We start from the raw sequence: 72,089 nt of genomic DNA, 5'->3' as shown, positions 1-72,089 counted from the left end.
GTAATTCTTTTGAATTCACACTAAAATTACACTATGGATAGGAAGAACAACTTCCACTCTCATCACCCTGTCAAAATTTTCACACACAAGACAGGAAAAGTCATTGAAAACGTTGTCTAAAACTTGTGAGATCTTTAAACGCGATTTTCTCAGAATTGCATTTTCGCTCAAAAACGAAATAGCGTCGGTTCGTGGTAACACCGACGATTTGTTTTATGAAAGATGATGTAAACATCTTACAATGAATTAAAGATATGAATATATCAATCAGAATTAAAAAAAAGGAAAGAAGTAATTGCCGGTCTAGTTTTTCATTGATTTTGAAAACTAATGCCAATTGATAACAGCAAAGAGAAAATAATATTTCCGACAAGATTATGTTGATCACTGACAATATTATTGTTTTACATGATGCTGACATAATATATCAAAGTTTGTTAGCGGAAGGTGCAAATATTTTAAAACCTAAACAAAATAGCAATACCATTACCGATAACATAATTATACTTAATCATTTCCAGAGCATACATGATATATCAAATTCAAGATGATGTATGTATTCTAAAGAAACAGAAGATGATACCAGTCAAAAGTGGCCAAAAAGCATGATTGTTAGTAACAGCTTTAATCATTTTGGTACACAAACGATAAGTGTAAAGAGAAAATATGTAAAATACCAATTACATGTATCGTTTTCTGATAATATACAAGATGAAAAAGATCAGGACGGTGCAAGTACTGCAGAACCTAAGAAAAGTACGATGAGTTGTGTCAGAAAGTGGGCATCGTTGTACGTATAGCTCGGTACTACACTGTATTTCCTTTTTTTTTTACGTACGTTAATTTCAAAGAGAAATGAATATTATATTATAAGATTCACGTCATCATTTCTACTCAATGTACATGATATCAATACACTGTATACGTGAAGTACATTTAGGAATTAGATGATGCTAATACGATAAAACTAAGCAAGATAACATAGTATCGGTCAGAAAGTGGACACTGTCGATATGGGCAACTTGTTTTTTTTTTTTTTAACTGTACATGAACGGTGATTTTAAAAAGAAAGCGGTAAATAAACGATAAACGAATGTTGTCAATAACATGTAGGCCTTCTTTATTGTCTTAAACCTGTTGATCAAGAGGTGAACATAGATGTAGTTTATTTTGAAAGCATGGAACCAAGGGAAGATAATAGGATGTTTGTCGGAAAGTTGACAACACAAAAATGTCGGTTTATACTATTCTTATCATGCTTATGTTTGTTAACCTTATTTTGTGGGTTCTCACCATGTTCACCTGTAAGAAACAATAACTTTGTACATAATAAATGCTGGGTGTATAGGGGAAAAGAGTTGATAATCATTGATGCGGGGGGGGGGGGTAGTGTTTAACCCTTTTTGTACCTGTCGGTTTTTCTACACATCCTGGAACTTTGTGCAAGATAAACATGTATTATGTTCTGCTGTTTTACCTTGAAGACTGTTCGGTGTTTAACACTCATGGAAAAGTAAGATAATAATATTGTGTAATCTAAACGTGAGAGGCAATGATATCATCATTAGGGAACTTATCTGGAGATGCTTAAGTATGACTACCTGGGGATTTCTGATCAATTAATCGTTATCAATTCACTTTTATTTTGTCCCTCGTGAACATACCCTGGAGGATGACATGGCCAAAAATTAGCATAAAGCTACAGTCTCCAATTTCCATATCAACACAAAAATATTATGGAATGACGTATTACTCTTAATTGAGTTAGCGCAACTTATCATGCACAGTCTCAAACGTTAACGCGGTCTGAATTAAAATTTGTTCTCTCCAATTATTGCAAAGAGACACAGAATGCCGTCTGAAAACATGAAAAAATGACGATTATCTCCATATCACAAAATGTCTCCACCCGCAATAATTATGTTATGTGGAACAAAGACAAGTTGCTTAACAGCCGATGTGAGATTTGCATATAAGCCTAAAGACATTTTTAATTGAGATTAGTTGTCTTGCATTTTTCAAATTCGGTCACTGAAAAATTTTCCTGCACTATATGCCTTCAGCATCCCACGTCGGTATTCCTCATATTCGACTGAACTCTAAAGCCACTACAACCTGTTGCGAGAAATGTAGTGGAACATCACAATGTAAGTGACTTATTTGACAATCTTTTCTGTCAGGCTTGGCTGTTCGTTCGTTTGAGACACAGTCAGGATGTTAACTGTTCCCGTTGTTCCAACCTACTGATACTCCACCACAGCATAGGTTATTGCCTTCCAGTACTCCATCAAGGTGAGGTCTCCGGCTTGATAATTTTCCTTCAGCCGCTTTGTTCTGGCCTCCAGCCTCCTCCACTTTCTTCGCGTCACTAATCGCAGCTCTCCCCTTTCGGCCTTTCGTATAGCCGACACCTCTCCCATCTCTCGTAGTCCTTCAGGCGCCGGATGAATGTCCATAGAGACGGATGCCAGACCCCCATCTCTGTTCCAGCGAGCATGGAAAGCTGTGAGTTTCATGTAACGATATAAAACATGGCCGGCGGAATTTTTTTTTTTTTTTTCCGCTTGTCAGCTCATGACCCCCAGAAGTGGGCCCCCACACTTTTGAAAACGCTCCGCCGGCCCTGTGAACAGTATACCTTAGTTACAAAGCATGCTGAACCGTACATGACAGCGGATAGATCTGTGGTATGTGCTCCATATAAAAAGCCTTGAGCACTTTCGTCGACCCCATATGTAAAACGACACATTGTATCACTACAATTCGGACGTTCAGCATATTCTTTTTATCAGTTCTTTCCACACTATTTTGCTACCCGAGTTAAAAAAAAAGACTAAACTTCTTGTTTTATCTACTCCATAGAAAGCACGGAAATTTGAATCAGATATCTCTCCCACTTTTGTCGTACATCTCCATTCTCCCCGCATCCACTGCTAAGAATTTCAGTATTAAGTTTGACTCGGTTTTTAAAATGGATCGATCGATCGGCATGTGTCATCTTTCTGTCGACGACTCCATTACCACCTTTCAGACTTGGCACTCGTCAGACCATAACAAAGGTGCTAAAGTATTGAACTCTATCCGCGCTGTTCTATTGTTACGACCTGACTATGCTCATTCACTACTATAATAAATGCAATCAACCTGTCGCAAAATACTGCGTCTTCAAAGGGTTGTAATAGTGCATCTGAGTTGACTTTCAAGGCCCGTTATCATGGTCATGTCATCCCTTTGCTAAGATAATTGCACTGGCTCCTAGTTAGGCAATGCATGTAAATGAAGATCCGACCGTTCGTCTTTAACAAACATCCCAAAACAAAACTCCAGAATTGATAATGATAACATTGGTTGATATGACCCGTGGTCTTTGGTTCAGCACAGACGGTACCCTGCACCATGTTCCTCAGACATACACCGTAGCAGGTGATAATGCTTTCAAGTCATGTGCTCCTAGATTCTGGAACAAGTTTCCATGATTTATATCCCTTCTCTGGAGTTGTTCAAGGAACATAAGAAAATCCATACTTTTTTATCATTGATTTTACCTCTAATTAATTTGTATATAGTGGGATATTACTTTTTTATGCCTCCGCCACGAAGTGGTGCTGGAGGCATTATGTTTTCGGGTTGTCCGTCCGTCCGTCCGTCCTTCCGTCCGTCCATCCTTCCGTCCGTCCTTCCGTCCGTAATTAATTTTGTGGACAGCGTAACTAAAAAACCTTTTGAGATATCCTAATGAAACTTGGCATGTATGTGTATTAGGGGGTGAAGTTGTGCCTATCAACTTTTGGGTGCACATGCTCAAGGTCAAAGGTCAAAAGGTCCAGGTCAAATACTCAAAATTTCACTATTTCCACCATATCTATGCAATGCCTGAAGATGTTTTCTTGAAACTTAGTGTATACATGTATTACCCAATTAAGATTCTTTGGTGAAAGTTTGGGGTCATGAGGTCAAAGGTCAAAGGTCAAAAGGTCAAGTAAAAATATTAAAACTTAACTTTTTTCTCTGTATCTTGGAAATTGTTCAAGGTATCTTCATGGAACATAGTATATATACATGTACTGACTGGCAGTGAATATCTAGAGAATTTAGGGTTCATGGGTCAAAGGTCAGGGGTCAAAGGTCAAGGGCAACACTTCAAAATTTTACTATTTCCCTCATATTTATGCAATGCCAGCAGGATTATCTTTTTTTTTTTACACTTGGTGTATGCATGTATAACCTAATAGAGATTCTCTGGAAGCTTTCTTTTTTCTTCTTTTTTTTTGTTTGCCTCAAAGGTCAAAAGGTCAAAGATCAAGGGAAAGTGCTGAACTAACTTTACTCCTCCATATCTCAGAAGTGGCTCAAGTTATCTTGAAACTTACTAAATATATAGGTCCTATGCATGTTGTGCCTGACAGTGATTATCCTATGAATTTTAGGGTCAAAGGCCAGATGAAAATGGTAACAATGAAGTTTTCATTATAGAAATTGCACTTTTTCTCCATACCTTGAAAATTACTCAATGCATAAACTTATGAATGGGTTAAAGTCAAGTTAAAGTCCTTAAATCCCCAAGTACATGCTCTCCTATTCCTCCAATTAAACCTAGGTCAAGGAAGGTGAACATTCAACACATTTGTGACAAACTTGTCATTTTGATATTTTGCCAATTTTGTGAAAATGTAATCACACATTGTCTACATGTACTATAGACCTATTAGGAGAATCATGCATTATGGCGGAGGTATACCAGTCGCCTTAGCGACATTTCTAGTTTAGTTTGTATCTTGTAGTATTTATATTAGTATTTTGTATTTTCACAGCATGCATGTATTCTGTACACATCTGTTCAATGCCGCGTGTGTCCTATCTTTTCTATAGTTCCTCCTGCCAGCTAAGTCACTATTTTCCTCTCGGTAAGTAGGATTAGGAGGCGTCTGTTCCCGGGAAAGATCGAGACTTCACCGACGTTGACATGGGGCACTGTTCATACATGCGCATTAAAGTCTCCAATGTCGACGGAACAGACGTATCCCCGCACTGCGGTACGGGTGCTGGTAGGGGGTTCCCCTTTCCTTTGTCTTGTAGGTATAGTTTATATGTTTTTCTTCTTAATTTTTGTTTAGTTATTTTGGGGGTTTATATTTGACTTTTGGAGGAGCAGGGGTATATCAACAATTTAAGGTGATATTAAGTAGATATCAAACTGCGTTCTATGGGGTGTGCTATAGATAAAGATGTAATGTAAATCCTTGTGAAACAAGACTGAATAGATTATAAATACGCTATGCAAACCTAATTCTGTTATTGTATCACTTTAACCAAAATAAAAAGGATGAATCTTCCATAAAACAATACAAGTTTACCCATGTCTTGATATAACTGCCAAAACTAAAAAAAAAAAAAAAAAACAATGCCTGCATTATAAAATCATATGAAACCGAATCGAAGGCCTTTTAAAAAGTATAAAATATAAAAAAGGAAACCTAGAAATATAATTGATATTAGTGCATAACAAATTATTATACGGTAACCTTAAGTTCTCTTCTATAGATCTTCCAACAATTACCACTTTCAAACTTTTGTGTAGTAAAGATGATCTGTTTTGGTTGTTGTTATGTAACCAATACATAATGTGAAGATTAGAAAAAAAAATAATACGTGTAGTAAAGATTAAACTTATTTTGGCAGAATATTATTAGTTTTTCTTTTCTTTTGGAAGCAAAGGAATTCTTCTGACCTCATGCCTGGCAGTCATTTGTCCATTATGATATGCACAGTTAAAAATATTTCAAATGAATTAAAAAAAAAAAACTTAATACATTCTGTCTTAAAACAATTATATCAGGGGTATTTTATATATAGCAGATAACTCTGTTGGTGACATGATATTTTCCCTACACCGTCAGGGCTTGGTCCTTTTATGGATTCTAGCTTTTGAAAAGTTGATTTTGATACATTGGAATGAAAATGCCCATCCTATCATAAACTTAATGGGTTGAAACATAAAAATTTTAAATTCTGGTAAAACATTTTGATCAGTAGCAAAGGTTCCGAAATCCTTTATAAGTTTCCTATGTGCTTTTCAACTAAATTCTGTATTTGTAACTTAAAAAAAAATGTGTTCGGATCAATAGTCCAAACTCATTGATTTTGATCGTGCAATCTATCATACATCTTTTGTTACGTCATATCTTCCAAATAACTTTATATTTTGACATCTCAAACTGTTATGAAATCTTTGACCCTTCTTGATATCTTTGTTTAGGTAATGATACCAGAGTATCACCTATTCTGTTCGTCAAATCTTTCTTCATCTTTTATTTTTTTTTTTGAATGATAAGCTTGTGGGAGCTTAATCTCAGAAGCGCCATTACAAATTTAGATGCAACTCTCAATGATCACCTCAAATAAAGAAAAAAAAAACTTTTTAATTGTGATGGTTTTGGGGTTTGTTTGTTTTTTTCCCCTCGACAAGTGTCAGAGAGCAAACACAATTACATATACTCACGAAGATACTTACATTTGACAACATTGGTTGTTCGATATTCCATTCGGCAATCGAAGACGTTCCATAATCTTATGGAAAATTGGCCATCCAAGTAGGTGTTCCTCACGTATAGTCGAAAAACTCGCCCAACGCAGGTTCATTTTGGATCAGCTGGTTTATGTGTCGTCGATTTCGAATAAGGTTGAAATTCACTCGAACCAAGTGAGGGGGAAGAAAACTAATAGCGAAAAGGAGTCTGCAAAGCCTCTGGATACATCGATTATTTCGATAGGCAACGGCCAGGCCTAGCTCCTGTACCTTCCGCCAGAGTGACTGTGCGAAGTGAAAGTAACATGAACGAATTCTGATGTCTGGAAATTCGTCCGTGAAGGCCCGATGAATGGAAGCTTCAAAATCGCACACGACGACTCTTGGGTTGAAGTCCCCTCCGCTTAGCCGGGCCTGAGTTCGCAAATGATTCAGAATCCGTCTGTAGTGCTTGACAGTTTTTCCAGTACAGAGCGCGTAGCCCAGAGTGAAGACATTGTTCAAGTAACGGGTATGAATGGTTACTAGCTGGGTATGTCTATACGGATGGGGTACTGTCCTGAACGTTCCATCGATGTAGACATTGTCCACCTGCATATCAAAACGGGATGTCAGATAAGTCAACTTCGGATACCTCGAATTCGTCGGGACTGAAGAAAATGGTTCGAGGTACGCGAAATTCGAGGTACGCATACGTCGAATTTTCTTCGACGTATGCGACGTTTATCGATGTTCAACATGGTATCTGTTATAGTGCCTACCAATTGTTTGCATGCTTGTCAATTGGAAATGAATCGACTTTTATATGAATGAATTGAATGAAAATCGGAATCGGAAATCAAAATATCAGAAATAAAGGTTTTGGTGGTCCTATCGCGCCACCAAAAAAAGTCGGATGTTTGCCTTTACTTTTGAAAATGAACATCGGTAACAATCGGCTCCGTACGATGCTAAAATAAAATTAATATCAGATGTATGCTTTTAATTTTGGAAATGAATAACGGTAATATTCGACTCTGTAAGATACTAAAATAAATGTCGGATGTTTGCTCATACTTTTGGAAATGAAAAACGATAAGACTTAGCTCCATATGGCGCTAAAACTAATGTCAGATATCTGATTTTGCGTTCGGAAATGAATAAGGATAACATTTGGCTCCGAAAGACGCTGAAATAAATGTCGCATATTTGCTTTGACGTTCGGAAATGAAAAACAATATTCAACTCCGTACGATGGCTAAATAAGTGTCTGATGTTTCCTTATACTTTCGAAAGAAAATAGCAATAGCATTCGGCTCCGGAAGATGCTAAAATAAATGTCAGATGATCGCTTTTATGTTCGGAAGTGAATAGTAGTAATATTCTGCTCCATACTATGCTAAAATAACTGTCTGATGTTTGCTTTTAATTTTCGAAATGAATAACAGTAACATTCGGCTGCGTTCAATGGTAAAATTAATGTTTGATGTTTGCTTTGACGTTCGGAAATGAGTAGCAATACTATTCAACTCCTTACGATTATGAAATATATGCTGGATGTTTGCTTTTACCTCCGAAAGTAAATGGCAATAACATTCAGCTCCGGAAGATGCTAAAATGCATGTCGAATGATTGCTTTTACGTTTGGCATGTTTGGAAGTAAATAGCAATAATATTCTGCCCCATACGCAGCTAAAAAAATATTGGATATTTGCTATTACATTTCGAAATGAATAACAGTAACATTCAGCTACGTTTGATGGTAAAATAAACGTCTGATGTCTGCCTTGACGTTCAAAAATGAAAAACAGTAACATTCGGCTCCGTACAATGATAAAATATATGTCGTATGTTTGAAATGAATAACGGTAATATTCTGCTTCGTACGATGCAAAAATAAATAATAGATTGTTGCTTTTACATTTGGAAATGATTAACGGTATTAATCCGCTCAGTTAGATGCTGAAACAAAATAGCGGATGTTTGCTTTCACGTTTGGAAATGGATAAGGATATAGCATTCAGCTCCGTAAGATGCTAAAATGAATGTCGGTTGTTTGCTTTTACATTTAAAAATGATTAACGGTAATGTTCCGCTCCGTAAGGTGCTAACAGACTAATACATGTTGGATTATTGCTTTTACAATAAGAAATGAATAACGGTAACTTTCGGCTCTTTACAATACACTAAAACAAATGTCGGATGCTAACAAATGTCGGCAAATGCTCCCACTTTCTCATTTCAAACGTAGGTTTTGACCTCCTAAATATATAGGCACAACTTTTATAATAATCTCTACGCCTATTTGCTAAATCTTAGAACACAGAATAAGAAGATGGAATTTTTAATTTATTTGTTTTAGACATGGGCATCTGTATCACTTTAATAATGCTTAATATTAATTTTTCTATGTTTGGTAGGACCGATTTAGTTTTTCTGTTTTTCTTGATTTTTTTTTTTTTTTTTTTTTTTTTTTTGGTGTCACCAGATTTTACTTTCGACCACCAAAAAATAGAAATCAATGATATTGGTGGCCCGATAAACGTTAGTGTGGAGTCCTGTCTACTCTATTCTTTATTATGCTCGGCTTACAGATCATATACCACACTATTTTCATAATCGCATTGCAGAAAAAAAAATCAGTGCTTGCGTTCTCGGGGGAAGAATAAATGAAACAAACTTTGTGAAAGGCAAAAAAAAAGTTAAAGGGAAGATAAACCCCAAGAGCAATGTGGATTGAGTGAAAGCAGCAACATAAGTAGAACACATCAGTGAAAGTTTGAAGAAAATCGGACAATCGATGCAAAAGTTATGAATTTTTAAAGTTTTGGTGTTGGAACCGCTGGACGAGGAGACTACTAGAGGTTATGACGTATGAGTGGACAACAATACCAAGAAAATATAAAGAAAATTCTACAAAAATCCATTTTTCATGAAAATTACAAATTCCATCAACTTGATATTGACATATGTTAGGGGTAGCAATTATTCCCCCTGCTTTCTGAAAGAGGTTGGTCCATTGCTCTTTCATAATTCTAGAAAAGTGAATTTTTGTTGAATTTCCTTTATATTTTCTTTGTATTGTTGTCCACTCATACGTCATATCCTCTAGTAGTCTCCTCATCCAGCGGTTTCAACACCAAAACTTTAAAAATTCATAACTTTTACATCGATTGTCCGATTTTCCTCAAACTTTCACTGATGTGTTCTACTAATGTTGCTGCTTTCACTCAATCCACATTGCTTTTTGGGTTTACCTTCCCTTTAAAAAAGGCACTACGCAGAAGATTGATGTTTGGACAGTGGACCGTGATTATGCCAAAGATATAACTGTCAACACCTACAAGCAGGTGCCTCACGACGGTTAAGAAATCTACGCGCATGATGGTGGCTATCACCGTCAAGAATTAAAACACAGTGGTTAAAGAAAAGATGATGGAGCAGAGCGTAGTGCTGTAAGCACTCCATTGGCACGGGTACTATATGTGCATACCGTGTACGTATGTAGGTAGGTGTTGGGGATTTTTCTTGTCAGCTGTGTACCGGGTATTTCTTTGAGCGCGAGATTGGCCCGGTCTCAGAATATTTACAGTCGAGTGTGAAAAGATTTGTGACATGGTCTTCGCTGTCCACGCGCGCTTAATTGGAGATGTAGTCCAGTCAATCTAGCGCTTTTTATGGGGTAACCCACCACTAATTGCAACAGTAGGAATTTCACTGCAGTGCAAGTCGTTGAGGCCTCCTGAACACCATACTAAAAGTCCCAAAAAATCCAGTGGGGCAAAATAGTAAAATTTGCATAATATGCAAATTAGCACCTGTAATGAGAGAAAATTGACAGATCTTAGCTTCCCGTTATCCAATTTTAAAGATTTAAATGTGTAAACTTATATTTTGTAGGTCAATGAACACGATGGATGCCTTTTGGAATTGGTCATACAAAAATAATTTACGTAAAATGCAAATAAGCGGTAGCTGTAAGAGTACATTCATAACAACAGTACTCACGTTGGCATAACGCACGTTTTGCATATGGGGACGCGGGGTTGAGGGGGTAACTTTGGGCGCCTCACAAGGGGCCGCTTTTAATGTGCACCCCTTTTTACTATATAAGTATTGTAAAGCAATGTATCCTGCATTGATTACATTGCATTTCTTGGAAACAAAAGTACCCTTGCTATAATGCACGATCGAATTTTGATAGCATGTACGTTTGGAACATACGTATGTTTGCGTTATATGATATTATATGTTTTCTATATTGCCAAGTGAATAAAGGGCACTTTGGGGGCACACGCCACAGGATTGCCCTTCAACAAGCACCCTCTTTATTGTGTACATCTTATAAAGCAAATCTTCTTCTATCATTTTCGTGATTTTCATTTATATAAGAGTGTATTTTCTGTATTGCCGGACCTACTTTTAAAACCACTCACGCTAGAACAAATGTATTTGGGTTGCTAATATCTGTATTTCGTAATAAAGGGGGTGTGCGCAGGCGTGCATTTAGACACCTCCCCAGAGATTACCTTTGATTGTTCACCTCTTTGACAATGTAGTTATTGTACAACAATGTTTCCTCTATTAATTAGTTGCATTTTTTGGAAACAAAAATGCCTTTGCTATAAGGCATTTCGAATTTCGAAAACATGTACGTTTGGAACATATTATATTCGCATTATATGATATTATATGTTTTCTATATTGCTGTGAGGGTGGGTTGTTTTTTGGCACATCCCACAGGGTTGCCGTTTAATGCGCACCCTCTTCACTGTAAAGATCTTGTAAAGTTAAGTCTCTTCTATCATTTCCATTACATGTCATCGATGAAAATTGAATTTGCTGTATTGCCGGGACTACTTTTACAACCATTCACCCTAGAACAACAGTATACGCGTTGCTAATATCTGTGTTTTGCACTAAGGGGACGTGAGCGTAGGTGTAAATTTGGACACTTCCCAATGGATTACTTTTGAATGTTCATCCTCTTGACAATAAAGTTATTGTAGAGTAATGTCTTCTCTATTAATTAGTTGCATTTCTTGGAAACAAAAGTGCCTTCGATATACGGCACGATGGAATTTTAAAACATGTACGTTTGGAACATATATATATTCCCGTTGTTATGACAATAAGTTTTCTATATTGCCGTGATGGTGGAATATTATTTGACACATCCACAGGGTTGCCATCTAATGTGCATCCTCTTCACTGTATGGATCTTGTAAAGTTAAGTCTCTTCTATCATTTTCATGAATTTTCATTGATAAAAAGCGCATTTGCTGTATTGCCGGGACTACTTTTAAAACCATCCATGCTTTATAGAACAATGGTGTTTGCGTTGCTAATATCTGTGTTTTGTCTTAAGGGGGCATGAGCGTAGATGTAACTTTGGACCATTCCCAAGGGATTGTCTTTTAATGTTCACCCTTTTAACAATATGGATATTGTAGAGCGATGTCTCCTCTATTAACTAAAACATATTTTTGAAAACAAAAATGCCCTTAATGTACGGCGCGATCGAAGTTTGAAGACATGTACGTTTGGTACATATAGTATATTCTCGTTAATGATATTCAATGTTTTCTATATTGCCACGAGGGTGGTGTACTTTGGGGCACATCCCACAGGATTGACATTTAATGTGCATCCTCTCACTGCATAGATATTGTGAAGCAATGCTTCTTCTGTCATTTCCACGACAGTCACTGACATGAAAGTGTGTAACTGCAACAGTATTGGCGGAACTACTTCATGCACGAAAGAACGTCGGTATTTGCGTTCATAGTATCCTTGCGTTGTAATTACGAATCTTGAGCGGAGGTGTAATTTTGGACACTTCCCAAGGGATTGCTTTGGATTGTTCACCCTTTTGACAATATAGTTAATGTAGAGCAATTTTTCTTCTTGTAATTAAATTGCATTTCTTGAAAACAAAAGGGCAATTGCTGTACAACCGTAACGACTATGTGAAGGCATGGAATATTGGAACATATTCGTGCTATGTGGTAGTGCATGTTTCCTATATTGCCCTGGGGATTAAATGACTTTAACACATCCCACTCGGTTGCCTTTGAATGTGCATCCCTTTGACTATAAGATTATTGTAAAGCAGTGTCTCTACCATTCAAAAATCATGAAAAGTAAATTGTCTTATTTACCACCCGGCAAAACGACTTTCTATATGCATGTTCAACTGAGTTTGATTTGGCATATAATGCATGTTTTGTTAACCTGTTTTGGGACCACGACGGTCAGGGTAGGAGAATCTGGGCACTTCCCAAGGGCTTGCGTTTGAATGTCCACCTTTTTTGACAAACTAAATATTGTAAAGCAACGTCCCCTATTACCTTAATTGCATTTAACGAAAATAAAAGCGTATGTGCTATACAGGAGGAAGAACTTTTCAGAGGCATGTACCCATGGAACATTTTTCGCGGTTGTATATACCACGTTTTTCACTGCCTTTAGGATGCATGGGGTTACTTTGAGCACCTCCCACAAGGTGGTCTCTGCAAGTGAACCCTTTGTACTGTATAGATATTGTAGATCAATGCTGTTATTTATCTTTACCCCGGCAATTTTTATAGAAATAAAAGTGTCTTGATATGGTAGGAATTAAATTCAATACAATAAATTATTCCATTCAATTTTTATTTCATTTTTCGACAATAGACATCACTTTTTTTGGAACAGAAAATGAGGTGCGTAAAACTATGAAGGATGAAAAGAATGTTCAATGATTGTATAGCACCTTACAATATTTATACATAGTCGTAAAACTCAAGTGATAGTCATAAAACTTTTTGAGACATGCACTTTTTGAACGACTGTACTTGCGTTGGTATTTGCGTTATAAGGTCATGTATAGAGGCAATTAATGTGGGCACTTCCCATATAGGAGGCTTCCTTCGAATGGTCACCACTTTAACTATGTCAGTGTAAGTCAAAATTGCAGAGCAATATATCTTCTGTTAACCTCATTGAATTTCATTAAATAAAAGTTTCTTTGCTAGAGGACCAGAAGGACTGTTGAAAGGCATGTACTTATAGAACATAATTATGTATTTGCGTCGGTACATGATCTTAGACTGCCTTTGGCAGGGGCAACTTTGGGTACCCTCCACGTGGTTGCCCTCGTATGTGAACTATTTTCACCTTATAGATATTGTGAAACAATAATTCTTCTATAACTTTCACTGAATTTTAATGGATAAATGAAACGAAAAGGACGTTATAGAGTTTTTTTCGCTTCAAACAGCTGTATTCACGTGCGTATGATTATGTTTTGTACCGGGCCGTGAGGGTATAGGGATAAATTTGGGTACCTCCCTGCGAGTCGCTTTGACTGTGCACCACCTTTTATTCAAAAAGATATACACATTGTAGAAAAATATCTCCGCTGTCAGTGCCAATTCTATTTCATGGAAATAAAAGAGTCTTTGCTAGACGGCCGAACGACTTAAACAAAAAATTGTACGCTTAGAACAATCGAAATCGCGTTGGTTGATGCATGTTCTGTAATTGGTCATGTCGATAATATGATCGAAAGGGGTAACTTTGGGCACTACCCACAGGGTTTCCTAAAGTTGACTGGCCATCTTCAATATCTCAAAACCCTCAAGGATGCAAGAGCTGAATCATCAAGATTCGAATAAATCACCCTCCAAATACAGTTCATTCATTACAAAATTGGAGTTATAGATGTTGACACTTGTTTAATTTCGTACTTTGATTCTACGTAATTGATGGATAAGCTATCATTATCTGTCTGATAACAACATTGTAATTTGCGTAATATTATTCATGCTAGTTTACTAATGCTGTAGAATTTATTTTTGGTGAAGAGAACTACTGAAATAGCACATTTGAACACTCTTAATATGCTCATATCGGGCGCTTTGAAGCATTTGAATATTCCGTTGGCTCGGTACCCTTTCCATATCATGCAAATGAGGCCCAGATTATGTACATGGAAATGTTTGCAGCGCACTAACTGACATTGTAAACATAGGTTTCAACACTTTTGGTGTTCCAATCTGAAACCTAGAAGCGTAGTTTTCATGAAAACACTGTGTTTTTATCATTATGGGAGCTAATTTGCATATTATGCAAATGACGTCCAGATTATGTACATGGCAATGTCTGCATCGCACTAACTGAGGTTTCAACACTGTTGGTGTTCCAATCTGAAACCTAGTAGCATAGTTTTCATGGAAACACTATTTTTATCGTTATGGGAGCTAATTTGCATATTATGCAAATGAGGGTCTGATTGTGTACATGGAAATGTTTGCATCGCACTAACTGACATTGTAAACATAGGTTTCAACACTTTCGGTGTTCCAATCTGAAACCTAGAAGCATAGTTTTCATGGAAACACTGTATTTTTTATCATTTGGGAGATAATTTGCATATTATGCAAATGAGGCCTAGACTATGTACATGGAAATGTTTGCATCGCTCTAACTGACATTGTTAACATATGTTTCAACACTTTCCGTGTTCCAGTCTGAAACCTAGAAGCCTAATTTTCATGGAAACACTGCATCTTTATAACTATGGGAGCTAATTTGCATATTATGCAAATTTAGCCAATTTGCCCCACTGGATTTCTTGGGACTTTTAGTATGGTGTTTAGGAGCCCATAACAAGATGCACTGCAGTGGAATTCCTACTGTTGCAGTTAGTGGTGGGTGAAACCCTATTTTGACTGGACTAATGCTGAGTGATGTTTGCAATTTCGATTCGAGCTACGTGCTGGAAAAAACAATAAGTTAATTAAGATCGGGACATTAGATGTCACTTCGAGGTAACCGAACTTCGAGTTATTTTCTTCGAGCTACGGAAACTCCACAGGAACAATCGGGACTTTCATTTTGCCCCCGAGGGAAGTGATATCGGCTTATCCGACGTCGAGGTATGCCGAAGTTGACTGTACTTAACATGCGTGTATCATAATCTGTTACAAAACAAGTATGATATGTGTATATAAAATTGGTTGATTCTTTGTTTATGGGGATCACATCACCCGTTAGCTTGTTTTGAACGCATCTTATATACTTGAATTATTTGGGTACATAAATTTCACTTCGGCGATGCTGCAGTTGGAATACGCTTGATCACACCACGGAGTTAGAACGCAGTTACCTCTTAATGACGTATCAGTACAAGGTGCGTTTCCATACCTTTGGTGGCGGTGTAGGCGCTTTTTAGGAGGGAGCAAATTAATCACCAAGGAGAGTGCGAGAATGTGGTTGACACATCTTTCGTACAAGGTAGGCCCTATTGCCGTTTCGTCCCCTTTCTACTTATAATATTTCAGGGTATCTGGGGTTTCTCAGTATCAGTGATTTTTCAGTGCAAAGAATAGCGTGATAAAAGCAAGCAGCTAGTGCTAGTGCATGTACATATAAAATAGTGGAGCGGCATAGCCGAACAATTTTTTTTTTTTTTTTTGTGTGTGTGTTCAATTGTGCATTCTGTGATAAAAGCGCCAAATTTCGTACACAGGTTGACAATCAGGATGACAATGGCGACGACAACGTTGACGCCCATTAACCATGGTGATTGTGACCATTTGTTGCTAAAGTTCAATATGGTAAGACCTATATCCTGTTCTTTCGGGAACTGATGAGCTACACACAAAGCCAATTCAACTTTTGCTGTGATACATTGTCAATTTATTTATTTTTTTTTGTGTGTGTGTGTGATGGCAGTACTTCCTCTCTGCTCTTCCCGCTTGAAGGCCAATAATAAATTCACAGTCATTAAAAATGATGAATACAATCAATACTCGTACTTGAAACGGTCAATTCTTTTCCAGATTATGTGGAAAAATTATGACATTCTTTCTGGTTCAATGTAGAAGCAATTCCTTATTGCCTTTGTTCAAGCACCTTCGTTGCTATAAGATATTATAATTTCATGGTAACAGGCGTGAGGAAGCGCACACCCCATGGGAATTACGTTCGGGAGGGAGAGTTTGTAGTTATAGCCAGGTAGTTTGGTAGTAGCAGGTAGTAGTTTGTAGCCAGTATGGTGTATTTATGGCGACTGTAATATAAAATGAATGAGGGAGAAAACTTACGGTGAATTGAAAATAACTTGTAAAGAAAAATTTGCAAAAGTCATTTTACCTGTGACAATACCTCAATGGCAGTGGCAGTTAAAAAGATAAGGACGATTATGCCAAGTACGTGCGTGCCCAAGCTCCACCAACCTGTACATTTGTTGATATCCCAGGAAACTGGTGGCACCTGTTCTTGGCGGGCCCGTGTGGAGCCGGGAAATGTGCAAACGCCGGGAAATGTGCAAACGCCTGGAAATGTGCAAACGTCTCGCCGGGAAATGTGCAAACGCCGGGAAATGTGCAAACGTCTTGCCGGGAAATGTGCAAATCTCTAAATTTCATCAACGGGAAATGTGCAAACGTGACGCCGGGAAATGTGCAAATGTTCAATTTTGCCGGGAAATGTGCAAAACGTCGCCGGGAAATGTGCAAACCATTCATTTCACCTATGTTATGTAGAGATGGAAGAGAAACTCTCAATCAAAGCTGCGCACGAACCATTACCATCTTTACCACCTGTCTTAGCGACCATCTGTCTTTTTATGCCTCCGCCACGAAGTGGTACCGGAGGCATTATGTTTTCGGGTTGTCCGTCCGTCCGTACGTACGTCCGTCCGCTTTCGTTTACGCGGTAACTTGAGTAATATTGACTGGAATTTTACCAAACTTGGTCCAAGTATAAAGTATGATAGGGCAATTATTTGATAAGATTTTGGGTGAAATCGGCCTAGGTCAGAGGTCAAAGGTCAAGGTCAAATCATGAAATTGTATCCGTTTACGCGATAACTCAAGACTGGATCGAGCAAATTTCACCAAACTTTGTCGGAGGATGATGTATGATGGGACAATTACTTGATAAGTATTCTAGTGAAATCGGACAGAGGTCAAAGGTCAAAGATCAAGGTCAAATCCTAAAATTTATCTGTTTACGTGATAACTCAAAACTGGATGAAGCAGCTTTCACCAAACTTGGTCCAAGGATGATGTATGATGAGACAATTAGTTGAGTAGATCTTAGTGACATTGGCAAGAGGTCAAAGGTCAAAAGGTCAAGGTCAAATGCTAAACATGTTGCTATTTCCCCCATATCTATGCAATGCCCAAAGGTATTTTCTTGAAACTTAGTGTAGACATGTACTACTGCTTAAAGATTCTCCAAAGAGAGTTTCATGTCATAAGGTCAAAGGTCAAAGGTGAGGTGAAAATGTTGCAATATCACTTTTCTCGCAAATGGTTCAATGTATCTTCATGGAACTTGGTGCATACGCATGTACTGACTGGCAGGGATTATCTAGGGAATTTAGGGGTCGTGGGTCAATAGTCAGGGTCAAAGGTCAAGGTCAACTCCTCAAAATTTTACTATTTCCCTCATATACTAGTATATGCAATGCTTGCATTATTAGTTTTAAAACTTAATATATACGTGCATTACCTAATGGAGATTTTCCGGGAAATTTCCAGCCAGAAGGTCAAAGGTCAAAGGTTAAGGGTCAAGGGCCAGGTTTCAATCCCCCCCCCAAAAAAAAAAAACAACTATTTTGTACTGTAATTACATTCTTTTTTCATACCATGGAAATTACTCAATGCATAAACTTATAAATGGGTCCGTCAGAAGTCAAGTAAAAATTCTCAATTCCCTAAATATGTGTACCTACACTCTTAGACAATTATAGCAAACCCAGTTTAAGGAAAGTGAACATTCAAGATATTTCTGACATACCTGTCATTTCAATATTTTGCCAGTTATGTGAAACTATCATCACACATAGTGAAGACATTGTACTATACACCTATTGGGAGAATCATGCATTATGGCGAGGCATCAGTCGCCATAGCGACATTTCTATTTTTTTATTACATTTTCAGCATTTTCTTGCAAACCCTACGATTTTTCACCAGATTTGGCAGATAACATCTTAATGGTGATATGATCGTAATTTGTCAAAATGAGCCCCCCCCCCCCCCCCACACACACACACACCAGTCCTAAGAAGGGGGGGGGGGGAGGAGTTGAAGCCTAAGAGTCCCTATACCATGTATAAACGCTTGATTTTTTTTTTCAGAAAGAGCTAAGTTAGTGCTATGAAGACATTAATGACTAAAATTTCATGTTTGATTATGGCGGACCCAGGGGTGTCCTGATCGGGGGTGAGGGGGAGGAGGAGGATTTTCCACACTTTCAGCACATTCTCGAAAAATCTAGGACGGATTTTCACCCAACTTGTGAAATACAGTCATATTTATGGTAATATAATCTTGATTTGTTAAAATGCGCCCCCCCCCCCATCGCCGAAGGGGGGAGGGGGAATTAAAGCTTCACTTTTAACATCCCCAAAATCTGGATTTTTTTTTTTTTAATCTTCTTCTGTCAAACCGAAAAAGATAGAGCTAAGTTAGTGCTAAGAAGACATTAACGTGATTAATGAATGAAATTTCATGTTTGATTATGGCGGATCAAGGGGTGCCCAGATCGGGGGGGGGGGGTGATGGGTGGCGGGGAATATTCCACATTTTTAGCATCTTCTCGAAATATCTATGAGGGATTTTCCCCAAACTTGACAGATAGCAAGATTATGGTAATAATTATGATCTTAATTTGTTCAAATGAGCCCCCCCCCCCCTTCCCCCACCGCCGAAGGGGGGGGGGGGTTGAAGCTTCAACGTCCCTAAACTCTGGAATTTAATCTTCTTCTGTCAAACCGATAAAGATAGAGCTAAGTTAGTGTTATGAAGACACAGCGTTAATGAATGAAATTTCGTGTTTGGTTATGGCGCGGATCAAGGGGTCTCCAGATCGAGGGGGTGAGGGCAAAGAGAGGAATTTTCCACATTTTCAGCATCTTCTTGAAAAATCTACGACAGATTTTCACCAAAATTGGCAGATTGCCTCTTTACGGTGATATGCACTTAATTTGTTAAAATGAGCCCCCTCCCATACACACACACACACACACACACACTGCTTAAGGGGGGGGGGGGGTTGAAGCCTCGGCGTCCCTAAACTCAATTTTTATCTTCTTCTGTCAAACCGGAAAAGAGAGCTTAGTTAGTGCTATGAAGACATTGAAATTTTATTTCACGTTTGATTGTGGCGGATCGAGGGGTGTCTTTATCGGGGAGGGGGGGGGGGGTTGAGGGGGAGGAGGGGGATTTTCACATATTTTGCATCCTCTTGAGAAATCTTTGACGGATTTCCACGGAACGTGAGAGGTAGCATCTCTAGGGTAATAGAATCCCAATTTGTTCGAAGGGGCAACAAGTCCAAGTTGTTCCCCTTCCCCAAAGCTAGGGATAAGACCAGGGTAGCCCCCACGTCATTTAGTAAGCAGAAGTGAAATTTCATCAAAGTATAGATCTACCTTCTAAAAATGTGATAAGATTGTGTTCTATTACTCTTGGTTGTATAGAAAATTTCTTTAAAAAGTATGTCTTCCGTTTTTTTCCATATGTATAGGGTTTTCAATAAAATTCTGAATTCCACCCGAACGACCCCACCCCCCTCGTGTTGGTCCCTTTCAAGTTCAAGGGGCGGAGATGAGGGGGGGGGGGGGGGCTCCATCTCCTCCCACTTCAGAGTTGGGGCAGTGCTCATTTAGACAAATTGAGGTCATATCACCAGATAAATACGCTACGCTACGTTTCAAGCTTGGCAAATATCTAGTATATAAGGGTTTCAAGAAGAAGCTGAATATGTGACAAATCCGCCTCCGCTGCACTTTACATTAATATTCATGAATTAACTTACCATAACAGGCACCAGCACTCTATTAGCTCCATTATTTTTGTACAGAAGTTTTTTTTTTTTTTTTTTTTTTTTTTTTTTAAAGCTGATATATAATTTTATTATCCGAGGGATGCGTCTTGAGTTTTCAGGAAAAAGACAAAAAATGTGAAAATTAAGCCTCCTTCCTACCCACTCACCTTTTTGGGCATTCCTTCATCTGTCATTGTAAACTTGAGCCTACATCATGCATTAACTGTATTTACAGCACTATCACCATAAAGATGCTATGGCCAAGTTTGGTGAAAATTCATCATAGATTTTTCAAGAAGATGGAGAAAATTGTGAAAATCCCCCTCCTCCCCCTGGTTACAGTTCGTTATTCCGAAGGTTCGTTATTCCGAAGGCTCTTTATTCCTAAGATTCGTTATTCCGAAGGTTCATTGTTCCGAATTTCATTTACGGATTAACCAGTCTTCGGAATAACGAACCTTCGGAATAACACCACAAATTTTCGGATTAACGAACCCTTTTTCATTTTCGGATTAACGAACCTCTGGGTATAGGGACTTTGCGTATTTCGGATTAACGCCCCTTTGGAATAACGTACCTTCGGAACAGCGAACCTTCGGAATAACGAACAGCACCCCCTCCCCCTCACCCTCACCTACCCCCGATCAGAGCACACCTAGACCCGCCATAATCAAACACGAGATTTCGGTCATTAATGTCTTTACAGCACTAACTTTTTCGGTTCGACAGAAGTAAAAAAAAAAAAATCAGGAGAATAGGGACTCTGCCCCCCCCCCCCTCCTCGTCGGCGGGGGGAGGGGGGGAGGGGGGGGGGAGGGGGATTCAATTAAAAAAAAAATAAGACCGAATCACCATAAATATACTATCTGCCAAGTTTGGCAAATATCCGTCATATATTTTACAAGACTATGCAGAAAATGTGGAAAATCCCCCTCACACCCCTTATCAGCGCACTCCTGGACCCGTCATAATCAAACCTGAAATTTTAGTAACTGTAGTGTCTTCATATAACGTAGTTCCATATTCTTCGGTTCAACAGAAGAAGATTACAGATTCCAGAGTTTAGGGACCTAAAACTTCAACTCCTCCCCCACCCCCCCCCCCCCCCCCCCCACCCCCGGCGGTGGGAGGGGGTGGAGCTCAGTTTACCATATAAGGCCATATCACCGTAAAGATGGTATCTGCCAAGTTTGGTGAAAATCCTTCTTGGGATTTATCAAGAAGATGCAGTAAATGTGTACAATCCCCCTCCTCTCCATCACTTCCCCTCCCCCCATCCCCAATCAGGGCACCCCTGGATCTGCCATAATCAAACATGAAATTTCAGTCATACAAGGCACTAACTTAGCTCTATCTTCTTCTTTTTTGTACGACAGAAAAAGATTATTAAAAATCCAGAGTTTAGAGACTCTGAGGCTTCAACTCCCCCCCCCCCCTTTTCGGCCGGGGGTAGGGGGGGGGAGGATTGGGGGCCAATTTCAATTCATAAAATCATATCACCGTAATGAGGCTATCTGACAAGTTTCGTGAAAATCTGTCCTAGACTTTTCAAGAAGATACTGACAATGTAGAAAATCCCTCTCCTCCCCTCACCCCTTCCCCCGCGATCCGGACACCCCTGAATCCGTCATAATCAAACATGCAATTTCAGTCATTAATGTCTTCATAGCACTAGTTTAGGGACTCTGAGGCTTCAATTTGAAGACTCCTCCCCACTTATGGCCCCGTGCCCTGCATCCCTGGATCTGCCATTAAACGTGAACTCCTGTCATCAATATCTTTAACCCTAAAAGGGCGAGGGGGGCGGAATCCGCCCCCCCCCCCCTCGACGTTTCGCGCTATAAATCTGTAACGCGAGAAGGCCTCGTCGCGAGGCTTCTTCATTTTCTTTGTTCAAGTCTCGCGCAACTTTTGAGACCAAATTTGCAACGTCCACGCATACTTTTGCGAAGCCACGCCCATTTTTGTAACGGAATGTCGCCCCAAAACGGGCACAATTTTGTGATTTTGTGTACGTTTCCTATGGAAAACAATGTTCTGTCATGAAAGTCATAAAAACCTGATTATTTTTACAATTAATCACTTTCATTTATTAATTTTGTGCTAATTATGGTAGAAGAGTGGTCAGTGACAATTTCCAATGAAAAAACAAAGAAAAAACAAAAGTTTAAAGACAAGGAAATACATAAGAAATTCTGAAAACAATGAAATAAATAAGAATTGAAATGAGTTTTGGAAGTTTTTGTGAGGTACAATGTTGAATATGCAAAAACAGATTTACAGATCAAAAATTAGACTCTCAATGCTTTTAATTAGGCTAAAATGTCATCTTGAGCTTAATTTGCATAATTATTGATTAAAATTAGAAATTGATTGTTTCACAAAATCTTATGACACAATCTTGTAGATTATGACGTGGGTCTCACGCATGCGAAATTTCATCGCTATCGCACCACCAATGGCCGAGATCTCATGGGGGGGGGGGGGCGGAATCCATCCCCTCCCCCACCCCCCCCCCCCCGGTCTGAGCATAGCCAAAAAATGCCCGGCCCCTTTAGGGTTAAAGAACCATCCTAGCTCATTCTTATTTGGTTATATAATACAAGAAGAATTTCGATAATACCGTAGTTCTGGGACTTAATTGAGCCCCCCTCCCCTTTTTCGGGAGGGGGGGGGGGTGGCTGCTATATAAACAAATTGAGATCCCATTGCCATAATCGTGCTACCTGCCAACTTTGTTGAAAATCTGTCAAGGATTTCATTAAGAAAATCTAAATGGTGGAAGTTCATGGGCAGTTTTGATATGGAGTTTATCTACTATCTTTATACACAATATCGCTAAAGTAAATGATTTGCACATTTCCCGGCGACGTTTTGCACATTTCCCGGCAAAATTGAACTTTTGCACATTTCCCGGCGTCACGTTTGCACATTTCCCGTTGATGAAATTTGCACATTTCCCGGCGAGACGTTTGCACATTTCCCGGCGTTTGCACATTTCCTGGCAAGACGTTTGCACATTTCCCGGCGTTTGCACATTTCCCGGCGAGACGTTTGCACAATTCCCGGCGTTTGCACATTTCCCGGCGTTTGCACATTTTCCCGGCTCCACAGCCCGTCCAGCTGGCGAACGAATGTCTTCAAAGTCGGGAAAACCTTGGCCTGCGTCTTCTCTGTCCGCGACCACGTGATTGTACATGCGTCTTGCTGGTAAGGTCGGGTCATCTTGTACTCTGTTCCGGATATCCTGGACCACTTCTTCCCGATCAATCAAGCTGTCCTCTCGATGGCGGTCATGTCCTACGGTGACCTGTCATAATGAATACAAAATTTGTAATGAATACAAAATGATCAAAGTAATTTGTTTCCAAATATATCAAGCCGATTTGGAAGTTTCCCACACAAAATGCGAGCGGAGGGAGATATGATTTTAATTCGCGGAAATTTACCTTTCCTTTATCTCAACAAAACCTGTTGGAATAACATTTTGTAAATAATTTAAAAGATTTATTGAACATTACTTCCTCAAAGCAACTCGATTTTTTCCAATTGCCTAATAAAAAAAAAAGTTGATACAACTTACAAGTAGCCTCTGTCTTATATCAAATAGGGATGCAAGAGTTTACTTTACATTAAATCTATTGATCATCTCTTGTTTCATGGTGACAAACAAGAAAAGAAAATAGTAATAGTAAACACTTAAGGTGTATCTTAGTGGAGGAGACTTTGCCCTGACTGTCGCTGCGACTCGTACGACTCAAGAGACAAATAATGATGATAATAATGATAAATAAAAAAAAGAAAAGGGCTTGAACTGTCACCAAGGAGGAGACGCCGGGGCAGGAAGGGCTACATCATCATGTGTTCTTTTCTGGTATATTTATTTACAGGGAAATGAAATAACGTGTGCTAATTGGAGATTCTTATTGTGATGTAAATGTAGGGACCCATCCCAATATCTGTAGTTTAGGGGCTTTTTAGGCGCAAGTGTGTGCGTGTACTCTTCAGTCCTTGCAGTCCTTGCACACATAAACCTGATCTGCAACCTTTAACCAGTGAACCCATTACACCAAAATTCCCACGGGAATCATTGTCAGGCAGTATGCTTAGGATAAGAAGACACACCATAAACTATTTCTGAGATATGGAGGAAAAAAAATGACATTTTAGCATTTCACTTGAACTAGGAAGTGAAGAGACGTATTAATCACTTTACCTTGATCTTTTACCTTGAGCATGTGCACCATAAAGAAGGTGAGCACGACTTCGTCCACTCATTCATACACAGTGGCGTATCTAGGGAAAACGGCGCCCGGGGCAAGCCCACGAAAATTGCGCCCCTAATTTCTGAAAAAGTGTTCAACCCCAACCCCATCCCGGTAGGGACTTTAAACAAAGTCCACATGATGCTTTTTCAAGCACTTAAAAGGGATCTTTTGAGGGTGATTTAAATGTAATGAATTTTGATAGATTTTGGCGAGCGAGCGCAGCGAGCGAGCCGAAAATTTTTGTATTTCAGCTTACAAAACATGGAATTTTTGTCATTTTTTGCTTACCAAATCTTACAATTCTAATCAAGATATAGTGACAGCCTTATAGATATCGATTTATACCAAAAAAACTGAGGACTTTAAAAAATACTCTAAATTAGTGCGCGCGAGTGAGCCGAAATTTGTAAATGTCCTCGTCATCATCACGTATTGTTCTTATCTTTTTTTATATATAAATTTTGGCGAGCGAGCGCAGCGAGCGAGCCGAAAATTTTTGTATTTCAGCTTACAAAACATGGAATTCTTGTCATTTTTTTGCTTATTAAATCTCACAATTATAGTGACGACCTTATAGATAACGATTTATTCCAACAAACTGAGGACTTGAAAAAATACTCTAAATTAGTACGAGCGAGTGAGCCGAAATTTGTATATTTCTGCGTCATCATTACGGTTTTTTCTTATCTTTTTTTATTTTTTTTTGCGCCCCCCTCCCCCGTATATTCGAAACCGTTGGCGTCCTCTTTTGATCCAATCTCCGATCGCTTCAGAACGAATGAAATTGCAGTCGCTGCTCCGTGTAACATTTTCCTGCTAAATATAAAATGACATGAGTGAACACAATAGACATTATCATTTTGTCCGCGTCATCGTCACGTTTTGTTCTTATCTTCTTCTCTTTTTTTATACAAATTTGGCGAGCGAGCGCAGCGAGCGAGCCGAAAATTTTTGTATTTCAGCTTACAAATCATGAAACTCTTGTCAATTTTTGCTTATTAAATCTTACAATTCTAATAAAGATATAGTGACGGTCTTATAGATAACGATTTATACCAACAAACTGAGGACTTGAAAAAAATACTCTAAATTAGTACGAGCGAGTGAGCCGAAATTTGTATATTTCCGCGTCATCATTACCTTTTGTTCTTATCTTGTTTGATTTGTTGTTGTTTTTTTACGCCCCCCCCCCCCCTATTATATGTTCGAAACCGTTGACGCCTTCTTTTGATCCAATTGGCGATCGCTTCGGAACGAATGAAATTGCAGCCGCTGCTCCGTGAAACATTTTGCCTGCTAAATATAAAATGACATGTGTAAACACAATAGACACTGTCATTTTGTCATCATCACGTTTTGTTCTTACCTTCTTTTTTTTGTATAAATTTTGGCGAGCGAGCGCAGCGAGCGAGCCGAAAATGTTTGTATTTCAGCTCACAGAACATGGAATTTTTGTGTGAACACAATAAACATTGTCATTTTGTCCGCGTCATCATCATGTTTTGTTTTTATCTTGTTTGATTTGGTTTTCTGCCCCTCCCCACCATTCTCCCTCCCCCTTCCGGGCGAGGTTTTTTTTTTTCTTCTTCTTCTTCTTCTTCGTTTTTTTTTCTTTTTTTTTCTTCTTCTTCTTCGTTTTTTTGCGCCCCCAAGGAGTGGCGCCCGGGGCACGTGCCCCCCTTGCCCCCCCCCCCCCAGATACGCCACTGTTCATACATTTATTCATTCATTCAAATGGTCTGTAAGTTACGCGGTCCACAAAATTGATCGGAGGAACTTACGGACCGAAAACCCGGAAACTATAGTGTGTTTAGATTGTTGTTCTTAGAATTGATAAATAAAACTAGTTCATCAAAAAAAAAGTTGTTTATAATAGATTTAATGTTGAAATGCGAAAATGAAGCTCATATAAGGTGTGAATGACATAAAGTGTAGTTATTTTTTTTCAAAGTGGTAATGAGAAAGTACATTTCGAGCTAAAATATCGCTATCAAGTTTCAAATCTACAGTTTCTGTATAAAGGCAAGTTCAAGATAATGTCCCCTCAGATGCTCAAAATTCATCTTGATTTAATTAAAAAAATAATTGATATCATGCTATAGCCAAAGAGTTAAATTGTATATTTCCAGCAAAGAAAATATTGAATTATGCAAATTTATGCAAGAAATACTGCCTTAATTTGCATAAATCAAAAACACACCTTAAGTATAGGACAAATGAAAAAAAAAATCTAAAATCAGCTGAATTTGTTCTTGACCTAGTTCCTTTATGGACATGACCCCTGTATGAACTATATAGTATAATTTCCAATTGGTAAGACAAGGTCTGCAGATTAATTATGCAAATTATGCATTTTCCCAGAACGACGTATCCCCATACGTAAGTATTTGAGTATGTTTTTTTCTGAAGATTTCTAACATTGGCAAATCATACTTTAGGAAGTTCTAATTCATTCATTTTAACTCCAGATTAGCAAAATTAAATTTTGACATTTAATTAGTCCTTCATCTTATAACTAATTAAAGTTTGCTTACGTATTGGACAAATGCCTTACGTATGGGACATTACATGCAAAGTGAATGGGAAAACCTCCTTTTGACATGGATGCTATATGTCCTTACATTAGTTTGGTCAATGGTTTTCTTTGCACCTACTCTGAAGGATATAATGTCTATATATCTGCCTCTCCTACTCAGTTGACCTCAGGAAGAGTGTAAGAACAGTATCTATATTATTGGGGTCTAGGAACAGTACCCCCTGGAAAATCACCCTCCGGATAACTACCACCCGGATAATTACCCCCCAGGACAATTCCCCCCTAGGGCAACAACCCCCCGGACAACTACCCTCCAAGGGCAATTACCCTCCAGGGTAATTACCCCCTAGGACAACTACCCCCCGGACAACTACCCTCCTAGGGCAATCACCCCCCAGGGCAATTCCCCCTTAGGAAATCTACCCCCTGGATAACTACCCCTCGGATAACTACCCCCTGGATAATTACCCCCCGGAAAACTACCCCCTGGATAACTACCCCCCGGAAAACTACCCCCTGGGTAACTACCCCCAGGAGAACTACCCCCTGGATAACTACCCCCAGGATAACTACCCCTCGGATAACTACCCCCCGGATAATTACCCCCCGGATAATTACCCCCCGGATAATTACCCTCCGGATAACTATCCCCCCCCCCGATAATTACCACCAGGATAATTATCCCCATGCAGGTTAATTACCCCCTCCTCCGATAACTAGACCCCAGATAACTTCCACCCGATAACTACCCCCTCCGATAACTCCCCATGGATGATTACCCCGGATAAGTAGGCCTACAACTTCCCCTCCCCTATAACTATCAAGAGGAAAATTACCCCCAGGACAGTGCACCACGTCAATTACTCCCTGGGTAACTACCTCCCGGGTCACTGCCCCCACCCCCGACTCTTACTTTTAATAAATTGTATTATAATTTGTATTATTTGCCAGGAATCATGGAGATGCCATACTGAGACATCATCTTATGAAAACATCTTAAGGATTTACGATTTTGTATCATTTGCATTTAGGACGATTTATGTACAAGCTTAATTTCTCCCTCTGTATTCTGACTCTATGTTCATAAAACACGAAGCTGTCCCTTCATATCCTATCCGGTAATCCAGTAAATGTCAATGCCTTTAACCAAAACTATTTTCGCTAAATCTGTATTTTCTTTTACTGTTCCGAAATTTCGGATTTCTCTTGATAGTATAGTATTTTATCATTGAATTAAAGACATTTTGAAGAAATTTTACACTTCAGAATGAGTTATACTTTTTGCAATATTTTTTTAACCACAATCGTCTATCGTTTACAACAACTCCATGTAACACTTCTTTATTTTGAGGAGCTTATATCTCATGCCTCACGTGCCCTGGTTTTGACCCATCATCTTCCTCTTCCCTCTCGCTTTTCTCTGTCCACCGTGAAGGTAGTCTATTCCTGTCATTCATTACTCACCTTTCCTCTTTCTCTCATTACAAGGGATTTATCTCGTGTTTGTTCATGTGCAATGCACTCCCGTTAAAACGAAATGCTCGGGACCGGCAGTTTTTTTTTTTTTTTTTTTTTTTCGTTTTAACGAAATTTCATTATAACCGAACAAGTATAATATGCAATGTATAAGGAAAAGAAGGAAACCACGCGTAAAAAATTCTATTTGTTGAATCCTCATCATACGCTGGAAACAGTGGCGTATCTAGGGGGGGGGGGCAAGGGGGGCACAAAGGGGGGGCAAAACAAAACATGATGATGACGCGGACAAAATGACAATGTTTGTGTTCACACAAAATTCCATGTTCTGTGAGCTGAAATACAAAAATTTTCGGCTCGCTCGCTGCGCTCGCTCGCCAAAATTTATACAAAAAAGAAGGTAAGAACAAAACGTGTTGATGACAAAATGACAGTGTCTATTGTGTTCACACATGTCATTTTATATTTAGCAGGCAAAATGTTTCACGGAGCAGCGGCTGCAATTTCATTCGTTCTGAAGCGATCGCCAATTGGATCAAAAGAGGGCGTCAACGGTTTCGAACATGGGGGGGGGGGGGGCGCAAAAAACAACAACAAATCAAACAAGATAAGAACAAAACGTAATGATGACGCGGAAATATACAAATTTCGGCTCACTCGCTCGTACTAATTTAGAGTATTTTTTCAAGTCCTCAGTTTGTTGGTATAAATCGTTGTCTATAAGGCCGTCACTATATCTTTATTAGAATTGTAAGATTTAATATGCAAAAAATGACAAGAGTTTCATGATTTGTAAGCTGAAATACAAAAATTTTCGGCTCGCTCGCTGCGCTCGCTCGCCAAAATTTGTATAAAGAAAGAGAAGAAGATAAGAACAAAACGTGACGATGACGCGGACAAAATGATAATGTCTATTGTGTTCACTCATGTCATTTTATATTTAGCAGGAAAAATGTTACACGGAGCAGCGACTGCAATTTCATTCGTTCTGAAGCGATCGGCGATTGGATCAAAAGAGGACGCCAACGGTTTCGAACATACGGGGGAGGGGGACGCAAAAAAAAAAAAGATATGAAAAAGCCGTAATGATGACGCAGAAATATACAAATTTCGGCTCACTCGCTCGTACTAATTTAGAGTATTTTTTAAAGTCCTCAGTTTTTTGGTATAAATCGATATCTATAAGGCTGTCACTTATACATCTTGATTAGAATTGTAAGATTTGGTAATCAAAAAATGACAAGAATTCCATGTTTTGTAAGCTGAAATACAAAAATTTTCGGCTCGCTCGCTGCGCTCGCTCGCCAAAATCTATCAAAATTCATTACATTTAAATCACCCTCAAAAGATCCCTTTTAAGTGCTTGAAAAAGCATCATGTGGACTTTGTTTAAAGTCCCTACCGGGATGGGGTTGGGGTTGAACACTTTTTCAGAAATTAGGGGCGCAATTTTCGTGCTTGCCCCGGGCGCCGTTTTCCCGAGATACGCCACTGAGGGGGTAGTTATCCGGGGGGTAGATGTCCTAAGTAATTGCCCTTGGGGGTAGTTGCCCTAGGAGGGTAGATGACCGGGTGGTAGTTGTCCTAGGGGGTAATGGCCCTGGAGGGTGATTGCCCTAGGAGGGTAGTTGTCCGGGGGTTGTTGCCCTAAGGGGGAATAGACCTGGGGGGTAATTATCCGGGTGGTAGTTATCCGGAGGGTATTTGCCCAGGGGGTAAGTGCCCGGATACGATATTATTGAGTCATTCTATGATTAAGAAAGGACAATACAGAATATTCATTTATACTTGTATTTTCTTATTTTCATTACAGGCTGTGCAGCTGGTCTCCTCCTTTTAACATTTTGATATTGGACATTTTCTTAATTCAGTTATCATTTTCAACTTTACCTCTCTACAAAATGACTTTGTCCAGGAGAATGGGATTCTATAATGAGTGTCATTTTAGGTGCAGTACACTGTTCAGCATGTACTACAGGCTGTGCAGCCTCAATAGGGAAATCAAAACAATTGTGCTTGTAGCGCTTTGATGACAACGTTACAGGTCTTACTGAAAAGAAACAGCACTTGAGGTGACAGCAGGTAACTTTGTCATTGCCAGAGCTGATAGCAAAGGAAAAACCCTATGAAAATACTTTTTATTTTGATGTGATGTTTAATATTTCAACTGCACACGCTCAGAATATCGTCATGACTTAGCAAGGTCATGAACATGATTTCTGAAAATCCTGTAAAATGAAGACTAGAGTTTACATTTGCCATGAACCACAATATCAATACTAATTCAAACGATGGTTCAAATGGACAAATGATAATCTTTCCTGTATCAGTACACAAGCATGCTGTACATACTTATATGTACACCTGTACATTGTATGTACCCAAAGTAAAGCAAATTTTGTCGTCTTTAGTTTCATAGACCTGAAGCCAAGCAATTTGAAGAAAAAAGCCAGCATTGATACATACATTCTTCTATCTCTTTGGTCTACTATGGCTTTTAAAATCTAAAAGTTTCAGTAGATTTTGCAGGGCTATATAAGCTAAAATTCACATGGCAAAACATGATGATTACAGAGAAAAATGAAGTACTCTTTTTGTTTTTGTGTAGCCTAGAGCTACTGAAAGTATCCACTTCAAATTGTTGCAAATTACATTGTACATGACATTGAATTTCAAAGTTGAAATTATCAAGACTACAAATTAGTCATGGTACATGCTATATCAAGGTCGCAAGCTAGAATTCGCGTATTTTTCCCCATTTGATAAAAAATATTGACCACAGTATTACAAATGGGCTAGAGTGTCAGTAAATACCGTATCTGTATGTGTAGACACGAGGACAGTGCTAGTGCATGACGGAATCAAAACTAAGACATTTAATTGTAAATTGGTAATTACTTTTATTTGTCTTATCTTAGCTTTTTGTTAGGTACCTGAACCAGGGAAGTACCCACTTACAAGTGTATTTCAGTAAATGTTACATGTTGTAGTATGATTTCTGGAACTGAATAGACACTATGGGGAAATAATAAAGTCATTTCCATGAATGCACTTGTGCACTAAAAGACAAATGTCCCATGCGTAAGTTGAGCCATGTTCCGTACGTAAGGTGTACTTTCGTTAATTGAACCAACTTCATGAAAATATGCTATATTCTTTTGGAGTGAAACTTTGCTGAAAGCTCCTTCCGTACCTTTCTTCACTTCTAAACAAAACTTGATCAGTAGGGTTCTTTCAGAGAATTATCAATTCAAACTTTTTTTTTTTTTTGAAAAATCCAGTTTTTCTCTGGTCCCATATTTTTATGCCTCCGCCACGAAGTGGTGCCGGAGGCATTATGTTTTCGGGTTGTCCGTCCGTCCGTCCGTCCGTCCGTACGTCCGAATTGCTGAATTGGCAGAATTGCTGTCATCTGTAGTCAAATCACTGAGAGTCGTCAGAAGATCTTGTCCAAATGACTTCCTGTCAAGTTGGCGGAAGTTACGAGAAGTTGTCGTTTTCTTCTGTGGATGTGGTTTCTCTCTCTTCATGATGCAGCCCACATTGAAATGATCAGAAAGTGCTTTGTCACTCACTGAACATTTGGACACAAGACAACTTTCTTTTCGAGACATGATCAGATCTAATGTGTGGCCCATATTGTGGGTAGGTCCAGTAACATGCTGTTGCAGTCCTGCTGCTTTTACAGAACTCAGAAACTGCCTAGTTTCCCGATTTCGTAGAACATCAATGTGGACATTGAAGTCACCTACAACCAGTAGATCTCCAGTTAACATCGCTAAGCTGCCGAGGAAATCATCAATTTCTTCTAGGAAAGCGGTCACTGTGTAACCATTGGCTGCTGAAGGAGGTGGCCTGTAGACAGCAACAATGTTCAAGTTGTTTGAATCATCGCTGACACATACATATTCAAATGTAGTTGTTTGCTGATCTAGCTCCTTGATTTTGAGATGTAACTGTGACTTAAACAGGATGCCGATACCACCATGGCGGTCGCTTTCTCGAGGAAAGTTCATGAAGGAGTAGCCAGGAGGAGAAAACTCGTTAATGACAACTGTATCTTCCTTCGTGAGCCAAGTCTCTCACCAGCATGTCGATGTCATTTTCGAGGACAAGGTCGTAAATTTCGAGAGTCTTGTTTCGCATAGAGTGGGCATTCCACAGACAAAATGACATGTCCGGTGTGTGTGTGGCGGTCGATTTGGTAATATACCTGAGATTGTCCCTGTTTGCACCATGCTGACCATTGACAGGAGTTCTACGAGGAGAGGAGAGAATAGGGATTTTCCTCTGCTTTCGGCTGCCAGCACGCTTGCCTCTGTGTGTTGGCAGGCATGAGCAAATACCCAGTTCTCTAACAGTTTTCCATAGATGCTCTGGTAATCGAGTCTTTCCATGCGGTTGAAGCTCAAGAATTTGGTCCGCATTGTTAGACCCACTTAATCCTCTCATGGCTGAAAAGAATGGCAGGGTACCAGTGCAACCATCAATGCCTGGGAGTGTATTGTCTAGTCCATGGTCAGGCAAGCCATGTCCCAGTACAACAGATTGAAGAAGCAACAGACCATGAAGTAGTGTAGACAGGATGGTAATGCCTACAGCCCAATGTACATGAGTAGCCATTTGGGAGACATTAAGAAAATCGCGAATATGAATCAAATTGCAGCAAGATTCATCTCAGCAATCGTCCAGGATGATCTATGAGTAATAACACAACTCCTGATACCAAAAACATGAAGACAGCTTTCCAAAAAGATGAGGTATATCACACAATCTCAGGAGCTCATTAACTCGTGTGGCAGCCTGTTAGGCGCTCACAAGAAGAAAAAAAAAAAAGGCATTCGAGAAGGAAAATAAATCCAACGTAATGTACAAAACAACAGTGGCTCTATAACTTATACGATCATATTAATGTATTTGAGTACATAATGAAGAAAATACTCCGAACAGTATCAAAGACCAATCGAGTCCATCCTTATGATCCTACCCTCCGTCCCAATACAGGTGCCAAAACCAAAGAAATTGCTCTGAATAATAATGATAATAATGATGATTGAATTATGATGATAATAGTTTTTATTTAGTTCTTATCTCTTGTCTGGGTTGCCAATTCACTAATAAGTAGCGGTCTTTCATGGGGCCCTGAACAGTATAGCAAAACGTGCTTACAGAAAAAAAAAACCCCAAACCATATAGATACTGTACATTGCAATGTAACATAAGAACATTAATACATCACTACTTAGTATACCTTTATACGCATACCTTACGCCTAAACGACACATGATAAATATCATTCATGGATAAACTCTCTTGCACTGTCACCTGCACACACGACGCACTCTCACTTGCACACACCTACACTTCTACCAGTCAATGGTGCTGCGTGTTTTTCTTTTTTCTTTAAAGAGCCATGTAACTGTTTTTCTTTTCCGTTGTTGTTTTTTCTCTAATATAATGTGTTTGATATATATAACGTTAAGATTAAAAGTGTTACGGGTGTAGATCTATTTGTGTTTTAATATATTCGTATTTATAGATCGGGCTTCATCCACGTCAAGCTCTGCTTATGATGAGGTCCCCAGAACTCCTTCATTCATAACGCTGTAAGCCTTTTAAGTTGTTTTGATTCATATTTTTATATCATTACAGACTGATGTTGTTAGGAAATTGACATTTCTTATATTGATTTGTATGTTATACTCTCCCTTGTTTTTTTTTTTTTTTTTGCCTACTCTGTATTACTTTGTTTTTCATTTGTTATTGTATTTGGAGAAAGAAAATGCAGAAATAAACCAAACCAAACCAAGCCAATATGCCACAACATGAGTTCGCTATTAGAATGCCGAAATATCTGTCAAATTGCTATTATGTGCAGGAATGTATATACTCTCTAAAAAGAATTGTGAAAATCTTCACTCTTGAAGGAGTGAATAACAGAAAAGAGTGAGTTTCAAGTAAAATTGGAATGAATTTTGAGTGAAAATGTTCGTTTTCAATAATTTTGGAATGGTCTCCCCAAAGGGATCACTCGAAATTTTGGAGTGATTTCCATTACTCTATAGCCATGTGAAATAATTGACTGCGTATGAACTATTTTACTCCAGTTCCATCTCTTTTGAAGCATTCATGAAGAAAGACACAACTTTTTGCGCAGAATTACTTCTTTCTATTATAGCTTCACACAGAATTTATGTAAGGCAAACAGCTGATATCGAAAGAGATTGAGAATTCACTATTATCTTTTAGTCAACCGAGTAAGGAGCAGGGACCCCGGGAAAAAAAAATGACTTCGTTCAACCCACCCTGCAGAAAAAAAGTTTGACTGCATGGGGTGGTTGTGACAAAACCTTGTTGGTCGTAAAAGAGTCTGCGCACGCCAAGACTATAAGCACGCAGACTTTTTCTTCGACAAACAAGGGTTTGTGCCTGCAAACTATAACTTTTTATACCAAGTGGTAGATGGCACTAGTCGCTATTATTTTAAAGTAGATTGTTCTGAAACAAATAAGATGAAGCAAGAGGCAGAAGCTTGGAACTTTGCACCAACCTATTTGTTATAGATATCAACCACTCAAAAACTTCAAGATGGCGGCCATCAAAGTTGACAGAGTGCATTGCGCCAAAGTAAATGTATTATTTTGATTTTGATACAATTGCGTCTATTTTGCTGTCTATATGTTTTTATATATTCTGAACAATGTAATGCTATTCTAACCGTCTTAGGTTTTTATGGAGACATTTATTTTTCAGAATGCACCGTGAATATTTTCTTTAAAAAGTAAAATAAATAAAAAAAGTTTATAAAACCCATGTAGAAATTAACATCTTTACGATGAATGCAGAGAGTAAAACCAGTGATATTCTACTCTCCCCAAAAATCGAGTGGAAATTTTCACTCTTGAAGGGGTGAATAACAGAAAAGAGTGAATTTAGAGTGAAATCATGTTATTGGAGTGAAATCTGAGTGAAATGTTCGTTTTCATCCACTTTAGAGTGACCTCGGGTATTACTCGTCTCACTTCGCAGATCCGAGCGCAAATCTGCTATTATAGATAAAGTGGTAGTTTCATCGAATCAAGTGAATCGTATCCAGCGATTTTCTATTTATGTATTTATTGGTATATAGGGCCTACTAAAACAGAACATGACTATTCAGGTTGCATGAAAAGAAAGAAAGAAAGAAAAAAAAAAACAAAAACAGAAACCCATAAACCCAAGCAGAAGAATAACCGTGCTTGCCATCTTGTTTTGGGTTTTGTTTTTGTTGTTGTTGTTGTTGCCAATGTTGTTGCCATTCTTCGGTATGCAAAAAAAAAAAAAAGAGAGAAAAAGTCTCGAAAGGTACGTAGTCGGGAATAATCCTAAGGGGCCGACAAGCTCAAAAAGTGATGTATCAAATTAACAGTTTGGCATGAAATATTCGAGTTTTGAATGCAACGCCAAAAATTAACAGCACTGGCAACAACAAGCCCAATTTAAATCACCTTGTTCTGGTGGTGATAATCTCGCGCTCTCCCTCACGCGAACTTGTCTCGCGAGACTCTTGTCAACAATCACGAGAAAAAACATACTATGTGTGTAGATTTTTATGCGCATGCAGCTACATGTAGCTAGCCATCAGTACAGTCGGCGTATACTACTACGTGTGTACAGTGGGGATCATGGAGTGAACTGAGCCTTTTCTAGCCCTATCTCATTGAGTTTCCGGTCTAGCAGAAAGTGTGTTCGCGACATCGATTGTGCATTTTTATTCTGCAGTTTGAACTGTCTCTTGGTCAGCTGTCATGGTATTCAGATTTTTTATTAGATCGTGCCGAAGATGACTTCAACCAGGTAAAAAGGCGAGTGCTTCCGTTTTTATAATGAACTGTGTTGGGTGCTATAGTGTAGGGCCTATACTGTACACAGCCATGTCCAGTGTCGGTGTACAGAAGTTGCACGACGTCTGGTAGGTGGATTGGGCTGCCTCAGTAAATTAACACAATGAGGTACCGGTATTCTGAAAATCCTCTTAAGTTTCTTCCTAAGTAAACTTAGGAAGGGGGTGGAAATATGTAAATTTAACACCTGGTCACGACCCAGCTCATCGTAAGTAAGGACTGAACCTGGATCTGAATACAGAGCAGAGGCTCAGCCTGCGTTCAGAAGCTTCCCTAACAAGCTAACAACGTTACAGGTATCCATAGCATAGGTAGGTAACAGTTACACTTTATTTACTGGACCGACAAGTAGACTGGGTTACTCGCAGCTCGTCATAGTTAATGTTTGGGCATATTTGAATCACATTTCGCCACTGAAATTTTTTGAAATCCAACTCCCATACAGGAAAAATGCTGAAAATTCCAATGGAATCACAAGTTCACTGATCGATATCGAAAAATTTGCAGCTATCGTCGTCAAACGCGAACGATGCGGAATAGTTGTGCGCTAAGGAAGGGGCCCGCAACTCGTCACCAGCGCTCCCATAGACTTAGCATGTAAAAGACGTGTGCAGGTGACCGTGATGCTCCCATAGACATACACGTAAAAGATGCGTGTGGGGACAGTGGTGATACTTATAACACGTATTCCGATTAAAATTTCAGATTTTCGCGAAAAAACTGTTCGGTTTTCACCACAATTTGCTTGGTTGTGGTACCCCTGCCAAGTTTCAAGCGTACTGAACACAGCCCCAGTCATAAATTTTTGTTTAGTGCGCTTAAAACAATTTTAAGCGGGGTGACGGTATTCGGGCCCCTGACGAGGTGCGGGCACCTCACTATACTTTTAATTCTGCGAAAAACTTCTCATTTAGGTAGGCCTAATGACATTTGCTGGGTCAGTTTTAGAAGCGAAAAACTGACCCAGCAAATGTCGTTACTATAAATGAGAAGTTTTTCGCGGAATTGAGTTCTACTTGTCAGTCAAGTTATTTACGAGCTTGTAAAGTCCTCTGGACTGTTGAGAATTCAGACAACCTACATACAACTAGAAACATCTAGACAGAGTTCTATATTTTATCGTTTACTCTCTTGTGCAATATTGTGCGTGAAGGGCCTTCTGCTGGTAGCTGGTGTAACTTTAGTAACTTAGGGTGGTATTCTGTCTTTTCTGAAATCCTTCCTAGGAATAGGATTTAGGAAGAAATTTCTTCCTAAGTCAGAATTTTTTCTTAAGTGGTATTCTGAAAATCTTCCTAAGTTTCTTACTAAGTAAACTTAGGAAGAAACTTAGGAAGAGGGTGGGAATATGTAAATTTCTGACTTGGGAAGAAGTTGGTATTCTAGAATGCACTTAGGAAAGAATTTTAGGAAGATAACTTGGAAAGCTCCACCCCTATCCTAACATGCCTAAGTACGTTGTTAAGAATAGGAAGCTGCAAAACATTGTGATAGGTACGCTTGTCATTCACTGCGCGCAACATGTACTTTGATGCGTTAAATGGGCGTGAGAAAGGGGACATGCCGCGCATACATGTATTTGACCCTACGTCATAGTAATGCGATTGTCATTGGTTGGTTCCTTATGATACGGCATTTTGTATTGGCTTAAGAAAGGATGTGGGCGGGGATAAGGATGGCCTAATTTACATTAAGAAGTGCCTAGGAAGAAATTTCAGAATACCAATTCTGTCTTTCCTATAGGCACTTCCTAAGTTTCTGACTTGGGAAGAAACTTTAAAAGAATCATAGCAAGATTTTCAGAATACCACCCCTAGTAGCTGCATGGCAGCACCAACTGTAGTGTCGACCTACTCACTACTCTAGACGCAGAGTATAAGACTAAGAAGAGTAACATTTCTACTCGGGTGCAAACTGAGTGTTGCATGTTCTATGTGGGTATGGGTCTAACTTGTTAGAATCTAAGTTTTAGTTTCTATAATATACTAAAAAGGTGTCCAACACATCGACACTTTGACCAAAAGATCGGTCTACATCTGGTCGTCGGGGTTATGTTCCGCAGAGACGGCGTCTGGCTTTACGGAGAGCGATATTATTAACAAAAAAAGACTCCTCCGGACAGATGGATACTTCTATCTAATCGACAGTGCACATTGAAACCGACACCCCTCTATAACACTGCACGTAAAGAACGAACTTTCACGCATGAGACTACGTGCAGTGCCAGTGGTTTTCATTCTTCACTACTGCAGAGACTCCAACCCCAAGCCCCTTCTGATCGGGAGATTCTCCCGACTGAAACCCCTCCCTAGCAAAGGGGAGACTCCAACTTGGCTCGCGCACATCATGGGCGCAAAGCGGGAATTCCGTTCGGCTGGGGTTCTAAAGTGGAAGCGGGAGAGTTGGGAGTCTCTGCTACTGGGGATTTGAAGATGTCCATACACGTGTAGCGTGTAAATATTACTGAATAGTGAAAAACCCAATGATAAACAAGATCAACAGCAAAACAATGATACCAATGATACCATAGATTATACATGCACACTTGAAAAGCATTGCATGTACATGCATTTCACATGTATTGTCAATAGGGTAGGGGTGTTGGTTTCAAAATTACAGCGCAACCGAGTGCGTCAAAATAACCTACGCGTTTGAAGCAGAATTAGTTATCTTGGAGTGTGTACCGCAAATCACATTTTTAATGTGCGCTTGTGAATTAAGAGTATTTTCTTTACGTGTGAGTAATATTTCAGGCAAATTATGAGATACTTTAAATATCTAGACTCTAACAGTTAGAAGCATACCAAGGTATATTCTTTACAGTATACAGTAAAAATGGACACCCAAAGTGTGATACGTATTATGCACTCACAGTATGCAGGAAAAAAAGCCAGTTTGCTGCAGATAATTTGCAGTGAATACTACAGATCTCAACTGAAAATTAAAGCATTTAACATTTCTGTATCAAGTTCATTTAATATTTCCTCATTCTACTGACTGCCATGGAACTAATGTACAATTTGTAAATTGTACTATAGCTTCTTTGATGAAATCGATCCATGAGAAGCCATTTGCGCACAGTATCTATGGCCAGCTGTAGCATCGATAGTGTGCACAAGCATCAGATGAAAAATGAAGACAAGGACTGAGAAGTAGAATTTTTAGTAAATGTAGTGTGTGAGAAATTTTATAGTACAATATTGTATTTAGGAAAAAAAATCTAATAGGAATTCCTTTAATACTTTATTGAGGGAAGTATTGAATTAACAATTTCTCTTGAATATCCTGGGTGACTTAAACAAGTGCTTTGTTGATGTTGTCAATAACTTAAGGCATGTAATGTGCCTTGGCAAGATTGTATTGGTTAAAGCACATCATAAAAAAAAAAAAATGTGTTTTACAACAGATTGATATGTTATTGACATTGCCAATTTATTTATACATATATATCATATATCAGGGTTCCACACTAACTTTTATTTTTGGTGGCCCAAAGGCAAACATCCGACATTTTTTGGTGGCCCGTTTGGGCAACCAAATTCTTCGTTTCTGAAATTTTGGTGGCCCGACGTGCGTTTTTGGTGGCACCGGGCCACCGTTATTGTCGAGCCCTACAGTGTATCATATATTAGTTTTGATTACCTGAGAAACATCCATGTTATGGTTTTGGTTGTTATTTGGTCTCATGTGCATGTAAATTACATTTTTATTATTATATTATTTTTTTTTTTTCAGTAAAGGGCTATTCATAGATCATGTCATTGCAGGAGAGAGACAAACACATCCAAATCACCTCGAATAACTGAGAAAAAGAATTTTCTTTTTTTTTTAACCCCTTTTGTTTTCACATTCCCCATTTATTTTAAGTTGTTGTTGTTGTTGTTTTTTAATGTGTGAAATGTTTCCTTTGATTAGCAAATCATGCATTCAGTAAACTACTGTGCATCCAGTACAGTAATTACTGGAAGCATAGTGTAAAGTACTGGATGGTGGGTTTTTGTCTATGGCAAGCCAAAAGGTAATGCATCCAGTACATTTGCCATCAGGTAACATTTGTACATGATCAAAAAATGGATTCCTGGAAAAAAAACCAAAAAAAAACTGTCCCCCATTCTATAATACAGAGGACGCACATCTTTTTCATAGATGTGTCTGTACTTTACAGCATGCATACATGTAATAATTATGGAACTTAGCCTATACCTATGTGGTTTCACCTGGTGGGTTAAGCATTCCATAGTTACCTTATGCACACAATTCCTGTTGATGCTTTTAGACCTGTGTATCATTGGTATTTTGTGTAACAAGTGCTTTGCTTGAATTTATTACATTTTACCGAGACATGCTGAATAATTTGTGGTTGAATATTTCTATGTATATTCTCTAATTTGCAGTATGTTGAAAAGACTGAGTGAAGATAATCTTACCAAGGAACCAGAGGAGGTATTTGACCTGTTGGAAAAACTTGGAGAGGGGTGAGAAACTTAAAAATCAAGCACTTACACTTGTTCTTATATTTGATCATTAGAATTCTCTGAAGGCACAATAAAGTAAATCTACAAGGAAAAAGGAATTGATTAAATAGTGAATATATACAGTGAAAGAGAATGTCAGTATTTTCCTTGTCCTGTAATGAACAACAAACAGTATTTTGCTCTCCTACATGTATGGTATGTCCTTCCATATACACCACCAGCCCCCTTTAATATTGCAGGAAAAATGACATTAGTAGTCAATATCTAGATGTATGTCAGGCATGAAAAGCGTTATCACACACAACAACTCCTACATGTGATATATGCAACACAAAAATTACTAGCAAAAACGTTATTACAGTGTAGTAGTGCGTGCATCTGACCATCTCTGATACGGACTTCTCTATTATCCGAATGCCTCCAAGCAGTAAGTAAATGAGCACAATTAAAATTCTGTTGGGAGGTACGCTACCTACGTAGGCTCTACTCCTGGATGGGCAGCCTACTCGTACATGTACCTATTGTTTCTCCCATATCTGGCCAAATCGCCTATGATCCGGACAGGCATCGATCCTGACATGGCCAGATAATGGAGGTCGGACTGTATTTGTCATTGACGGATGTATTGTGTTTAAATTTGTATAATTTTACCTGTGTGTTGTGGAAGCAAGTAAATGCATGCTTATCAAACCATTGGAACTTTAATATCTTTGTTTCTTGCTTACAACTCGTATTTAGTATTTATCGTGTGTATTATGAGTGGATTCTATCTAATTGTCCGTTCAGTAAACATTACCGGTATTTATACCCCTGAGAAACTTTAAAATCACATTATCCTAGGATGTGATGTACACTGTGGTGTCCATGTACAATGTGGATTTGTTATTTTTTAATAGTCTCAATATTCTGTACAGGGAATAATTTTACAACTCAAGTTTGATTTCTAATCAATTTTGGCTGATGAACAATATTTCAAATGGTATCTTGTACACTTGTATAGAAGAAAACTGCTACACAAAAATTAGTTTGTGTAGCAATGGTGTAAAAATGCTTAGCAAATTGTGATGCGATGCCAGGAAAATTATTCCCTGCTGTATATAATGGTAAATCTTCTTCATTTGAACAGGGTCTAGTGGAAGAAAACAGCCCAAGAGAGCTTTCTGCACTGCTAAAAAAATTCACAATATTACATGTGATTTATCGCAGAATTTGTCATACAGATATATACCAGACCATGAATGTGTAATTTCGTCAGCATTATTAGTGTTATGATATTTTGTTTCTAACCAATTCCCTTATAAACTTATTATATTATAAACCAGTGTTGCAGATGTCACCAATATGTTCTCTTCCCTCCCTGATTGTCATACATTCACCAAATATAGTTCCTATGGCAGCGTTTTCAAGGCTATGCACAAAGAGTCAGGCCAAGTGTTGGCCATCAAACAAGTTCCTGTTGATACAGACTTACAGGAGATTATCAAAGAAATCTCCATCATGCAACAATGTGACAGTCCGTATGTCGTCAAATACTACGGGAGCTACTTCAAGAACACAGACCTATGGGTAAGGAGATGGCATAAACACATGTAAATATGCTCTGACCTGTGTGTAAACAAATATGTTGATTTTCTCTTTCTGTTTCCTGAACATAAACAAGCTTCCATCCTTTTTATGCCTCCACCACAAAGTGTTGCCGGAGGCTTTATTTATTTATGTTTTATTGTCATGATCACTGAGGTTAAAATACAATGGCCTGCCAAACCTGAGCAGCAAGGTTCCATGTTGGTATACAAAGAAGTGGTGGGAAGTTTTTTCAAGCTCTGTTATTGACTTTCTGGGATGGTTATTGGTAATCTTAAAACTGACAACAATTTAATCTTTTTTTTTTTTTTTTTTTTTTTTGCCTGTTCTTGCACAATGCTGGCTTTCCTGATGCGTTATGATACAACATGTACATGTATATGATATTGTTAGTGACATTTCATGACCAAGTGCATGTTATGGGGGTTACATTTAAAAAATCTTTCAGGCTTTCATTTCCTTTATTTTGTTTTTCAAATTTTGAAAACTGCAATGGAAAGAGTACTCTACTTCTTCCAGTGTCTTAGCATCCTTTATCATCAAGTCTTTGTTCTGTAATTGATGATATCATTTGTGAAAGTATCCCTATTCAGTGAATTTTATTTTATTACTCATTAACTTTTGAAAGGCATTTCATATAATTTGTATATTACCTGCAACAAAATAATCTACATTTCTGTTTGCTTACACACAGTGCATTTTAAATGTGTTTTATGATTTTGTGCAGATTGTCATGGAATATTGTGGAGCAGGGTCAGTGTCTGATATCATGAGGAGGAGAAATAAAACGGTAAGTTTAATTTGCTCTTGTCTCCACTACTATGTAATATTTTTTAACTTGTCCCTCTTGTATTCATCATCATTAGTCACAATTCAAAATACATTTTTGTATCAACCATTCCTTCACATGGCAGACTGCATATTGGATGCATTTAAGTATACTAAATGCATTATTCTATGAATTATGCCTATCTGTTCATTTTGTCATGCAGGAAGTCAGGGGAGATTTTAAAAATATCCTTCCCATTTTAGTTTATCATAATCAGATGCAAATGTTAGCTGAGTCACAATTACATTTTGCGTGTGTCAGTCAATATGATAAAAAAAAATGCTACCTTATTCTCTCTTTGTGTCACTTGTCTTTCTCCTTTGTCTCAAGTTAAGCGAAGCTGAAATAGCAACCATCCTGTACTCCACACTCAAGGGTTTAGAGTATCTCCACTTCATGAGGAAGATTCACAGAGACATTAAAGCGGGTAACATTCTTCTCAACAACGAAGGCAATGCCAAACTAGCTGACTTTGGTGTGGCAGGACAACTCACGGTAAGTCCAACTCCAGAATTTGAACCATATTTGTTTCATATTCATATTACATTTGTTCCTAAATCACATGAACATTTAGCCATGTCAATCATCATGGACGTGGATCAGCAAAAATTGTAGTTTGTCATACTTTTTATGGACCATGTGTGCTGTAAATAACTTATAGTTTACATGGAATTTGGAGACTATTTGACATTTTTTGTAAGATCAGGTACTTGTCAAAAGTCTATCATGAAAGGGTTTTTACATTGACAGTCACTTCCACTCATTGCATCTAGTGACCATGCTGTCGGAGCTCTGAAATTGAAAGTATTCTTTGCTATAGTGTCCCAGAACAAAGTTAGTGTACATTGTAAAGAAGATTTTCCCCGAGTCAAAGAAAAAATTGTTTGCAGTGACAGCAGTATGTCCTTGTATGTCTGAATTCAATCAAATTGTAAACACAATTTCAATGTCAGAATATTATAGCACACATCCTGTAATCCATTTATAGTAGCTCTTGCTGTCCCTTGGATGTCGTGCTAGTCCACTTTGTCAATACTCTGATATTTCTGGAATTCATGTTGAGGTACTGACTTCATTGTCTCAGAATATGAATTTAAAGTCATGGATATGTGGTGAAAAAGTTTCTTGTGAGAATAAAAAAAAACTGGAGACCAAAATATTTTGCAGACGTAACATATGAAGTGTATTTTGTACCTAGCATGAGGCTAACATATGATTGTGGTGGGTACAGTGCAACACCCATAGCATACCTTGGTACAGTAATTGACTTATTTGCCTTCAGATATGTGAACTGGTATTGCCTGGTATATGATTTTTTTCCCAGATGTACACAAAGAAAGTTCAGCTGAGGCTTTCACTTTATTGCTGTTATGTCAAAATCAGTTTGTCTTTTAGTGCATTTTGTTGAATAAACTCAACAGGCAGATAAACCCCTTCCACCCCCCCCCCCCCCAAAAAAAAGAGAAAATTATTAAAATATGACCAAATAGAAGAATCTTCAAATTAAACACCAACATCATTTATATCCTGTCAGAAGCCATAATAAGAGAGAATTATTTATTATTGATATACACACAGTGGTACTGAAGCAGCTAATGAAGTATTTACGTTGTGGTGGAGAACTCATTTTATACCCATTTGCAAATGACAGTCACCCCTTTCCATTCTGTGCTAGGACACTATGGCCAAACGGAACACTGTGATTGGCACCCCATTCTGGATGGCACCAGAGGTCATTCAGGAGATTGGCTATGACTGCAAGGCAGACATATGGTCACTGGGCATCACAGCACTGGAGATGGCAGAAGGCAAACCACCTTATGCAGAGATTCACCCAATGAGGGTGGGGATGTTTCACCTTTTACCCAAAGTAGTACTAGTTATTTCTTTTAGCAGGAGGGGTTAGTGGTCTCAGTAAGAAATTGCTCTATTTCTCATAGCTGTAATGAACAATCATGCAGTCAATGTATCACTGTACACATAGTGAATTGTCATGAGTGTGATGGTGCAAGATTGTGCATGAGATGAAAGATAGAGGCGCTCTATTCAACAAGGCGAAACCGAGTTGAATAGTGCGCCTCATCTTTCACTGAGTGCGAAATCTTGTTCCATTGCATGAGTAAAGACAATACACTATTTGTTTTATACAACACCTCGAACTTCAACAGATGTGGTCCACACAGATTCTTGAATTTAGCAGAGCAATGGCAACTATTTTCTGTGAAAGAAGAATGAGTAGCCGCACAGTCCCGGCCACCGTATACGTGTACGTACGTACAATGTATACGAAACCAATCAGTTGCAGTTGTTTACAGAAATGAGTGACAAAAGTACGCTCATGTTAAGCACGCTTGTAATTCTTCAGTGCGTGCGACAAATGTTTGTTTTTGGTAACATCAGAGTCGTGCAATGGAACAAAAACTTTGAGTCTATCTTGAGTTCAACATGGGAGTCAATGGAAATTGGTGACGTCATGCGCTATCCATTTTTGATCAAACAAAATTGCACGGCTGACGGCCACAGCGTGCAGTGGTACTTTCAACTGAATGTCACGTGATGGGCAATCGACCAATTAGATAGCTACATTCTTTTTAGGCGTTGTATAATACATGATATCTCTTGTCTTGCATTTTGATGTGTTATTTAATCTAAACTATTTTAGCTTCAGGATATATCATAAAATTTGCCTTACGTGTTGCGAGAACATCAAATGCTTTCTTACACCTTTCCATTGTTTCATTTTCTTAATAGATGCCATCTATGGATGAAGTCTGATAGATATTGTTAAAACATGAAGAAAATGGCTTCTACTGATGATAGATCATTGAGGTCATTATTTGCACTTCAATATTTGAGCTTTAGGGCAAACGGTGGCATTAGTATTCATTTCGTGTTTTTCACAAGTATTCATGATTGGGGGCTCATTAAATCTAGACATGTTTATTATAGGGCCCTTTACTAAGGAAAACTAAATAGCACATATGAAAACCAAAACGATTAATGTCAACAGTAACCCCAAAGTGGACAACAATTGAAATTGAGCAGGTTTAGCAAATAAGTTGTAAGAGCTGATGTCATGAATTCAGGAGTATTTTAAGGGTATGTACACACTTGTATTATTAATGAACTCTCAAAAATTGATAAATAATAGATCTTTGCTATTGATATGACAACACATTAAATGGGAAATACTTATAGATGCAGAAAATATGTTCATTGGAGAAGATAATTTATGCAATATTTCTTTCTTGTTTTACAACAATATCACATATCTTGCAGATATCTTGCACAACATATTTTGCATGACAACGATCAGTCAGCCAATTTCAAAGTTCCCATCTAAATGTCAGATGAGGGACAGGCTGTTTGCATGTGGAATGAAGTTCACAATTGTCTAAAACATTTCATTCTATATCGTGTGTGCTCAAATGATTGAAAAGCTAATCTGCTCATGTCTGTGCATTGTTTGTGTATTAAAAATCAATGTTTTACTGTGATTTTACCAGTTTCAATGCAGTAATGATGCAACACACCATGGTTTAAAATTGGAATGGAGCAATTTAGAAATAAATTCTACAATCTAAAATGATCGCTGATTAATATACTGTGTTTCAATTGTGTGCTACCAGGCAATATTCATGATACCAACCAAGCCACCCCCAACCTTCAGAGATCCCGAGAAGTGGTCTCAGGAATTCATTGACTTCACTTCCAAATGCCTCATCAAAAACCCAGAGGAGAGGGCAACAGCCACAGATTTATTACAGGTTTGTTGGTAGAGTATGGAGCATCCTGGTCTCCAGGCATGGACTTTGTTTTTGCTATGGGACTATATATACTATGCTATAAACTATGAGTAAGATACATTGATCACTGTAGATTCAGGTTCGTTCATGGTGGATCCAGGGGTGCCCCCTTTGGGCTCGGGAGGGGGAGGGGGAGGGGGAGAGGGAAGGGGATCCAAATTTGAGCCTACATTTAAATTGTACATTTTCTTCTTCTTTAAAACGGGTTAAATTTTTACTGAATTTGGCAGGTATTATTGTGAAGGTAATAGAATATATATTTGCACAAACAGGCACCATTCCCAACTCGGGGATCCCCTGGAGCACAATACCATGGTGGGGTTGGGGGGGGGGGGGGGGCAACAGGACAAAATTCCAATTAAAGGAATCTTTACAAATCTTCTCTCTAACCTTAAGTGATAAGCCAAGGTATGTAGTGCTTTGAGTATTAAAGTAAGATTAGTATTTGATTGAAGTAGGTACATTCCAGCTGTTGATAGAATGCTGTGTTTCATGACTTTCTGACATGGAGATACATATTATAAAGGTTTTTATTCTGTAATTTTACTCAAACCTCTAGCTGATTTGTTTGGTTTGTGATGTTCCTGACCATAAGCTGTTGGTTTGATGTGAGTCAGAAGATTGATGATCCTACAATATAAGGGAATCAAAAATTGAATGTATAAACTAGAGATGTGACAGTTCAGAGTTTGATCTAATTTCAGACTTTTTTACCCTATCCAAAATCCTTTTTTTTTTCTTCAAAATTTCAAATGCACTGAAATGTTCACACAGTTTAATGCACTTCAGACTTCGCTTTTCATACAACTTCGTAAGTTTCAGGTCTTTCAGACATTTTTCTGACAGTACTGCCAGTACTCTCACATCCTGGATGTACAATGTGTCTAGAAGAGATGCAGTTCTTCATATAGAGATGCAAGATTGTAACAGAAGACATGTGAGACACGCATATAGAATGTCAGTTCTTAGTGGAGCACAATTTGTGAAGTGTTCTCACAAAATTTCTCCATTTCTTTCCTCTTTTGCTTCATATAACCAGCACCCGTTCGTGAAGAACGCAAAGCCAGTGTCCATCTTGAATACAATGATCAATGAGGCAAACCACATGAGGGAAAAGGAGAAACTCAAGGAAGATGAGGATGAGGAAGATGGCTCTGTAAGTGTTGGTAGTATTGTATGTCAGATGATTTGTAATCTCTCCCCTTTCTCTCCCTGTGAGTCTGTTTTCTGGGAATGTTGTGAATACACTTCATAGTCCTCATAACCTTCAGGTAATGATTAGACATGTCATGTCATATGTATTTCCATGTAGAACATGACATATTTCAGAACTATGATGGGCCAAGGAAGAAGATTTGTAATATTCACACAAAATTGCCTCATGACCAAAAAGGTCTGATTGTTTTTGTGTAAATCAAAAGACTTTCATATGTTTCAAGGGTTGACACCAAGGGTGAGTTGTGAGGTACACAGCCGGACTGAAATAATGACAGTGATGCATTACAATGAATAAAAAAAATCCTCCCTCTTATCAGTCATCCTTACGTTTAATTCAGTGACAAATGTCCAAAGGTTTGTGAAGACTAATTTTTCAAGTGATAATTGTAACTCTTTCATGTTGAAAATAAACACCTAATACTATGAAGTCTTTTCCCACATGTGAGTTGGTAAATATTAGCTTGCATGGCACTAGTAATCTTTTGTTTTGTATTTTTTGCCCCTCTGCATGAATTGAAGTATCTACCTGTGTATCATTGTAGTTAGCTCATAACACATTCATACAAGTTACTGTGCATGCAGTATATGTTAAATTTGTGTGTTTTCTTTGTGATGATGAAGTCTAGTTTCAAGTGTGTAGAAATGTTCCAACATTTTTAATTTGTCAGTGGCTGAAAGCAAGAGTCCATGTTCCTCTGTATAGGTGTAGGTCAACAATAATCCAGAAAGGGTCGGGTGACTGGCATTGATTTGATAGCGTAATTTACCAGCATCTCATTGAAATCTTACTTAGCTTTCAAGATTTCCATAATCAGGCATTACAGAATATTTTTTCTAAATTTACACTGAGGTTGTCAAGCAAAAAGAGAATGAGCAGAGTGCAAGAGTGGTTGCCATGAGAGGAAATAAGGAATCACATAATTATTGCCATGGAAGAAGAAAAGATTTATGAGCTTTGTCCATGTAAAATTTTTCAGGACTATGAAGATGATATTTACACCATTGTGGTAAGGAAAAGCATGGGAAAAATGCAGGAATGTTGCATGTTTCAATTGAACTGCATTTACAGAGAAGCAATTAGACAGATACAATTATGTTTGCTGTTTGTGACTGTTTGAATGGATGTTTTCTGTTCTTGTATGTTGGTATCCCAGAGGATATTTGTCTATTAATTGTTTTGTCATTGGCAAAATATTTCCATTCTCTGGCCTGTACAGGTATAATAGGCAGTAGCTTTTCTGATTGCCACAGCCAGTTCTCATGTATATGATATTGAAAAAAAGTCCTCTTGAATGTGGATGTTATTGATATTTGGTAGAAGTCCAGGTGTATATGGTGATTTCATGCACTGTCAAAATGACAAAGGTTTGTGAACTTTTGGATAAAACTCACATTTTGTGGAGTAGCTGGGAAAATCAAGTGGTGATGTGATTTTGTAGGAAGAATGGACATGTGTTGACAATTATCTGTTTGGAGTTTTTGAGGTGTGAAATAAGAGGTCAGGGTCATAAGTTACTATTAAAGCTTTGGCCAAACATTTCCTAGTCTATATAATTACAGGTCTTGAATGCAGTGGCCTGTAAGTTGCTAAGAATGATACTGGACAGAGAACAAATGGGAAAATATTTCCTTTTTGCTCATAGGCCCTACATTGTATAGTGATCATTCATTAAAGTCAAATGTCGAGATCAGGTAATTTCATTTCCATGTAGTGAATGATCATACTTCTGTTGCAGTACTTAAGGCACTACATCACATAAGATAGAGTCATCCAGCTACATGTAGCACTTTAATTGCTCCAGTTCACTTCAATTTCCCTCTTCTAGTTTGCTGAAGTTTTTACTCAGAAGTGATTACCAGCAAAGTTATGAAATTAACAGGAACATAATAAATGAAATAACCTCGTCCATATTGGATACTGCCCAAAGATATTGATATTAAGATTGATATGGAGCGTTTTTTTTCCCCAAGAAGCAGAGATTTTAGATTTGCCCCAATATTTGCCTGCTGATATTATCTTGTCACATAGAAAATATCATGAATGACCCCTGCAACTATAGCATGCTTGTTACATTATGCATGTTGTCTTCCTTGCTTGCTGCAATACAAAGTCTTCAGAGACAGCATCCTTTTTTCTCTCTCTCTTTTTTTTTTTTTTTTTTTTTAGAGTATCACCAACAATATTTATCATTTTTTGGGAAATTCTGAGTAATCGTGACCATTTTGGCAAATGAGAATGCAATGATAATTTACTCTTAAATTGCACATAATCATACAGGAGACTGCACATTACAACTTCCTTTATATATCAGAAAAAAAAAATATAGAAATTTGCTACCTAAGTGTCTGTCTCAATGCAGAATATAAAATTTCTATAGATTGTTTAAGGAGAATTATACTACTGGATTTTTTTTTATAAAAGTAATTTATTGTATTGAAACAGTTGTACTCGTAAATGAATTCCAAGGTTTTCCTTAGCTTTATATACACTTTTGAAGTTCTTGCCATTAGCTGTTTTTCTTTGTATCTTACCCTTGCCAAAGGCTCAAGTGATCTATTGTGATCACTTGAGCCTGTTTTCTGTCTTCCATTTTCTTTTACTCATGATAAGATTTTAACCTAGAGGATAGGCTAGAATCATTCTTAGGGGCAGGAGATGTTCAACTGATGAAGATAGATCCCTTGTAGCCATGGCCTTTTGTCAAGGCCCTCTTGCTGTATGATGGCTTTAACGGGTAAGCGAAGGGAGCCTAGCCAAGCGTGACAGCGTGAGGGCCTTTTGAGATCTTCTTCGCACATTATTATTCAGGGCACATGAACCCTACTGAATAGTCATATTAATGGGCTGCGGTCAACCAATGGAATGGCATGCTCCCCACATCGTCTGTTTAGGCAGTGTACGGCCTGTTTGCATGCATTACTGACTACCAGTGGAGGTCTGTGACATGCATTTGCCGTATGCAAATCGGCTAGGGCAGACAGACATGCAGATTGGTCTATTTTTGTTCCCCACGGAGAGCAAAAGTCGGTAATTTAAAAGGTTAACATATGGATGCAAATCAGATCTCAAAAGGCCCTCACGCTGTCCAACTCAGCTGACCTCACTTCGTTCACCCCCATTCACTCACCACCATACAGCGAGAGGGCCTTGGCAAAAAGGCTAATGTGGCTATGGACAGACACCCTATTGGCCAACTGTAAACTTCAAACCTTTCTTCTCTAAATACAAAATATTACAGCAGAGCCTTTTGGTTTTCTAAATCTTCCAGTGGACCAAAGTATGAGCTGTTCTGGATACTAGTAGTGGCAACAGTGACCTCAGCACTTTAGGGAATAATCATGTTGGGATGTGGTCCAGTTGTTAGAATTAACATTTTCATGGTCTCTTTAAAAAAAAAAAACAACAACAAATACATATATAAGCAGAATGAACCAAAATTGATAGGACTCATTTATATGGGCAAGGGAGACAAAAGTCTCTCAAATGATACAGGTGCCTCCATGTGGGCCCTTGGGTGGACCCCAAGGGCCCAAATATTTAAAGTTTGTAAATATGCAAGCAGTGACCTGATTGAGGCTCATGAGTGAGGGGTATTGTGGGGAGGGGCTGCACTGTAAGGTGAGTACATGTGCAAGATCAAATATTGAACTATTTTTAGGGGTGAGGATATCAAGTCATTCATATTGTATGTACATTGTATATCCCACTTTTGATTTCCATCCGTCTTGGAACTCTGATAAATATGGCAGCTTTTCTACTACAAGAAGTGTGAGAGTTCATGGTATGTTGAGTGTTTGGGGAAAATATATCGGTTGTTTGTGGCAGTTCCATGGGTAGTCCCCTTGGAGGGAGCCAATGAAATCCTATCTTTTCTTAATTTTCCTGATAGTGCATGATCAATTGTGATAGAAAATCACTTGCAGGAGTAGGAAATGCAGTAATGGTACATGTATGTGAGCCTCATTTATTCCCCAAGATAGGGTGAAAGGGGGCCCAGTTACTGTCAGTAACACACCATTGCTTGGGGTACCACATGCAGGGGGCAGTGAGTCTAATTTTAAAACTTGGGTGTGCATCGGATGAGTATTACAGATTTTATTTTGCTTTCCTACATCTTTCAAAGGTTGGCTATGATGGGGCATGGAAACTAGGTTATGTTGACAACGTATTCGGCACACAGTTATAGAAAGTATTATATTTCTGGTAGAGTTTTAAACAGTATTTACTCTTTCACTGGTAAATTGATAAGATATTTGCTTACCTTAACGCTGAGTAACATGATGACATGATTGATTGTTTCTCCTCATTGTACCTTTACTATACGTCCATGTATTCTTCAGGTTCTCAACTTTACTTCAGATGTTATAAAGGTAGTAGCACACACAAAATTCTCCAAGGATGAAAAGAAAAGAAAAAATCACAGCAAAAGTAATCCACTACTTCTGCCCTGCTCCACTTTTTTTTTCTCAGTCTTCACTTCCTCCATTTTCTATCCCTCCTCCACCTTCTCTATCTTTTCTTGCCTACTGTTATGCAGCTGCTATTGTACATGTGTGCATTAATGAACAGAACAAAGACATTTGGCTTGTTCAAGTTACATGCTGCGCTTTAAGGAGATAATCTTGTGCATGTGCATGCCAGAAAATGGCACGTTACGTTAAACAATAAAAGTGCTGACAGATATTGCAATCTCATATACTTTGTACTAGGTTTCCATCACTAGCCAGATAAAATTGTGATGTTACTAATGCTTGCTTTTACTAATGTCCCCTGCTTCATGTATAATTGTTTATCAGGTTGTTTGTCCTTCTATCAATTTGTCCAAGCTTTGTTACTTTGATAACCTTATGATGACATACGTAAGGCAGGTCAATGGAATTTATGTAGGATTATATGACCATGCAAAAGAGAAGAAGAAAGTGATAAAATATAGTAATGAGGTCATACTTGTAGTTCACAGGGTTGTGGTTGAGTGTATAGATTCCATATGTAAGGAAATGATTTGTTCAGCATATTCAATGAATTTGATGTGATGGTGGTAAGCTATAGTAAGTCAATCTGCTATCAAAATTATTGGATAGATTAGATTTGAGGTCAGAGATAAGGCTCAAATCTTTCAACCTTTGCAGTTTCTCCTGTAAGTATACAAAACATAATTCTAAACTGGGTTGATTGCATTTATAAATCAGAACTTGACCAGTGTACAAAGCAATTCATCAAGGACATGTACAGTCTGTATGACTGCAACAAAATAGACCTGGACCAATAACATGATGTACAGAGAAAGAGGCATATTAGTCAGCATAGCAATGTCAATATGTTAGGAAAACTTTTAAACTTTTTTTCTGCTGTTATAGTTTGTTTTCATCACAAAAAATAGTACCATCTCCTTGTTAGGCTTAATTCTTTGAGTCATGAAAGCTATCATACATGAAGGAAGCATGCTTTCAATTTAAATGCATTGTGACATGGGCTTTTCCAATAATTCTCATGTAGTGAGCATAAAATGTGAATTTGTTTGGAATCAATGAGGAGCATGTGTAGCATTTTGTCTGCTGCCCCCACCCACCTTTCCTGGTCTGATTAAGTCCATAATGTGCTACAACAAATCAATAATGTAGTATTTGTGCTCAGAGTGTGTTGTTACTTCTCTCTAATTGGTTGTTGCATCCACCAATCAGGAAGAGGATGAGGCAGACGGAGGGCCGGTAAGCCAATCAGATGTCTCCTGCAGCATGCAACTTCATTCAAACTCTCTTTCCTCTGTCATTATTATTGAAACCGTTAAATTCACAGCTATTTGAGTTTGAGTTTGGATATGATATGATGCCACTGAAGAAGCAATAAAAGCAGTTGTGATTTTTTTTTTATTGGAAACAATAAGAAATACATTATTTATTTGCTTTTTTAACCTTTCATTTCACATGCTTTAAAAGAGCTTTCACTGTGCTTTGGACATACTGCTAATGTTTCTTTTGCATTCATATGTCTGTCAATCTTTTAAATCTTATTTAATGCAAAAATTGTATTGATGTCTAAGAATTGTTGCACAGAATATCCTTGTTGATTTTTTTTATTTCATTTTTTTTCTTACACTGATTTTAAGCAACTGTATGGTGAAATTTTTGTTTTCAAATTTCCATGTATCAACAACTTTCCTGACTCATACTTTTGTATTAATTTGTTAATCTGATTCACTACTTAAGGACGTTCCTCAGTTAAAGTGAAGTCCATGTCATTTTCTTCAAACTATCCATACCGTAACTTTGACCCATCCGAAGCCCAAATATGTAAATAAAACCATAGATTCTGTTTTTCTTCAACGGGACTTTGAAGAAAATGACTAATCTGCCGTCCTGTACCAAAATGATAGCGTTACAGGATCAAGACCATGATTAGCAACAAAATCTGCAATGACAAACTTAAATCCCCATAATTCTTTCAAAATCCATGTTATTTTCTCCAAATTTGCAAGAATTGCAGAAAAGGGTACCCAGAATGAGGGAAAGGTTTTAAAGTTAGGGTTTACACTCTCATTCTTGAGCAAGCAGCGCCCTCACGTGGCAGAAAACACCGAAATCTCTCAAATCCTACTCATTGACGTTTTCTGTTAGGGGTGAGCAAAAGAACAAGGTTCATAACAGTTTAATATGCTGTATGTTCAAAACCAATGTCATTTTCACGAAACTTGACCAAATTGTAGAAGAAGGCTGACTAATTCCAGAAAAACAATAAAAAGTGAGGGTTCATGTGCTCGTTTTTGTGCCAGCAGAGCCCCCATGCGACATATATCATTGTAAGTCCCCAAAATCTGGTCAGGAACCTATGCATGGATGCCCTTACAGGGTGGGTTCATAAAACTTATACTGTACATTCAAAACCCATGTCAATTTCATGAAACTTGACCAAAGTGTAGAAAGAGGCTTACTAATTCCAGAAAAACAATCAAAAGTGGGGGTTCATGTGCTCGTTTTTGTGCTAGCAGCGCCCCCATGCGACATATATCATCGTAAGTCCCCATGCACTGGCAGGATGCGTTCATAAATCTCATACTGTACATTCAAAACCCATGTCATTTTCACGAAACTTGACCAAACTGAAGAAGAATGCTTACTTATTCCAGAAAAACAATAAAGAGTGGGGGTTCATGTGCTAGTTTTTGTGCTGGGAGCACCCTCATATGATAGAAATCATCCTAGGACCCCAAATCTGATTATAAACCTAACATGGGTGCCCTGATTAGGTGGGTTCATGAGTGTCATGCTGTACATTCAAAACCCATGTCATTTTTACGAAACTTTATCAAATTGTAGAAGAAGGGTTACTTAATGCATAACAGTTGTAAAAATGGGGGGTTCATGTGCTCGCTTTTGTGCTAGCAGAGCCTCCTTTTGACAGAAATCATCGTAAGACCCCGAAATCTGGTCAGGAACCAATGCAGGGATATACCCTGCTAGGATGCATGAATCTCATGCGGTTCCCTCAAAACTACATTTTCTTTTCTTTCTTTTTTTTTTCAAAAACAAAAAACACAAAATTTGTCACAATTGCAGTGATATGGTGGAAAAATATTCAGAAAGGAAGGTCCATGTGCGTTTTTGTTATTATTTCCCCTACACAGCCATAATAATATCATGTGGACGCAAACGTGGAAAACTCCACATTGACATGCTTGTTTGTTTGTTTTGCCCACTTGCTGTAACCATGTGCAGAAAGTTATAATGGAGGAAGAAGAATAGATATAAGAAAATGGGAGTTTTGGCATTAGTCTGACGGTCCTCCAGAGGAAAAACAAATCTTAATATAATGACGTTGATTGTAGATTGCATGTGTTGGTTGTTGCAGTGGTTTGTAAAGTGCATGTTGTGAACTATGGTTATACCTTGAGTACCCCTCCCCCCCCAAAAAAAATAATAATAATTCTTTGATTCTCCTTTTGTTACACCAGATTTGGTAATCAAAAATTAATATCTGAATGGTGAAAGTGATATATAGGCCTACATATTTGGTAATATTTTCGTGACCTCGTATTTTGTAACCAAAAATAAAAACACAACAATATTTTATATCAGTATTGACAAGTTTAGATCTAATTCAGATTTTAACAGAGATATTCAGATTGTTTTAGTCGTTAGACCTAAAGATGAAATGTGTGTCATATGTTTGTTTTGTTGTTGTTGTTTTAACACTTAGTCTAGTTAGCTGTAGACTAGTAGTCCCCGACTAGGGCCTATAGGCCCTAGGTACCTTTAGCACTCGATTTGACCATGTTAATGAACAGATAATGAACTGCATGTCACAAAACAGATCCTACGGATTGAAAATGGAAACAGCTCAGTTCCACTTCCAAGCTTCCCGATTCCGTCGATCAGTGTTGTGCTACCATGACCATTATATGCGGCTCGGACCGCTGAACTTTGCGTAGTACGTACAGATTGTAACGCGTACAGTCGGCACGCGAGCCGAGCGAGGCCGCCCAGCGCAGCCGCAGTGGGGAGCTGTCGGGTATCCATACGTACCACACTCTAGCTCGATCTACTAGCAGCTGCTCAGCTCAGCTAGCTCAGCTCATCACTCGTGCGTGCGCTTCTACACTCTTTGTTACGGCTGCACGGCTAGGATGCGCACAAACTCAACTGAGGAACGTCCTTAAAATGAAAGGAATGCCATTTTCACTATTTTCTGTAGTATACTAGTATATTGGAAGTCAGCGTTATCAGTACCTGATTTGCATACATATTCACATGCATAGGGGAATGTAGGATTAAGCAAGTAGGCCTAACATCAAACTAAACAGTTTGCCCTTTCACCTGTCATTTACAACAAGTCATGTCGATAGTGATTTTTACTGAGAAGATGTTTCACTCTAAAGAGTTACTGTTTGGATTTTGTTCAAGATAATGGGTATGAAACCTAGCATGAATTTATGCATTGCTTTAAAGTCCAGGATACAAGCTGCTATTATGAAAAATGGATGATGTGATTAAATAAACAAATACGAGCATACCCTGCACTGAGAGACTGTAGTTAAGTCACAGTTTCTTAGGTGACAAAATGAAATGTACCAGTATATTCTGAGGGGGTGCATCCCTAAAAGAAACAGCGCTATTTCTGTCACATGAAGCCCGTAATTTCACTATTGGTTCAAAAGAATGTTGATATAATTGTTTTATATCCCTTCAACAAATCGTCAAACAGAAAAGAAAATGTAAATGCTTTCACTTACTCTACACATATTTATGTCACTCAAAGTCTACTCTCTATCAATTCAGTGTACCGCTGTGGATGTGATTTTCACAGTGGTCTATGAGGCTGATAAAGATAATGCTTTACACACACACTATCCTATTCTCTTAACCTAAATTCTTATTGTTCGGTCCGAGTGTAAGAGATGTCATAACATATTTAGTGTGTACTAAAATCCCAGAGTGGAATGACTGGTGGTTTTAATGAATGTGATTTAGGAAAATCATATAGCACACAAATAGTCAATGCCATTAAGGATTAATAGACTTATTAATCTAGAGGTGATAATGATTCAGTGTTCTTCTGCGGCCCTAGCATGTCAGGAGATGGTGTCAACATGTGCCTCATTGAATGCTTCATAGTTTGTGTCTAAGATTGGAAGTTAATTGTTATACTCCCTTCAAACAAATTTTGTATGCGATATAAGAGGAACCAGCATGTGAAGAGATGGTGGTGGTCCAACTGAATTGGAATGCTCATGGCAGCATCACATTGAGATTAATCTATTGACCAATGAGCCTGTAAGAATTTTGCAGTTTGTCACATCTTCCGAAAAAAGAAAATACTATCCTATATCCAAAGTACTATCCCATGGTACAACCTGGAACTGTCTTTGATGACTCTACAGATTGATGTGACTTCTAACAGTCCTATTGCAAGAGTCTTTCTGAATTGATATAAATTTCATACATAAAGGAAGATGACATGCCACACTTTGAGGTGATACAGTGTTGTGGTCATTCAAGCAAAGTTGACAGCTATGTCTAAGATAACAGTGCTTGATGGTAACTTGTAAACCCAAAGTGTGCTCAATGAGTTGTACTGAAAGCACCAAGGTGCTGCTGTCCCTGTAATACATTTGTTTTTTAGCACATTTGATCATTACATCACCGGCAAAAAGAGTCCTATCTGTAAATCTGCTCAAATGAGACTGGAGTCTGTTAAAACAGTAAAAACTCCTTAACATACAATATTGACTATGTAATGAGTTACCATGTGAGCAAGTGGGTGATGACTGTAAGAATTTGTGCTCCTCTACTTTGAGTATGCGCATGCATTATAACCATGTACAAGTTTATATGATAATTGCATGTTATGCTAGTAGATTTACCAGCTTATGAAATGCACTATGCTGAGATGAGTTAAAAGCTTGAAATGTATAAATCTATTTAGTGGAAAAATGAGCAAAGAAAATGGGACTCCATCGGGACACAAACCTGAGACCTCCGGATGTTAGCCTGGTGCTCTACTGACTGAGCTATAGAAAGCCCTAGTTCAGTGTTCGTTCCAGATATCCTGATAATAATTCTCAATGCTCGAATGGTCAGAAGCTATATCGTATAATGTATAAATCTGTGACAAAAAGCAAGATCCCTGCTCCCCCAACCTCATGCAAAGACCCTTTTACAATATCCTTTATTCTCTTCCCTCTTATCAAGGACGATGAAGACATTGACAGTGGAACGATGGTGGCAAGGGGTAGAAGTAAAGCTACACCAGCAGGCATTGATGATGAGGAAGAAGACAGTGGGACAATGATCATCAGTGGCTCAGCAGTGAGCACTGCAAACACCTTCATTGAACATGACAGTGTGACTGATCTTGACAGTGGTACCATGATTGAGCATGCAAGTGGGACGATGATTGAGCACGACACTGATACAATGATTAATCATGACAGTGGTAAGTGGTCAAGAGGCTGCATTTTATTTGTTTGCAGAAATACAAGTATTTTTCTCTGCAATTAAGTAAACAGAACAGTCAGAGTTTTATCAAGGAAGTTCCAAGAAAATATGAAAGTTCTGGATGTTGAATTGTTTGCTGTGGCCTCATGAGTTTAAGCTGAAAATAAACTAGATGTCAATGGAGGGCTGATGTTTGGAATAATTCAGTGCTGCAGTGTAACAATGGTGAGTTCCATGCTTTCTTATGATTTAAGCAATACCATCATCTCATCATAACATGACATCTGACAGAAAGTATTTCACATTGTAACCTTGGATAACTATTCATGTTGTAGACTTTAGAGTTAGCAGAATGATCTTGCAGCCAAGTAAAACCAGAGAAAAGAAGGAATATTGTAAAAGTGGTTTCTTTGGCAGTGGTTTTATTTTTGCACTTTTCGCGCTTTGAGGTTGAACCGTGAATTTAACATCACGCGAAAATGTTTTGAAAAGTCGCGCGAAATTAACCACACAAGGAAATGTTTTGAACTCGCCGCTTGTTACAACGCTATTGGGCACATGCACACGAAGATTCTGCGCATTGAGTGTATTGATGGTCAACACACACACAGCGATACCACGCAATGTAGGTCAATTTCAGGTAAGCCTGCATTTAGTTTTAATTTTATTTAATAAATAAAAGAATTATTGGATTATAGTTTGGGTTTTCATGTGCAAAATAAAACAGTTTTTGCTGACTGTGAATTCACAGATTTTGCCGACCGCGAATTTAAAAACACGCGAAAAAGTCGGCACCGATGGAAACTGCGAAAGTATCTGTACGCGAAAGAAACCATTTTTACAGTAGAGAAAAACTATATGGTTGTTCACAGTTAGCACAAATTTATAACACAGTCCATGAAGACAGATAGTTTTTATTACCTCATCCAGGTAGCATGATTGAACACGAGAGTGGGACAATGATTGAGCATGGTACAGGCACAATCAATGACCTGGAGTCTAACATGGGCACCATGGTCATCAACGAGGATGAAGACGGCAACGATGATACAATGAAAAGTGAGTATCCATGAAAACATGCCGGCAGATACAAAATGCCTGAATTGTGTGCAAATGTAAATTAGAAGTCTGAATAGAAAACATAAAATTCTTAAACTGTGTGCAAAATGGGACTTGTACTGCAATATTAGCAAGTGTTTTGATTGGTGATTGAGAACCACATTGGCAGAATGAGGAAGTATTGTCAATTCTTATTTACTGTATTCCACCTATGAAACCATGTTCTATGTGTTCAGGGAGGCAATTTTTTCATAAATATCAGTTGACTTACTAAATCTGCAAAAATAACTAAATGTCATGAAATATACCTTGCATAAGGTAATTTGTGCAATGCCTGACATGTCGCTGTCTATAAATTGCTTGAATTGCCTACACGTACATGTATGTCAATTCCTTGTCTGAAGTTGTAGCTATTGATTACATATGTGGTAAATATATCATGTATCATGAACATAGTCAGACAATGCATTGCAGTTTTGGCTGTTGCTATATTATACCCCACAAAATACAGTTTGAAGGGGGTATACAGGAATCAGTGTTTGGCCAGTCGGTCTGTTGCAAATGTGAATCAAACTTTTCTAGTTTTTAAGCAATTTGGCACACGTGTTGAGCTTTATGTAAAATGGTGCAAGACACTTTTTCAGTAGTAGCAGAAAGTGCATTGCCATGGTAACAGCACATTATGGCCCTCAAATCTCGGTGGTTCCATAAAGTGCCATGATGATCCAAAGCTAATAGCACTCATTTGCGGAAATCTTTAGAAGAAAATGGGGTGAAGGGAAGAATCCTGAAAAGAGAAAAGCCTGGCGTGGCATGAAATAATTATCAGCGGTCATTAAAATTTCACACCTGACAGTAATTAGATAGGCATGTTGTGGACATTTTCACCATTCAAAGGAAATTGATACATATGTCACTCATAGGTATTGCATCTTTGGTTACTTTGGTACTTCAGTGTTGCTGCGGTGCAATTAAAAAGTATAACAACAGCCATCTATGAGCTTGACTCAGTTACGTGGGCCTGTGAACAAAGTAGCCTGTGATAAGCTCCTACATGTACAAACCGTACTGGGCTCCAATTCACAAATCCATCATACCTCCTCACTGAAATGAATTGGTCAAATATTCAAGAGCAGGTGCAATGTTATTATAGTTAAATGTAGTATGTAAATGTTTGCAGTACACACCAAATTGCCATGTTTTTTTTTTTTTTTTTTTTTTTTTTTTTTTTTTGCATAGTGGTACATTGCTCCAGACTTCCCAATCCTCATAATACATACACAATGCCGCTCCAGTTAATCAGTTTTGTGTGGTGTATTTCAAACACCCAAGAACAGTGTGTACTACCTTAACTGATTTTAAAGACTGAAAGCCCAAGTAGTAAATTTCAATAACATCAAAGCCAGAATGCCATTGAACATATGTTACATGTGTTTTGATGTAATAAAATTCAAAAAGATAATAAAACTAACAAAAAATTATTGCACATATATCATGTGATGTGATGGCTGCTCTCTGAATAAGCAGTGTGGCTGTTCCAAGTGAGATGCCCCTGTAGTGGTGAGAGATTAATATACATTTTATCATGCATGCAATTATGTTGATGTATGTAGTACAATTGGTGTTGCTATTGTACTCTACGTACATGTATCCAGGGCATTGTACAAAATGCAGTTTGTACACATGCATTTAGTGCTGGATAGATAAGATATTTGTACACTAATTTTTCTTTCTTGCAATGATATATTCTTGCTTTGTTCATTCTACTAGGAACAGACACTGCTAAGGCAGGTGGCTACCGACCCCCATTCTTGGAACACTATGACAGGCAGGAGGAGGCCAAGCAGCAGAGCAAAGTATCACCTCCAGGCCCTGCCCCCGTCAACCCATCCAATGCTCCCACAGTACCCTCCAATGCCCCCATGCACATTGCCCAGGGAAATCATCGGGTGAGTGCACCCTCTGGCAACCAAGAGGCCCCACCCCCAAAGCCACCACTATTCCATCGGCCATTCAATGAAATGGAAGTTGATTTTGTGAGTTTTTGTTTTTTTCTTTTCATTTGCATTCTTTATTAATTTCTTGGTTAATTTGTGTATATCATCATTTGGGTGTGGTTTTGTTATTCATTTCAAATAATCTTTCACTTCACTCTAACAGCTTAAATTTGCAAACATGCTTTACTAATCATCCGATGACTTTTTAGATAAACAGACATACAACTCACAGGTAAGCTTATCACACTATATATATGAGAATGTTATTTTGCAAGTTTCATTTCTTTCTTAAAAAAAAAAAAAAAATACATCCATCTATCCATTTGCCGGTCCATTCTTTCATCCGTAATCAATTTTGTGAAGAGTGTCATATGAACTGTTCAAGGTAACCAAATGAAATGTGGCACATGTGTGTATGAAGGGAGGAAATTGTGCCTATCAACTTTTGGGCCCACACACTCAAGGTCAACGGTCAAGGTTAAATTCTTAAAATTTCACAACTTTCCCCATGTATCTGCAATGCCTGAAGGTATTTTCATGAAACTTTAATAGCATATACATTTATTACCATGTAGGGATTTTCTAGGGGAAGTTTTGGCCCACAGAGTCAAGTTCATGGTCAAAAGTCAGGTGAAAATGCTAAAATTTCACTTTTTTCTCCATATCTCAGAAATGACTCATGCACCATTCCTCAAATTTCTGACACACATAATAGTGAAAACAATTCCATTGTTTGTTTGTTTGTTTGTTTTTTCACTTGTAAAAGATATTTACTTTATATCTGCACTACCGGTAGTGTAGTAGATTGACTTTAAGATTTCAATGCGAGCAACTTACAGTCTGCTGTGTAGACCCTTGTATTCAACTTCTTTTCTGAGTTACTAAATTTGTGACGTCCAGTAGGCCCCCTAATTGAGATGATAGCTTGATAGGGAGGATGGTCTTCCTCTGTAGTCCCCTCCTTTGTAGTCCTTGAGATATGAAGACTCTTTTGTTGTGATTGACAAGCACATTACAAGGTTGTTGGCAATTGACAAGTAACTAGCCCGAGTGTGTACATTCTTTAACCTGTAAATATGACTGTTCAATCAGATATACAGTATATCATGTAATAAGACTGCTTAATATCCCCCATCTTTCTTTGTGTCTTTTCACATTGAGCAGATGTACAAGGATAGATGCATGCAGAATTTTATTTTGTTGTACAGGGGAAACTCCATATAACGAATACTGCTATAATGAGATATCGGTTATTACAAGGAAATTTTCCCCATCCCAAATTTCCTTCCACACAAGTCTATGTAAAACGCTACTCTTATAGCGAGATCGGCTATTACAAAATAACTGCTATCACAAGATAAATTTTGTGATTTCCAAACAAAGGAAAACACAGTTAATCAAACCTGTTATAGCAAGGTAAAGCGGAATCTCTTTGGGTAAAGCTTTACTTCGCCTGTGCGATCATGGTCGAAGATTGTAAAAGCTTGATGCAACGAAAACCGTGTCTTGTACACACGTATTCTCTTCAGTGCACTCAACCTAGCACCGCATGTTGTACATGTGTGTGTGCATACATGTACCCATGCACATGTGTGCATGTATACATGCAGAGAATGTGCTAGGAGTTATTACGGCCCTATGCATACATGACATCATCATGACATATAGCAGGTATGAGGCAATTTGATGCTGTAATTGGCTTTCTACTAGGGAATTCCCCATCTCCACACACACAGGCATAATGTACATAATACAGAATGTGTCACATACATACACAGCATTATGCAGAACATACAGTATGTTCGAGTTTTCCACACACAACACACGCTTGCCATAACCACATACCCATCCACAGACGATCGTGACACGATTGCTAACTATACATTTACAAATTCAAACATCTATTAAGAAACACATTCTTGATATTGGATTTCATTGGCGAATACAGTGGACTCCCGTTATAACGAAGTCCTCGGGACCGGCAGTTTTCTTTCGTTATAACGAAATTTTGTTATAACCGAATGAATAAACAATAAAAATACATAGAGTTGATAATGTTGCGGCCCTAAATTTTATTTCGTTGTAACCGGAATTTCGTTATAACCGTGTTCGTTATAACGGGAGTACACTGTAACACATTCTTACCTATAAAGGTGTGTAATTCCCTCACACACATTAGCAGATTATCAGTATTAATTGAATATGTTATGTAGTCCGACATGTGCAAATTAATGTCTTAATGTTATGCTTTTTTCATGCCTACTGATATAACGAGATATCAGCTAAAACGAGGCAAACGACTTGGTCCCAGCCTTCTCGTTATGGAGTTTCCCCTGTAATAGTGATTGATTTATCTGTCAGCCAGTTCTAATTTGATTTCAGTTGACTGTTGTTAATCATTCCCTCTTGTGCCCTGTATTACTCTTCAATGCATTCAGCTAAAGCACCTGTCAATAGATGAGCTCAGGGACAGGCTGGCCTCCCTCGACCCTCAGATGGAAGCAGAGATAGAGGAGTTACGAAAACGATATCAGGAGAAGCGGCGGCCAATCATAGAAGCAATGGAGGTCAAGAGGAAGCGACAACAACACTTCTGATGCAGGAAGCTGTCATGGGAGACCCTAATGAGATCCCAGGGTGGTGCATTGGTCCACCCTGAAGGTGCAGAGAGAGTGTGACAGTTAGAGAATGCTGACAAGACTCTGCTTTATGTAAGACCTTATCTGGTTCTTAAAGCGAGAAGATGGCAGCATTTCACATAAACTGGATTGCTCTGAAATCGTGTCCTTTGTTTTGTGTGTTTTATCATTTGTCAAGTTCCGTATGGTACAGGAGTGTGGATATTAGAGCCTACCGGTATGATGTCCATCCTGATCATATTCAGATGACACACTTGAAATGAAGGTGAACCAGTGTCAAAAAAACTTTTGTTAAAGTTTGATGAATTACACAAAATTGTGACTGGGTTTTTGCTATTGCATGCTACATTTTCTTCTCTTATAGACAAGGTGACAATGACGTCATCAAGCCATGCTGAGGGGCAAAACTGCGTACCGGGGGCCCCCATAAGCGTGGACAACGCATTGATAAGCACTACATCCCACATCCTGTGATAGGCAGGCAGGTACGCAGTGCATGTACCACATGCTAGAGCTATGTGCCTAATACACACATAATTTGTTTTTGGCTCTCAGACAACCCATCATTTGATGTTACAGAACCTTGTCTATTTTTCCTGAAGTGGTCAGTGTTGTGGAAACTCTAAATGAATATTAATAATGATATTAACCCAAATTATCTAGCATGAGACAGTTCTTGCTTGACCTTACTCTAGAGCTTTGGTCAATTCTCAGTTGTTGCCTCATTGTCTCTCTGGATTTGGAGAACTAAGATATGACTGCAGTAGGGATTGCATAGCAAATAAGGTGTGCAGGTGAATGACGCAATAGGTCCCCATGATACTTTGTACCAACTACCGGTAGAGCAGACCTCCCAACCATTCTGAATTTGGACCATTTCCCGTCTTAGTTTAAGTAGGAATTTTCTATTTTTCGTGATAATTTGACCACACACACACCTATGGGAACTGCTCTTTCTTTCCTACTTTTGTTCCAAATCATCCCTATTTTTCAGTCGGAAAGGTTGGGATGTCTAGTATAGGAAACATGGTAGGAGAGGTAGTTTCCCTATTTTGTAGAGACTTATTTATTTAGTGTGCCAGAAGCAATGGTCTCTTCTTGATTTGAGTGCAGCGAGCTCTGTAGTCCATGTAGCCTGTTTTTCGTGAGATGGCATTGCACATATCACAGGATTTCCCATTGCCATTCTACCTGAGAGATGACTCCTGATTGATAAGGGAAAAGACTCATAAAAGATGAAAGCCTTTACTTCTTAATGATGTCTGTTGACCATGCTCGTATGCTCTCAATAGCAATGCTATTCCTGTGGGCTGTAAACTATTTTGAAGTAGGATATGCAGCTCTGTAAGTGTTTTGACAAGTTGTCGTCAAAGGCAAAACTTCTTTGTTGAAAAGAGTTTTCCTCCTTTCAGGGAGACGGTTAAAAAAAGAATAAATAAATAAAAATCTTGCATTATTTTCATGGCAGGTTGTGCAGCTTTATGCTCTGTTCCCAATGATACAGAGGTATTATGTTAAAAATTAGTTACAATCTTACAAGGGTTAATTTGATGGTTGGTACAGTGACTCAGCATAAAATTTTCTTTTTCTGGTACTAATGCTTGTGACCACAAGAGCTTTGGTTCTCTTGTTTACCAGTTGTGAATGAATGAATCAATTATAAGGAAAGCAGCTCGTTTACCCCCTAATTTTTGTTTTGTGACATAAGTTTAATACACATTCTTCGGCAGTTTTTAATGGCAAAGTACTGTATACCATACAACATCTCCCCACTGCTGCAGATCATTCTCATATTACTGTATCTGTACACCCTTGTCAGTAATTGATTATCAAGAAATAGTCTCTATTCATTGATTTTTTATAAAAATATATGTCTGATGTGTTCATAGGTAATTCTTTGTTGACATTGAGGAGAGGTCATTATTCATAAAAGCAGGGACTGTGACCAGTTGTAAATTTGTACTTTTTAACCTTGCTGCAGTGGACGATAGTGAGTTGAGTCCGTATGTATCAGTTTATGAGACATACAGACATCAGACCACTAGCCATGTACATGTAGAGGGAGATGTATTTTTCTAGTCAATGTGCCTGCCAAACTTCCCTTCTATTTCAGAAAGAAAGAAGAGCTGTAGCTGGGCAGCTTAGGCACCATTTGCAAAGCACTTGTGTTAACATTTTTTTTTTTCTATGTCATCTTATTTTTTACCCATAACTTTGCCATGAGGTTTGATGAGTGCGAATTTAGTGATGGTTGCTATGCATTAATGTTCTTTAAATGTTTGTAAATGTAGCTTCTGTGTCAGTTTTCAAACATGTTTTTTTTTCTTTCTTTGGTTTATTTAATTGATGCTACATTGTGCCTGGTTTTGATGTGTGTACAAATACAAATTTGTAAATATTGTTATAAAGAATTCTTTTTTTTTGGATATGCAGAAATATTCAGGACATTTCTTAATGACATCAGAACTTTTAGCCATGTATCATGTAGATGATACAGAAAGAAACCCAGGTCCCTCTTCCCGTATCTTGCAGAAAGCAACTTGGAATGATAGTATGTTGTTTTTGACTTGTAAATTTCATTGCAATATTTACAGATGGTCATGACATGCCTTTTGTGTAGACAAAATATAACTTACCAAATTAAACTCTGTATGTAATGTTATATACTGAGTAATCTGCAATGAACAGTTTGCTAATGCACCTATTACCTTTTAGATTGACACCATTGCTCTTAATAAATTTAAAGCTTTGATAGATGTATGTACTTCTATCTTAATCAGATCAGTGGCGGATCCAGGGAGGACCGCACTGGGTGCGAGCCCCCCTTTATTTTTTGTAAAAACAAAAGAAATAAAAAGAAAAAAAATGGGAGAGGGGTGCGTGCGCCCCCCCCCCCCTTTAATTTTGTAAAGGCGCCCCCTCTTTACGAAATTCCTGGATCCGCCCCTGGAGATCTATGATGAATACCCAATCTGTCTTTGTACCTCCACCTTGAAAGGTGCTGGAAACATAAATGTTACTTGTGTAATGCTATTTAATACTTTCCCAAAGGATTTCTTAATAGTGACTGCAGATGTTTTTTGTTGTTGTTATTTTTTTCAAGAGAGAGGGGGGTGCGACGTGAAGAGCAGTTTTTTATTTCACAATCTTCTAGCCGACTAACTTTATACTTATAGTGTCTTTTCAATTCACCGAGTGGATTTGGTTAGATAATGAGTACAGATCACTAGCTAGTAGAATATTTTGTTCTATTAAACTCAGAAAAAAAAAAGTTTGGTTGTGAGAGAATGCTTGCTTTCTTGAACATTTGACGCATTATGGTATCTGCTTCATCTTTGAAAGAAAAAATAACCAGTCAAAACCATGTTTTTTAAACTACTCTATTTTTTATTTAAAATTTATTGAATCTTGTGCAGGCTCTTTTGTGATGCCACTGAAAGTAGTAAATGTAAGTTGTTTAGCATCATCATCTGTCTGTGATCGTAGCTGTATTATCTCTTTTTTCCAGTCTGAAATTGCCAAATATTGTGTTGTTGTTTTTAAGATGCAGTGTTGTATATGGCTAATGCAATCTGTGGTGCAGTTTGATGGCGTTCGCCCAACACTACAAATAACTTTGATTCATAAAGGTCAAATGCGAAGACCGAATAGAATTCTTGTTGTATTCCTCCGGAGAAATAGCAGTAGATGTTCAAGTATTGTTAAAATGACCTTTTATTTTGTTTGTGACTGGTCACTGGAGAAAGTATCCTCTCAGTAAAGTTAACTGTAGCATGTGTAGTGATTGCCCTTTGTGGTGTATACAGGATGCCTTTGCTGTAAATGTAAATGTTTTGTGGGGTGGAAATTTTTGAAAAATTTTAGAAATGACTGAATTATTGTGGAAATAACAATGCATGATTATTTTTGGAGTTTCAAGATTTTTTCAAAAATATTTTCAGTCATGGACAGGCAGGGTTTGCTGAAATCAGTCCAGCATGAAAATTGCGCAAAAGTTTCCACTTTTACAGTACTTGTTCTTCAATCTTAATTTTGTTTTCCTGGCTATTTTTTTTTAATATTTTATTTTGATATATTTTCTTGTTAGTCTGAGTGATTGTAGGTACCAAATTCATGGTGTATTAGTTCTCATTGTGTTACTGAGCCATGGTGTGATAGAGTATTTTTATACTGGAACAATAGAGCTACTGCAATATTTATGAAGCATCTGTATATTACTATATCTTAATAGCAATTTACATCTATCATGATTATGCCACTGACTGATTGATAGGTCTCTATTTCTTCGAGGTGTTCTTCCCCCTTTAGCCTTGCTTATCCAGTCTCGTCTTTTGTTGCTACATTGAACTGGATCTAAACTTTTTTTCTTTGCAAGAAAATGATATGTTATTTTTCAACATTATTGTTGGATGACACATTCATTAGAGTAGAAGCATTGAACTTGAAAGATTGCAGGGGCCTGTAAGAGAGGAAGGCTAATTAGACACAAGTTGTGTAAGCTGATTTATCATCATGTATAAGGTAGCATAATAATAGAAGTCCAATCATGATCACTTTGTTTGTTTTCTAAATTATTAAGCAATGCTCTGGAAGTGGTGTGTGCACTTAAAAGGAATAAACAGATTTTCCTTGAAGATTTTAGCTCTTGTTATTAAACCTTTAAGTGGTTTGATTTTTATGTGATGCATGTGACTCAGATTGTGAAACATGCCTAGTCATTTAAAAGAGGGCTACTTTCACCAGACTTGTGGGACATTTCTGTCATGCACATAGCGTGAGCCACTTTCTCATTTTCTCTTTGTCCTGTATAGAAAGTGGCAGCTCATTGAAGAATAAATGACCACCCGAGAGTGGAACGAAAAGGTTCAAATGACCTGTATAAGAATTGTGAGAAGAAGTATTATCCTTGATTAAATGATTTGTTCAAGGCTTCCGTCACCAGTCATATTGTGTCTCATCTGTTACCTTGTTTGTGGATATAGATGTTTGTGCCAGCTCTTACAATATTTGAACACCAGTGGTTTGAAGTGTGTTATTGTGAGCAGAGAAGCAAACATAACAAACCAGGTCACTTTCAGAAGTGTGTTGCAGGTAGTTGCATTTGAATGATGAGCTTTCAATATTTTTTTCTAAATTTTGCTGCTCCCCCCCCCCCCCCCCAGCAGTAGAAGCAGCAGTAATAGTAGTCGTGGTAGTAGCAATAGTAGTAGCAGTAGTAACCCAACACGCAACCCCAACCAACCAATTTTCCTGTGCGACCACTGCAGCCATGGCTGACTAGTTGGTCACCTATGAACCTGCAGCAGACTCGGACTACACCTTTCATAATCTTTGTTATTGAAGCCAAGCCAAGCACACTTAGTAGTACTCAAAATCAACATAGAAATGTGGGAACTGTTCTTTATTGCAAGGTTTCTATCAAGGCTCAGATTATTTAGATCAATTTGATCATGGCATCTTTTTTCTATTCACAGATACACCTTTCTATTGCCAAATTTATAATGCTACTGTAAAAGTGGATATTTTCGTGTGATTAATTTAGTATGCATCATAACTTGAAAGAAACTTTGAGGAAACTTGTTAAAAGGATTAACTGTAGTGGGCTTGTCAAATCATCAAATTTCTGATTGTTGTAAATTTTAGTCATGGTTGAAAGGTTATCGATTACAAAATTAATCAAGGAAAATGTCACTCGTCAATAATGACAATGTCATGTCATTTGCCTATTTCGTGAAAGGTTTTATGAACAGGGTGCTGCAGAGAAATACATGTAGATGTGTTGTTTCTTGCAAAAGTTTGCCATAGTCAATGTATAATGTTTGTTTTTTACTGTTAAATTCAATGACACAACATGATATGTCACCTGAAATTGATTGCTTGTGTTTTCATGAGCGTGGTGTAGTTGACATCCGGTCAAATTCGTAAAAGGTATAAATCCAGTAGGGCAAGAATGCTGTTATACACATTTTATAATTATATTTGGTATTGGTTTAAATTATACTTTGGTATTTAGCTCTTTAGTTGCAGCAAAGGCTGAAGGCCAAGGGCTCAAAAATGAAAGTTTGGAATCTTGCTGGTATAGAAAGACGGGTGTGAAAACTTGTCAGATTTTTGTGCCAATGTTCTTGAATCATTTGTCTCATACTGCAGTAGAGGCCTTATTTGGGTAGGGATGTCCCATCTACGAGGACATTCAGATATCAATTAGTTCACGAACACAAATGATGTTCTTGATTTACCAAGATTTGCCAAAGCACATCTATCTGTTGAGCTCATTTTTTGAGAGAATTGTGCTGTACTGGGTGTTGCATGCTTCGTTTAAGTATGAATAATGCTGACGTGTCGCTTATTGTGGTGTGAAAGCAAGGATATAGGTAATAATTCATACTACATCTGTTACAGTTATTACTTCCTGTATGCATACTCACCCTTTGTGATAGGAAAACAAAGAATGAATCACAAAGTGGCATCATGCCTCTCAAAAGAGATATGTTTGTTACATATGCATTGTATAGTCAGAGCTTATTGTGAGGCATTGTTCCTTGTTATAACACACATTTTACACATGGGCATAACAACAGTTTTATATTATCCTCTGAGACCCTGTCTGAAATGGAAATTCAGAAGTCAGATATGATAGAAACAAAAAGAAGAAGCTTTGATCAGTTAAAGCAGCACTGAAGGTGAGAACAAACATATTCTGGTTGGAAAAGAGTGCAGTTTGATTTGGAGTGATCTACCCATCCCTACATTTGACAAGAGTCATTCTGTACATGTACAATGTATATTTTACACAGACATGGTGTGTTGTTCATACAGCAAGCCCTACTCACACACACACACACACACACACACACACACACACACACACACACACACACACACACAAAAATACACTAAATATTACATTATTAGTACAATACTCTGAATGGGAGCCATGCTGCTTGCAGTGCGATACCTTTTTATTTTGATAATAGAATATGGTTTTATATGCTACATTGCTCTTTTATTTCAAGCATAATTCTTTTCCACATTTTCATCCCCCATGTATTTGG

At 38.2% G+C, this 72,089-nt stretch overlaps 1 protein-coding gene across 2 annotated transcripts; it reads left to right on the top strand.

The window, feature by feature from the left end:
- Nucleotides 1-36,277: 36,277 nt before the first annotated feature.
- On the top strand, nucleotides 36,278-65,989 carry LOC140239902 (serine/threonine-protein kinase 3-like). Of its 2 annotated transcripts, none has more exons than XM_072319714.1 (12): nucleotides 36,278-36,448; nucleotides 40,890-40,970; nucleotides 42,356-42,536; nucleotides 43,282-43,344; nucleotides 43,714-43,878; nucleotides 45,059-45,226; nucleotides 47,013-47,150; nucleotides 48,229-48,345; nucleotides 59,094-59,337; nucleotides 60,270-60,398; nucleotides 62,169-62,434; nucleotides 64,834-65,989. In XM_072319714.1, the coding sequence occupies exons 1-12, from the start codon at nucleotides 36,435-36,437 to the stop codon at nucleotides 64,990-64,992; spliced, it is 1,725 nt and encodes a 574-aa protein (XP_072175815.1). In that variant the 5' UTR covers nucleotides 36,278-36,434; the 3' UTR covers nucleotides 64,993-65,989. The 2 variants fall into 2 exon arrangements, with proteins under 2 accessions (XP_072175815.1, XP_072175817.1); XM_072319716.1 differs by having other exon boundaries at nucleotides 36,278-36,456.
- Nucleotides 65,990-72,089: the final 6,100 nt, after the last annotated feature.

The sequence above is a fragment of the Diadema setosum genome, chromosome 16, assembly GCF_964275005.1.
Source record: "Diadema setosum chromosome 16, eeDiaSeto1, whole genome shotgun sequence".
In the NCBI taxonomy this organism is placed as follows: Eukaryota; Metazoa; Echinodermata; class Echinoidea; order Diadematoida; family Diadematidae; genus Diadema; species Diadema setosum.
This window is presented reverse-complemented; position numbering and strand designations above follow the sequence as displayed.

Coding starts and splice junctions, on each gene's coding strand:
- LOC140239902 (XM_072319714.1), top strand. Junction 47,151..48,228: donor CAGCCACAGATTTATTACAG/GTTTGTTGGTAG, acceptor TCATATAACCAG/CACCCGTTCGTGAAGAACGC. Junction 62,435..64,833: donor ATGAAATGGAAGTTGATTTT/GTGAGTTTTTGT, acceptor CAATGCATTCAG/CTAAAGCACCTGTCAATAGA.